The sequence below is a fragment of the Cardiocondyla obscurior genome, unplaced genomic scaffold (genome assembly GCF_019399895.1).
Source record: "Cardiocondyla obscurior isolate alpha-2009 unplaced genomic scaffold, Cobs3.1 scaffold60_0_130978, whole genome shotgun sequence".
NCBI classification, from domain to species: domain Eukaryota; kingdom Metazoa; phylum Arthropoda; class Insecta; order Hymenoptera; family Formicidae; genus Cardiocondyla; species Cardiocondyla obscurior.
In genome coordinates, this window is record NW_027228806.1 from 52,271 (window position 1) to 124,359 (window position 72,089).

At 40.8% G+C, this 72,089-nt stretch overlaps 4 protein-coding genes and 1 pseudogene across 4 annotated transcripts; 2 read left to right on the forward strand and 3 right to left on the reverse strand.

The window, feature by feature from the left end:
• Positions 1-1,337: 1,337 nt before the first annotated feature.
• LOC139112883 (uncharacterized) lies at positions 1,338-2,663 on the reverse strand. Its single transcript, XM_070673866.1, has one exon. It carries the CDS (start codon positions 2,661-2,663, stop codon positions 1,338-1,340), a length of 1,326 nt encoding a protein of 441 aa, XP_070529967.1.
• Positions 2,664-11,678: 9,015 nt separating this feature from the next.
• LOC139112888 (uncharacterized) lies at positions 11,679-13,634 on the reverse strand (annotated as a pseudogene).
• A 20,771-nt stretch (positions 13,635-34,405) lies between these two features.
• LOC139112884 (uncharacterized) lies at positions 34,406-36,882 on the forward strand. The gene is made up of 4 exons (XM_070673868.1): positions 34,406-34,786; positions 34,911-35,021; positions 35,103-35,644; positions 35,700-36,882. The coding sequence occupies exons 1-4, from the start codon at positions 34,406-34,408 to the stop codon at positions 36,379-36,381; spliced, it is 1,716 nt and encodes a 571-aa protein (XP_070529969.1). The 3' UTR covers positions 36,382-36,882.
• LOC139112887 (uncharacterized) lies at positions 36,875-39,679 on the reverse strand. The gene has a single exon (XM_070673871.1). It carries the CDS (start codon positions 39,417-39,419, stop codon positions 38,028-38,030), a length of 1,392 nt encoding a protein of 463 aa, XP_070529972.1. The 5' UTR covers positions 39,420-39,679; the 3' UTR covers positions 36,875-38,027.
• Positions 39,680-47,581: 7,902 nt separating this feature from the next.
• LOC139112885 (zinc finger CCCH domain-containing protein 10-like) lies at positions 47,582-48,179 on the forward strand. The gene is made up of 2 exons (XM_070673869.1): positions 47,582-47,603; positions 47,695-48,179. The coding sequence occupies exons 1-2, from the start codon at positions 47,582-47,584 to the stop codon at positions 48,177-48,179; spliced, it is 507 nt and encodes a 168-aa protein (XP_070529970.1).
• Positions 48,180-72,089: the final 23,910 nt, after the last annotated feature.

Here is a 72,089-nt window from a genome sequence, read left to right on the forward strand (position 1 = left end):
ATCTTCTCATCCACTTCCCTCCTCCCCTTCCTTCCTTTGTTTACTATTTTCCACACTTCTCTTTCTGTCTTTGCCTGCTCCACCTTCTTTTCCCATTTCCTTTTCTCCTCCACTTTCTTTCTATCACATAGCTTCTTATACTCCCTTTTACTTTTCTTATATTCATTCCCACTCCCCCCACCCTCTCTCCATTCTTCCAGTTCCTCTTTAACCTTTGTTTTACTCCTTCTGCATTCTTCGTCCCACCAATCCTTTACCGCTTTTTCCTTCCTTTCCCCATCATTATTATTCACTTCTCTTCTTACTTCGTTTTTTACTTCTCTTACCCATTCACTCAGGTCTTTCCAATTTCCCTCTTTTTTCTTCTTTCTTTCTTTCTTTCTTCTAAACCCTTCCTCAAACAGCTTCTTTTCTTTTTCATTCCATTTTAACCTTCCCCTTCTTTCTTCATTCTTATTCCATTTCCTTTTCTGCCCCCCTCTCTCCACCATTACTATTATCGGGTGGTGGTCCGAATCTACTTCTCCTCCTACTTTCATCTCCTTAATTCTTCTTTTTGTCTCTCCATTACAAATCACGTAATCAATCACTGTTTCCCCTCTACCTCCTGTATACGTCCACTCTCCTTCCTCATCCCCCTGTTGCACCGGGGCCGGTGCACGGGGTCCGTCCTTCGGGATCCGTGAGGGAGGGCGAAATGATTTGTTTTAAATAAAAAAGATTAGAGTTTTATTCAATTCCACTGTTGTACTTGTCTATCTCCCTATGGTTCCCTCTCGTTGGTTCGGCGCACGTACTCGCGTTGTCACGCGTCCTCGGCTCCGCGAGGTCTCCTCTTACTTGGCACGCGACCGAACTTTCGTTATCACCGCTCTCAGTTTACGGTACGGACTATAATGCGACTGCCCGTCCGTGACGGGCCGCGGTTATTTAATAGTGACGCAGGGCCTTGGCCTCCTCGGGTTGCAATGCCGAACTTCGGTAGTTCGGCGAATGCAACCTCAGCGATTTCGGCAATAAGTTCTCGCACGTGCTTCTTTTATTATTTAATTTCTTAAGGAGGTTGCTGATCTTGCATCCTCCGAGGTTATTTAATTACGAGAGACTTATTCCGAAATGCCCTGCGTCATGTATCGTGTTGTAACGGGGTTTGGGTTACAACATCCCTCCCCTAGGGGAAGAAAGGTTGAGTGTGTTTATACACCTCAATCTTTTCTTCCTTACAATATGTTTTCTTATTCTACTTACAATTGTATCACCGTCGGTCGTGGTGTTTTTACACTCGGCGTTTCTTTCTTTTTCTTCTTTTATTTCGTTGGGTAGGATTATTTGTTCGGTTACTTTATTCTTTTTCTTTTGTACAATTTTACTATTACTATTGCTAGTACTATGGTCGCTATTATAGCTATTATTGTGGCGCTTGTGCCCGTTGTATACATGATTATTCTATTTGTTAATATTACATTTCCGTCTAGTTGTTTGTCCATTTTACTTAATTCTATTCCTAATTTATTTAATTCGTTCGGGTTTTTTATTACCTTGTCGCGGCTTATTTCTTCTATTTTCTGTATTATTGGGTCGGTTTTTTCGCCCTGTTCTGTTTCTATGTTTGTTAAATTATACGTCGGTACGTGTCGTTCTATTTTACTTTCTCCTATCGTGTTTTTTGTTTTTATTGTCATTTCTGTTGTTGTGAGTTTACAGGCTGTTCTTAATTTAACTATTCCTGTTCTATTTATTTCTAATTTTTTACTCGGTCTATGTCTACATTGAATTTCTATGGTTTGCTCCTTTGTCGTGGAGTATATCCACTCTTGTGGTTCGCTTACTGCTATCCATACTGTTGCTCTTGACGCAACTTCTCGCGTTACGCACGTGTCCGGCTTTTTTGCTGGCTCGGTAATCGCTCTTACCTCGCACGGTGCGCTTGCCCTGGTATGGTATACCGGGATGCTTTGTTCGCATATATATGTATTATCGTTGTTTACACATTGCCTGATATCTTCTCTTTTTAATGTTAGGTAATTATTATTTTCTCTATCTACTGCTATGTATTCATTTTCTATTTCTATTATTTTAAATATGTTTTCGTTCGATTTGTCCAATACAGGAAACGGTGTTACTCTTTTTAATTCGTATCTTGCGTCGTCTACTATCGGGAATCTTATTATCGTGACTATCATCTGCTCGTCACTATATGCGCTTATTTCCGCATATTGTTCTATCGCGTTCCAATTTTTTGTATTTATTCTGAAGGGGAAATACGTCCCTTCTTCGAGGTGCGCGGTTGCTTCTTTCAATTCTTCTATTATTTTATTAACCGGTAACATTCGCGTGTTTTTTATCCCCAATTTCGTTTGTGCTATGAATTCCATCGTTTCTTGCACGTTTGTTAGTAAATCTGTTATTAGCATTCTTAGTATGTAGAAATGTTCCGTCATTTCTACTTGTCCCGTTACCCCGTCTACTTTTTTGCTTAATAGCTTCGTCGCGTTTGTTATAACTTTTTCATGGTATTTTATTGTTTCCTCTAATTCCTGTATGTGACCAATCGAACTGTTTATTACTTTTAATTGATTCTTTGCTACATGTTGTAATGTTTGTTGTCTTCTCGTTAGTATTTCTAGCTGTTCGCTTATTACTTTTTCGTCGTCCGCGTCCATTGTTCCGAATAGTTTTTTACTTATTGTACCTATTACGTCTACTAATCCTCGCTTTGTTTTTTGTGCTTCGTATGTCGTTAATAATTCTATCGCTGTTATTAATTTTTCGTTTTGGGATCGTACCGTTTCTGCTAAGTATTTACATTTATCCTTAAGTAATTCTCCGCTATATGTTTCGCACGCTTTTTCTCCGTCTTTTACCCGTTCTTGTAGTTTTTCGTATTGCGCTTTTAATTCCTGCGTTTTTGTTATTATTACTAATTTCCACGACGCGTCTGATAGCTGCAATTGTCCCACGTTCTCATAGTATAGTCCGGGTTCATGTATGAACTGCGTTACCGTGTACGGTGAGCTTATCTCCGGCGGTTTGTCGCTTGCGCCCAGCGTCACGGTGATTATTGTTCTGAAAGATGATTTTCTTTCAGATTGGCTTTTTCCGCGGTTTTAATTTTTTATTTCTTTTCGTGTGTGTTATCTGTTATGTGTGTGTGTGTTCTTCGTGGGAGCGACAGTGTATTATGATACGAGGTAAGTCTTTATAATTTTTCTCTGCTGTGTTCGCGCGGTTTCGCGTTGCACTTCTCGAAATTTTTATATGCATTTTTATATCGCGTCGGATTTGTCTCTTAGCCTCGTTGTCCGTTCCGTCAGTCCGTCAGTTGCCTTCTCGCCGTTTTCTTGCCCTAAGTTTCTTTCTCGTAGAATTTTTATAATGTCGTACGTTTTTGATTTTTCTTTATTTCTTCGGGAACTATTGTGTTTTTACTTATTCTTGTGTTATTTTCTATAGTTCGTCTGTTGATATTCTTTTCGACGCTGCGGAATCTTCTCGCCGGTGGGTGGCTTGTACCACTTGCCGGCGAGAATTTATGGCACTGCGTTGCCATGATTGTCTGGTGCGGGATGTGTCTCCTGTGCGGCCGCGGGTCTACCGTCCCACCCCTCTGCCGAACTTGTTGATTGTAGTGGAGGAACGTCCCGACGGCGAGACTCGTGCTGTTTATCCGATGCACTCTGGTAAGTAAAATTTTTTTTTTTTTTTTTTTTTTTTGTTAGTGCTCTACAAAAGCCTTTAGCCTGTTTGCATGCACTCTTATGCTTCTTCTGCCTCCTTTTATTTTGTAATTTACTTCTCCGCATTTTTCTATGACCGTGTACGGCCCTATCCATTGTGCTTCTAATTTCTTTGATCTTCCTCTTCTCACTGTTTCATCGTGCAATAGGACTTGATCTCCTATTTTGAATTTTCTTTCCCTTGTTTTCTTATCGAAGTTTGTTTTCGATTTTTCTTTCTCTCCTTTTAAATGTTCCTTCGCTATTGTATTTGATGCGCGTAATCGTTCCCTTAGTTCCTGCGCGTAGTCGTCGTATGTGTACGTTTTCCTTGGTGCCGTTGCCAGTGCCGTCGGCAGTGTGGCTTGGTGCCCGTACACTAATTCAAACGGTGTGTACCCTGTTGCTGTGTGCGGTGTTGTATTATATGCAAACATCGCATACGGTACCCACTCGTCCCAATCAGTTTGGTCCCCGTTTATATAATGTCTTAGGTATTCCGCTAGAGTTCGATGTGATCTCTCTAGTGCCCCATTGCTTTCCGGATGATACGCCGTTGTCTGTATTTTTTCGATTTTCAATAGTTTACATATGTTTTTGAACATTTCGCTTACAAAGTTTGTTCCTTGATCTGTTAGTATTTTTTCTGGGATTCCATTTTCAAAAATTATTTTTGTTGCGAATGCTTTCGCCACGGTTGCTGCTTCTTGATTTGGTACTGGTATTGCCTTGCTAAATTTCGTTAAGGCATCTTGAAATGTTAGGATGTATTTATTTCCTGCGTTTGTTACTGTTAATGGTCCTACGATGTCGAGTGCGCATTTTTCGAATGGCTTTTCCGGCGTGTCGGTTATTACCATCGGCATTTTCGTTTTTCTGCTTAGTTTGTTCTTTTGGCATTTTTCGCATTTGCTGATGTATTCTTCCACTTCTTTGTTCATGCCTGGCCAATTATGGTTGAGTTTTATTCTATTTATTGTGCGTTTCACCCCCTGGTGTCCTCCCAATGGACAGTCATGATATTCTTTTAATATTTCTATTTTTTCTTCTTCAGAATATTTTTTGTTTCGTTTTCTATTTTATTTATTTCGGTTTCTTCGATCGGGTTTCTACTTAGTGCATCCGCGTTTGTATTTTTCTTTCCGTCTTTGTGCACTATCTGATATGTGTATTCTTCTAATTTTAATCTCCAGCGTATCAGTCTTGAGCCTGGATCATTTACGTTGAATAACCATGTTAATGGTTTGTGATCCGTTATTATCATGAATTTTGTTCCGTATACGTATGGTCGGAAATGTTTTACCGCCCATACTATTGCTAGCAGTTCTTTTTCCGTTGTGCTATAATTTCGTTCCGCTTTATTTAGAATTCTGCTGGCATAAGCGATCGGCTTGTCTTCTCCGACCGTTCCCTGTGATAGTATTGCTCCGATTGCATAATCTGAGGCATCCGTTGTTACCAGGAACTGTCTCGTGAAGTCCGGGTAACTTAACACTGGAGCTGTCGTTAGCTTGTCTTTTAATATTTCGAATGCGTTCTGCTGTTCTATTCCCCATTCGAATTTTTCTCCCTTTTTTGTCAGTTTTGTTAGTGGTTTCGCGATTTTCGAAAAATTTTCTATGAATTTCCGGTAATATCCTGCCAGACCTATAAACGCTTGTATGTCTTTCACTTTTTTCGGCGTCGGGTAGTTTTTTACTGCGTTTATTTTTGCTGGATCTGGTTGTATTCCGTTTTCTGTAATTATGTGTCCTAGGAATAATACTTCCTTCCGTAGGAATTCGCACTTGTCTGGTTGGAGTTTCAGATTATTTTCTCTTAGTCTGCTAAATACGCTCGTCAGCCTTTTGTTATGTTCTTCAAGTGTCGGTCCGTATATCACTACGTCGTCCAGATAAACTAGACACTTGATACCTTGTAATCCTGCTAGTACTGAGTTCATTAGTCTTTGGAACGTTGCGGGGCGTTTTTTAGCCCGAAGGGCATTCTATTAAATTCGTAATGCCCATGTGGTGTTGAGAATGCTGTTTTGCATTTATGTTCTTCTTTCATTTGTATTTGGTGATACCCAGATGCAAGGTCTAATGTGGTAAAATATTTCGCGTTTCCTAGCTGATCTAGTATTTCGGTGATATTTGGTATTGGAAATGAATCACCTATTGTAATTTCGTTGATTTTTCGGAAATCTACCACTATTCTCAATTTTGCTTTTCCTGACGCGTCTACTTTCTTTGGTACTACCAGTATAGGCGCGTTCCATTGGCTGCTACTCTGGCGAATTATGTCTTCTTTCAACATTTTGTCTATTTGTCTATTTACTTCTTCTTTGTGTTTTTCTGGTAGTCTATACGGGCGACTATTTATTGGCGGATTTTCGTTTGGTGTATTTACCTCGTGTTTGACAGCTGCTGTGTATGTTAGTGCGTCCCCTTCTAAATAAAATATGTCACAGTAATGTAGGCATATTTTTTCGAGTTCCCTCTTTTCTTCTTTGTTTAGATGATTCGTTCTTAGCTGCTTCATTAGTTTTTCGCTGCGCTCCTGTATCGTTTCGTTGTCGGTTCTTTTATTCAGCGTCAGCACTTTTGCGGAGTTGATGGTTCTCAGTTCTTCTATCTCCACTTGCGGTGTATGTATTTCCATCGGTTCCTCTGTCATGTTGAGCACACTTACTGGGCACTCGTTATCTTTTGGTGCTACCAGGCAGTTTCCTATGAATACTCCTGGTTTTGTTTCTTCCGCATTAATTACTCCTACTTGATTCTGACTTGTAATTGCTCGGAGTATTGTTTCGCTGCGTGGGGGTAGTATATATTTTTCGTACGGATGTAATTTAAATTTTACTCCGTCTATTACTATCTGCTCTTTTCCGTGCAGGCAAGATGCTCGTTGTTTTGTCAGGAAATCTATCCCTAGTATTCCTTCGTACTCGATCGGGAAATCGTCTCTTACTACGTACATTTTCTGTTTTACATTTTTCCTGCCTATTTTAATTGTTGCTCTTATTTTTCCTATCGTATTGATTTTATGTCCTGTGACACCCGTTAATGCCATTTTTTCTTCTATTATCGGTGTGTCTTCCTTTAAATTTCCTACTTTTATTAGTGTGATTGTTGCTCCTGAATCCACCAATAAATTTAATCTTCCCTTTTTTGCTTGTTCGACGTCTAGCGTGATGAGTTTTAATCCGTTGCTCACTTCTTTCGTCGCTATATTCGCAACTTGATACTCTCTTGCCGCTCTTATCACTCTTGGTCTCTGTCTTTCTTCTTCGCTCTCGCTTCCGCTTTCTTTGCTTCGGCTGGTTTCTTTTCTATTCCTACTTGTGCGAGCTATGTTTATCGCGGGTGATTGTCTTGTGCGTATTGTTTGTCTGTTGTCTTTTCTTTGCCATCGCGTGTCTGGTCTTCCGTTCATTGACCAGCATTCGTCTCGAGTGTGTCCTGGCTTTCTGCAGTGTGTGCAGAATTTTTCTGTGTTATTGATCCTCGCACGTGTTTCTGCTCGCGGCAAGTTAAATCCGTTTATGTGTTTGCTGCTTCGGCATTCGCGTGCTATATGCCCTGCTTTCCCGCATTTGTTGCATGTAATGCTTGATGATCGCGGTTTTTCGTGCGTTTCGTTTGTTCGCGCTTTCTCATATGTGCCCTTGTATTTCGTTATCCTTATTTTTTCTTCTTCCACTGCGCCTTCTATCGCGTCTTTTAACGTCTCGAAATGTTGCGAGCGGACCATTGTTTTAATGTCGTCTGTTAATCCCATGTGGAAATAATGTAACGCTTGTCGCTGTATTAATTTTAAAACCGTCCGTTTCTGTTCGCTGGTCATTTCTTCTTCATCCGTCATCGCTTCGTATAATTCCATCGCGGTTTTTTGTACGCGTAGTCCGTAGGTAGTTGCACTTTCTCCGTATTTTTGTTTCAACGAGCTCATTTCTGTCTGTAAACGCGAAGTCCCCTTTTTTCTCAAATATGTTTTTTCGAATTCTTTTAGGAATTGGTCAAACGTCGTGATGTCTCTTGCGTCGAAATCTAGTAGCGCGGCGCCTTTCAATTTCGTGCAGAGTACTGCTTCTAACAGCGTTTCGGTATCTTCGCGTGCGACATGTCTCGCGGCGTACGCGCATGCCTTTAAAAATTCTTTCGTTTGAGCATGATTTGTTCCGTCTACCGTCGGAATCATTGCTCGTGCGTCCTTAAGTTTAAATGTAGATATCGGATCTGTCGGTCTATTTTGTACTTCTCCGTGCGGGCGTTCGTTTCCTTCGATGAGTTCTTGATTTCCCCGCGTCTCTCGGTTTTCGTTTGGTCGACGTTCGAGGCGAACAATTCGGGAATTCATTTCCCGCAAGTTTTCGAGTACTTGTTCTAATAATCGCTCTTGTCGTTGTGTCGGGTGTGGCGTCGCGGTATGTAACTCTCGCAACGCGTTTACCTCTCTGTCGATGAGTATCTCCGGTACTCCCCAACCGCTCCGTCCAGCAATGAGTAATTATGTGTCATTTTTCGCGGGTAGTGTTTAAATTGTTTGCGAAAATTTCCGCGGGATCAAACACGCTACTATCGTATGACGTTAACGAGAATTCTCCCCTGTCCGAAATACCGCTAATGTCGCTCGGGGTGTCTGCGAGTATTTGATTATGTGTACGGCGCGCAATATTTCCGTCTCCGCGGTTTAATAACGCGTCGTCTATTTCGCCAAAATCAAATTCGCGCGGCGTGATAACATTCACTGATTCCTCGCTTTCTGTCGCGGGATCGTCTTCGTATTCTAACACGCGGCGTACCCTGTTCCTAATGTCGTTTAATGCGTTTATGGCGACTCGTAATGGTCGCACAGGTGTCGGCTGTAACGCTCGTCTAGCCGCTTGGCTGTGTAGCCACGAATTGTTTGCAACGCGGCGTTGTAATTCTAATTCGCTATCCGACATGGGTCGGTCGGTTACAAAATTTTTCGGACTTACATTAACGCTGTGATTCGCATGCTTGATCTGCTTTGCTGCTGGCTGCTATACTGCTCTCCTTGTCGTACTGCTTGGCTGCGATGTTGCTTTCCTCGTTGTACTGCTTGGCCGTTATGTTGCTTCCTCGTCGCACTGCTTGGCTGCTATGTAGTTTTCCTCGTCGCACTGCTTGGCCGCTATGCTGCTTTCCTCGTCGCACTGCCTGGCCGCTATGCTGCTTTCCTCGTCGCACTGTCTGGCCGCTTCTTCCTTCCTTTCTTTTATCACGGTTTCAGGTACTGAGTCTACTGCTGACTCAATACTTTTTCACTGTTGTGTCCGTCTCGTCTCGTTAATAATTTTTGTACTAATCTTTGATTTTATCTTTGTTCCAGAAATCGTCCTCGCCGTCGCAGAGTAGGCGACTGCGCCTCCCGGAGGGCGGATCCCACCGTTGCCACCACTTTTGTTGCACCGGGGCCGGTGCACGGGGTCCGTCCTTCGGGATCCGTGAGGGAGGGCGAAATGATTTGTTTTAAATAAAAAGATTAGAGTTTTATTCAATTACACTGTTGTACTTGTCTATCTCCCTATGGTTCCCTCGTTGGTTCGGCGCACGTACTCGCGTTGTCACGCGTCCTCGGCTCCGCGAGGTCTCCTCTTACTTGGCACGCGACCGAACTTTCGTTATCACCGCTCTCAGTTTACGGTACGGACTATAATGCGACTGCCCGTCCGTGACGGGCCGCGGTTATTTAATAGTGACGCAGGGCCTTGGCCTCCTCGGGTTGCAATGCCGAACTTCGGTAGTTCGGCGAATGCAACCTCAGCGATTTCGGCAATAAGTTCTCGCACGTGCTTCTTTTATTATTTAATTTCTTAAGGAGGTTGCTGATCTTGCATCCTCCGAGGTTATTTAATTACGAGAGACTTATTCCGAAATGCCCTGCGTCATGTATCGTGTTGTAACGGGGTTTGGGTTACAACACCCCTTTACACATCCGTTTAAAATTCCCCACCCCTCCTCTTCCAGCATTTTACATAATTTCCTACCCTCCCCTGTTATCTTTTTATCCTTTGATCTTCTTTTCTTCTCCTCTCCCTCTTCCTCCACAAATTCATCCCAGATTCCTCCCTCCTCTCCCGTCCTCACATTAAAATCTCCTCCTATTAAATAATTACATCCTTCCTCCTTTTCCTCCATCCATCCTTTCATCATTTCCGCCACCTCCTCCATATTATCACTAATATAAACTCCTATTATTTTCCATTTCACCCTTCCCCAGCATATCTTTAAACCCAATACCCCTTCTTCTCCTCCATTTCTCTTTCTCTTTCCCTTTCAAACTCCTTCCTCCATCCCATTACCATGCCCCCCATTGCTCTTCCCTTCCTATTCCTTTTCTTTGCTTCTTCCCTTATCCATTTGTATCCTTTCAGTAACTTCCCCTTGATCCTTCCCCATCCTTTTTCCTGCAACCATGTCTCACACATAAAAATCACATCCCACTGTTCTAATTTTTTCCAAAAATTTTTATCCTTATTTTCCATCCCCGCCACGTTCCAAAAACCTATCCTCATTATACTTTCTTTTTTTCTTTTCTTTATTTTTACTTCTTTTTTCTTCCCTTCTTCTTCCTCCTTCTCTCGTTCCATACTTCTTCCATTACCCGTTCCACTTTCTTCACCTTCTCTTTTTCCGCCTTTCTCTAAAAACTCATATTACTTTTATCTACCATTATCTTTTTTTTGTTCTTTTCCTCCTCTTTTTCCCTTATCTTTAATTCCGACCACTTTCTCAGGTCATCTTTCATTTTGTCCCATACCCAAAATTCCTTGTCAACCCACATTTTTTTATACCCCATTTTCACCTGGCTACCTTCTCTCTGTCTTTTCTCTGCCTCTCTTTTTATTATCCATTTCTATTCCTTTATTTGAACGAAATAATTTTACATATAAAATGCCTGATTTACTACGACCTAATAAAAGTCAGTTAACAACAGAAGAAGATAATCAATCCCGTTTAATCACTAAGATGAACTGGATTGTAGAGGCTAGAAATGGACACGTTAAGTCTATTTTTAAATTCTTGCGTGACGTTATTCTAATCATTCATGCTACGAACATCGGCGATTATTATCGCATTGCTGAAGTTATCATAAATAAATATGGTCCTTTAATAAAAAAGCAAACCGCCACTGGAGAAACAGCGCAAGGTATGCTAGCAAAGGCACGGACAAAAAATGACCTTCAAGCACGCGTTGAAGTTGAAGGTTTAAAAAGGAGAAATAGTCGATGAGCTTTAATTGATGATAATGACATACCTGATTTTCCACGACTAACATTAGATTATCTGAATAATTTGATTGTAGGCACGTATCAAATAGAGTTGGCACCGTATTAAATTCAAGATAAGTTGCAAAGACATGACATTGAAGAACTCCACTTACATGAAAGGTTAGGCAACTCGAAAATTCAAAAAAATATGAAACTTTGTGTGCATGTAGAGTAGTTCATCCTTAACACAAAACTATATTTTGTTTGTGCTAAATTTCACTTTAAAGGGGTGAAACCACCACTTACAAATAGAAGGGTTATTTGCTTTTTTCGATATAACTCGAAAACTACTCAAGATAGTAAAAAAAATTTTATACAAAAGTTTTATAGTAAAAATAACTATATTTTACTTCAGTAACAGAATTAAATAAAAAAAATTTTTTAACAAAATTGTTTATAAAATTACAAATAAATATTTTTTTTCTAATTCTATTATTGCAGTTAAACGGAGGTGTTTCTACCATAAAACTTTTGTATAAAACGTTTTTTGATATCTTTAATAGTTTTCGAGTTGTATGGAGGAAAGTGAAAAACCTCTACATATGAAAATACTTTATTTCCGTAAGAATTATTTTTAAGCTGCAGCTAAAATTTTTTAATTTATTTGTTACTTTATATGTGTAAAGCTTCTCATTATAAAAACAAAAATATAATCAGGATAATAAGCTTAATAATAATAATAAGATTTCCATCAAAAAAAGTTAGAGAATCTTTAAATATTCAACATTGTGAAACTTTGTGTGCAATAATTCATCTTTAATATAAAACTTTTTTGTTCGTGCTTCAATTCGAGTGACTGATTATAAAATTGAAAGTAAATGTGAACTTTGCGCGATCTGTCGAATGACGAGAAATAACAACAAAAATGAAACAGAGTCAGGTTGTGTCGATAACCTTCTCAAATTTTCCGATTAATTTAATGCGGATGTTTCTGATTCTTGACTCTTAAAATATTAATGAGGAAATTTGTATAAAAGTGTAACAATGTTTAAATTATAATTTCTATAAATTTGCATTGTTTTTCATATATTTAAACAGATTATTTGTACGTACTTGAAACGTTTACATTCACTGATTGTACATACGATTCATAATTATACATTGTAAGAAATGTTCAAGTGTAAAACGGTAAATATGCTAAAAATTACGGATTATAATTAGTACAATAATGGTATTTTTCATAAAAATGTTTAAAACAGAAATATTCACTACACCATGCACAGCGTATAAAAGCATCCATTCCACAAATTTTACATTTAGGTATTTGTTTTTTATTTTTAAAGTAACAGAAATCCACAGGATTTTAAATTCTTCAGGATGCGTTTCTACATATCCGCTTTTAAACCAAGCATATTTGAAAAGATTTTTTAACCTAGGTGAAGAAAGCTGATTGTGCGTTAGTGATTGCAACTTTATTATTTTATTACGGGAATACAAATTGACATCTCTCTCTTGGAAAATTACATTATCTGAAAATGTGCGTACAAAATTTTTACAAATCCGGAATCCAAACACATCTAAATGTTGAATTATACCCGTCGTCTTTTTTGGGATGGTTGCAAATTGTACTTCTTTTTCTTTTCAAATCAATTGCTGTAACTGGCTTGGGCAGTGTCCCGTCCACGAGTCAAGTAGTAGCATGCTTTTACGACCAGTATTCGGTAGGTACACTTCGCTAAACCAAGTTTTAAAATGTTCAGATGTAAGTTTCCCTGATTTCGATGCTTGAATATAGATGTTAACTAGACGAAGAAAAATTCTTCCACTCTTGGACCAAATGTTCCAGTAGATTCCTTTAAAGCCAAGTATAATGATGAAAAAAGACTTCCACTTGCTGAAATAATCGGCATTGTAGTGTAACTATGTGTCGTAGCAGATACTGATTGAACCGTTGCTTCAACTGTTTTCATTCCTATTTTCGCCAATGTTCGCCCAGAATGTATTTCAAGGTTGAAGCCACTCTCATCTGCATTATAAATTTCTTCAACTCCAGTAACTGGAATGCTAGATTTTACGTTTGAAACAAACGATTCTGCGGTATCTCGTAGATTTTCTATACTTTCAAGCGTAACTTGCGTCCTGAATGTTGTTATCTTACGGGAAACAATTTTATGTACATTTTTAAATTTTTTAATCCACCATTTACTTGTCTTAAATTCAGGTAAATCCACTTGATCCTTTGCTTCCAAGGCCCATAATCTTAAATTCATATCATGTATAATAGTTTTTCTATCACAAGCTTTTTCAAACTGTTGCAGTACATATTACGTTGTGTATAAAAAATGAGTTCTAAATGTATAAAAATGAGTATTACAAAATGAGATTTTACATTTAACGCCGCGGGGATGTTACGCGGTCGTGGCCGGTTTATTTAACGCGAAAAAGCGGGTGTTAGTCCTTCGAATATATGAGTTACGCGAAGACTCGCGTTGAGCACGTGGCCGGTAGATGAGATCCGCACACAATTTAACAAGGAGTCACAATTATATTAATCGTGAGTTCACACGCTGCGAGATGTGATGAGCTACTGAGCACGAGGTTCAACACGCCTCGTGCTGCAGGGTGATGTCTTCCAGAAGATTCTTGGCGTGTTGCACAGGGCGAAAATGATCTGGATGAGTTGTACTGGAGACAAGGCGATAAGTTGAACGATGAGTTGAACGATGAGTAGCACGATGAGTAGCACGATGAGTAAGAATTCTGAGAGAAACACACTGCACGTTGTTGCACACGAGGTGATGCTTGGCACGACTGAGTGAACACTGATAAGCCTCGAACCGGCAACGCCTTCGAGAATCGGAGGCAATTATCGAACGACGGATCGATATCGATCCGTCGCCGGCGATCGGCCACGAGGTGCTGCCCCCGTGGCGGTGACATGATTAATTACTAAATTGAAATCTTTTAAAAGAGAAGCTTTACGCATATAGAGTAACAAATAAATTAAAAAATTTGAGCTGCAGCTTAAAAATATTTCTTACGGAAATAAAGTATTTTCATATGTAGAGGTTTTTCACTTTCCTCCATACAACTCGGAAACTATTGAAGATATCAAAAAAAGTTTTATACAAAAGTTTTATGGTAGAAACACGTTCATTTAACTGCAATAATAGAATTAGAAAAAAAATTTTTTTTTTGTAATTTTATAAACAATTTTGTTAAAAAATTTTTTTTATTTAATTCTGTTACTGCAGTAAAATGTAGTTGTTTTTGCTATATATCTTTTGTATAAAACTTTTTTTGATATCTTAAATGGTTTTTGAGTTATATCAAAAAATTCAAATAACCCTTCTATTTGTAAGGGGTGGTTTCACCTCTTTAAAGTGAAATTTAGCACAAACAAAACACAGTTTTGTGTTACGGATGATCTAATCTACATGCATACAGTTTCATATTTTTTTGAATTTTTGGATTACCTAACCTTCCTTGTTAGATCAACTCATAATAAAACTCGGTTTTCTAAGATGTAGAATTTATTCTAGATTTAGAAATGCCACTAAACATCAGCTGTGGATTAAATATTAATTGGTTCAAAATTGAATACTCAATGATTCGATACGAGATTATTGTTGTATATGTGCAAAGTTGGTGTTCGAACACTCGGGGTTTGTGCTCATGTTACCAGCATTTTGTGCTATTTAGGTTACGCACAACATGAAAATGTTAAATATTTATGGATTATCTTATTGCAAGCAATGCGTAATGCCGGTGACCGACCGGTATTTTTTGAGTTAGTTGATAAAAATCAATAATATTATGGATATTATTTTTCTAATTTAATTGGATTTTTTATTTTTATATTTAAATTATTTCAAAAAGCTAACTTACTATAATAAATAACAGTAACATTATAAAATTTATTTTTTTAATTAAATTTTTTTTTTTTTTTTTATATTTAAATCAATTTAAAGAGCTTTTCCGTGATAGCGAGTGACCGGTGCAGACGACAAGCAAATCCGTCTAGTAAACAAGCCTATCGGGACGATTAAAAGACGTAAGGAGCGAGTGAGAGCCAGAAAAAAAAGAAAAAGAGAGAAAGAGAGAGAGAGAGAGAGAAAGAGGGAGAGAGGAAGGGAGAGAGAGAGAGAGAGAGAGAGAAGGAGAGGGAGAGAGGGAGAGGGGGAGGGAGAGGAGAGGAGAGGAGAGAGGGAGAGGGAGAGGGAGAGGGAGAGGGAGAGGGAGAGGGAGAGGGAGAGGGAGAGGGAGAGGGAGAGGGAGAGGAGAGGGAGAGGGAGAGGAGGGAGAGGAGAGAGGGAGAGGGAGAGGAGAGAGGGAGAGGGAGAGGAGAGGGAGAGGGAGAGGGGAGAGGGAGAGGGAGAGGAGAGGGAGAGGGAGAGGGAGAGGGAGAGGGAGAGGGAGAGGAGAGGGAGAGGGAGAGAGAGGAGAGGAGAGGGAGAGGGAGAGGGAGAGGGAGAGGGAGAGGAGAGAGAGGGAGAGGGAGAGGGAGAGGGAGAGGGAGAGGGAGAGGAGAGGGAGAGGGAGAGGGAGAGGGAGAGGGAGAGGGAGAGGGAGAGGGAGAGGGAGGGAGAGAGGGAGAGAGAGAGAGAGAGAGAGAGAGAGAGAGAGAGAGAGAGAGAGAGAGAGAGAGAGAGAGAGAGAGAGAGAGAGAGAGAGAGAGAGAGAGAGAGAGAGAGAGAGAGAGAGAGAGAGAGAGAGAGAGAGAGAGAGAGAGAGAGAGAGAGAGAGAGAGAGAGAGAGAGAGAGAGAGAGAGAGAGAGAGAGAGAGAGAGAGAGAGAGAGAGAGAGAGAGAGAGAGAGAGAGAGAGAGAGAGAGAGAGAGAGAGAGAGAGAGAGAGAGAGAGAGAGAGAGAGAGAGAGGACCGGAAGTAGAAAGTTTCTGTGAGGTCTTCCACCCGTTTTAAAGCGTTTTTTATTTTGAGCAGCTATTCACTTCTCGGGGAGGCGGTCACGTGTTTAGACGATACCAGGCCACATACCGGGCTACTCGGGCCCGATACTTTTTGGTGTGGCTCGTCTCATGTTGAGCAAGTAGAATTAACGAGTGACTTTCGACGGGCGTCCGATTTCAGTTGGCCGAGCCTCACGGGGAGCCGGCATAAATTAACACTTGCGTTGTTCGTCGCGCTCGTACATTTTATAGAAAATTTGTCGTTTACACTTTCACGAAGAGCCCTCGGCAGCGGCCAAGGTCGGGATTTAGGGCTCGTGATATTTGTAACGACAGGTAACATTCCGCGGATAATTTCTGTTGTTATTTTGTTGCCTGCAGGCGCGTGGCCGGCACCAAAACATCCAAGGACGGCTCGCGGATTGATACGATTTTTAATCATAAAAACGTGAATGTTATTTAAAATACGGTCGAGCAATCGCATAACTTGTTCAATCTTTTTTTTCTGTTAATTTCTGGTTAGTAATAAATCGTCTTGTTATAAATGTTATTCGATTCTCACGTGAAGTTACTTTGTGCCGTTTGTAACGGGATGCCCGCGTGCATCTCATTCTGGTGTCCACCGACCGGCTGCCGCGACCGATCATCCGCCGGGCAGAACAAAGGGCGCGATGCGCCCACCTTTTTTTAAGATATTATAAACGCGGACTTAGCGGAATTCCGCCGAAAGAACGTCTCGCCGGCTAAATCCGCATTCGGGCAAACAATGGAGATCCGTTAGCGTACGCGAAGCCGCGGATCAGTTTCCGGCCCGAACCACGCCAGACTGTGGCGTTTGGGAAGGCCCCCACTCGGAGTAGGTGTTCCTCAGGAGGTGCCGGAAAAAGAAGATAAAACGGGGCCATTCTCAGATCTAGAGTTCAGTTCCGATCCGATCCAGCGCGACAGCACGACAAGTTTCCGATCCGCTGCCGCGCCTTCCGATCCTAACACAAGCCGCAATCGAGCACGGGGTCAACGATAGTTCGTCTCCGCTGAGCGTTCTCAGCCGCCGCTTCCTTTCCGATACCGATTACCGGACGACCGAACCGTCCACGAGGTGAAGTGTGCTTCGCCTCGGCCGAGAGTTCTCGGCGGCCGGCCACCACGTGCAGATCCTGTCTCACGCGACGCACGAATTCATGGGCCGATCACATCTCGCGACGCGTGAAAACCCGCGGTAATAATAGCAAGATTTTGCGCGGATAATCGATACCGAAAAAAAAACCGACGTTGCGCGACCGCGACGATAAACATTGCGTGCCGCCGGAGTCCCGGCGCGTTGCTGCGAAAACCCGCGTATATTCGGCGAAACTAGCGACCGCGTCGACATTGTAAATAGCATTTCTTTTGTACATACGTTTGTAAGCCAGAATAGAAATAAAGTTAAGATATATTGAACAGTGCGTATCTGTTCTCGCCCCGGCCGGATCCCGCACACGCGTCGATCCGCCGCTGTCCGGCGGATCGCCAGGCCGACGTCCGGCTCGCTCGAGTAAATCAGGGGGCGGTTTCACCTTTGTTTGTCTGTGTGTTTGTGAATTCTGCCCTCCTAACTCCGCCTTTCTCTATTCGGATAAGTTGGCTCTCGGAGCGTGAGGTCTTTTAGATTTTTCAGTAGATTGTAAAACTTTGTCGTATTTTGCGTAAAAAATCGGCACGGCGGAGCCCGTGCCTGACGCCCAACTAGATATTCAAGTGTATAAGCCGTTTCGCGTCGGGACACGCCGGTGGATCTTTGACTCTTTTTCCTTTCTACCTTTCGTGACACGGTAGACCGCGGATCTTGGTTCCGCGCCTGGTCCTTTTGATTGCAATTTTCCTCCTCAAGGAGGAAAAACTCGTGTAGGTGCATATTAATATAATAATATTTTATTCTTCAACCTTTTTGCCAAGAAGGGGACTCGGTTTACATTAAAAATAATCCCTATTCCTTTCATTCTTATCCACAATTATTTATCCATTTTCTCTCTTCTTTTTTTTTACTATAAATCAAATAAATAATTTTCTTATCTATCTACTTTTCTATAATTATATATTCTAAATATCTTAAAATCACAATTGCATTATTACAGAATATTTTCCATAATACAAATACAACTAAATAATCCTTATATTCCCGCTTACAATTATTTCTATTATCACAGAAATTTCTAATTTTTTTCTTTTATAGTCTTTAAACTTCTTTTCTTTCTTTTTCTTTTCTATTCTCTCCTTTCTTTTTAGCTTTTCTTTTTTCTTCTAAAACCTTATTAACACCTTTTTCTTTTTATCATCCATTTTCTTCCTTTATATTCCCTCTATTTTCTTTTTTCTATTGTTTCTTAAATCCTTAAATCATAAACTTGTAATTTCACATTCATTTAAAAAATGTTCTCACGGATCCTTTCCTTTCTTACAAAATATACAAATATACTTTCTTACAAAATAATCTCCTTTTTGTCTATCCAATATTTATTATTTTCCTCTATATTACCACATCTAATCTTTAACGCCTTTATTCTCATTGTTTGCGATAAGATGAAGGTTCGAACAACAAAGAAAAACTTGTATTGCAGGTTGCACTATTTTTTCCACTTTTATTTTGTGAGTATCAACACTTGGCCTCTGCTGGACACAAACAATAGACAGAATAGCAAAGTCTTTTAATTTAACAATCAATGGCACTGCTGGCCGCGATAGTAGTAGCGAGAGATGCGTTCTTAATGCGTATAAGAAAGCGACTGACTTGAGAGGCATTATTTCAAATGAAGCAGAGTAGTTTTCTATTGTAACAAAGAACATCTTAGATTTCGTTCGGGACTGGCCCGTCTTAAGCGTGATAAGGCACGAAAAATTTAGTATGAGTTATATGATGAAAGAAAATTAATATTATTGAAACAAAGCCTCTCATATAACCGAACTGGCGTCGTCCGGGCGGCAATTGATAGTCTAGCGTTTAGAATATTAAAATAGTTTATTCTAATGATTTTAAACACTCATACTATTGTCCATCTTTTTTACACTTTCCTTCTTTAAATATTCGGGTATCACTTCCTTACTTAAAAACTTTTTATATCTCTTATTATACCTTGCTTTTTCTATTTTATCTCCTTCAATTTGTCTTTGGATATCTTGTTCTCTCTTTATTACTTCTTCTATTTCTTCACCTTCTTCTATCCATTTATCAATCATTTCTTTACCCCAACCATTTCTATTAAAAGATCTTTCTTTATTCCTTCAATATAAATTCTTCCAACCTTCCTTTTTCTTTTCCAACCATATCTTAGTCCATCTGTTGTCCTCTGAATTTCTTATCTGTTCTTCATATCTTCACGCTCTCAGTCCTTATCCAACTCTTAATTTTGCTAATCTTAATTCTCTGCTTATAATATACCTTGGCGTACAAAAATCCAATCCAAAAACCCATCTTATATAATTTAATATAATCTTTTCTAATTCTTTTTTTTCTTTTCAACCCCAGATTTCAACCTCGTACTCCATCACACTTTTTACTAAATAATTAAATAATACCCATCTTTTTTCAAAATCCTCTCTACAAATTCTTTCTCTTTAGCCGCCTTCCTTTTATTTTTAGTTCTTTTATATGATCTCTATGATCCCTTTTTCTATTAAAAAACATATCCCAAGTATTTAAAAGTCTTTACTTCCTCTAAATCTTCCTCATTCTACTTCTATTTTTTTTTCTTCTCTTTTTCATTCTTAAAAAACACTACTACTTTTGACTTTATCGCATTTAATTCAATTTTCCTGTCCTTTAAAAATGTCTTCAACGTATTCATCATATCTATTAGCGCCTCTTTATTTTTAGCAACTAATACAATATCATCTACATACGCAATTGACCATACTCTTTCCTTTTATAACTTAATAACTCCTATTCCCCTTTCATTTATCTATTCATCTAAATCCGCAATATATTAACTAAACAGAAGTGGACTAGGAACACTGTGCAGTAAATCACAAATTAACAAAACCAAAATTTTAACTTTATACGAAAAAATAAAAAAATTATATTTCTCATCAATAATCTAAAGGAACAAAATAATTCTCAGGGATGAAACCCACGATACCGCGTTATCTGCTCAGAGGCTACAAAATAATATTTATTTGTGCACGGAGGCTATCAAAATAAAAATTCAAAGAATGCGCAAAAAAAAGACCGTTAGCCTCGACTCAACTGAAAAGTAAACTCGCGATATATACAACGAAGAGAGAAACCAAAAAGCTATTTACATTGTACGGAAAATTCCGCTCTCTAAGTTTGCCCGCAGTAACGCGAACAGCGCAAGCCGACACTAAGTACGATCCCGCGTGATACACACTCACACTCCTAAATAATAGTAACAGGCTAGCGCTAGATACATTTGCTTGATATACACGCAAATACTTTAACATTCCCGGCAACGGCCGGCGCTTCTTACATACACGTGATTCGCACGTTCCTTCTCCTTGGGTCTCAAAACGACACGGCATACATATTTTATACGACACAAGCGAAACGACATAACGAAACTACTCCAAGTATTAACGGTAATACAACGGCACATGCTAATCATACCATAAAAGCTCGCACTGTTTTTCACAACGCCAATACTCTAATATATACGGCAACGGGCCGACGCACAGTGGGGACAAATCGATATTTTTCGTTCAAAAATCGCTACAAACCGTAATTTTTAACCAATCGCGATGTTTTTTTTTTTAATTAATCGTTGAACTATCGCTCACAAAACTGTCGTTTTCGATTTAAAAAAAACCCCAAAAATTCACAAAAAAAAAATAATAGTATTAATAGTAATGTGGAAATAATAAAAATTGAATTAAAAGTATTATTTTTAAAGTTTCTTTCGCAATAAGTTATATGAATAAAACTTTTTAGTATCGGCCGAATCGGCCAAACTGGGCTACTAATTCCGAGCGCTGGTGTAAAGGAAACCATGCTCAAATTACGCGCGTAACAATAGATCGGCAGTTCGTGGTGAGTTGCGCTGTAAGTGTAAGGGCGCAACCAATCACAACGACGAAAGTTTAGTTTTAGAATAGACGTACGACCAAGTAGTATCGCATGTGATAGCGAAACAGAACACAAGTTATTTATTAAAAGACTAATTAAGTTATATCTGAGAGTGATTAGTACAAGAAGCAAACTACACATGCAAACGACTAACACATTGTAAAAGTATAAACGGTGGCGATCTTGTAAGTAAGTTCGAAACAGAAATAAAGTAAATGACACGCGCCAGTCACGTAAAACCAAGGACAAAATATTAATTAATTTGTCATATTCTTCAACAAGAAGGAATTTGGCGGCTCTACCAAGATCTTATAATACATAGAAAGCTCGAGGATCGTAAGAATTTCGAGTGCATCAAAAAAAGTAAAATCTTTTGATCTATAACGTTGGCAGGCAGCCACGTGTCAGAGGAAAATTTTGAACGTGTGACATCACGAGCACGTGCACAGCAGTAGGACGAACGAGTGAAAACACGAATATACAAGGAAACTAACGCAAAGGTTGTGCGGGCAGGTGGAAGGATGATCGACAAGGGTGAGTCTCTCACGCTGGAGGATTTATTGTCTAAGCAGAGTCAAGATTTCGAGAGTTTGAAAAAGTATGCTGTCAGTTTGAGAACATTGCAACTGCAGAAGCGGAAGAAAACTGTTTTGAATCCTTGGGTTAAGAACATTCGGCATATTTGGATGCAATGTCAGGAGCGAAATGCGCAGATATACAGGGCGGTTACCGTAGACGACAAGGTCGACCTGCCCTACTTCAATACCATGGAGTTCGGCACTATGAAAACCGTTGTGTTCGAGACACTGTATGACATTGCCGAGCATGTGTCTGCGCAGGAGCAGCCCCCTGGCGTAGAGCAGCTACTGAGGGGAGTAAAGAGACCACCAAACACAGATGTAACTGTGGCAAACTTTGAATTTGCTTGGGATCTGGTGCTCAACTAGTATGATAATAAAATAGCATTAGTTAACGCGTATTTAAATGCTTTGTTTGCGGTCGAACCTATAAAAAGAGAGTCGTCACAAAGTTTGAGTACACTGCGACATACAATTAAACGGCATTTAGGATCGCTTAAATGTTTAGGACGACAAATAGACAGTTACGACGACATTTTAATAAATCGCATGGTGGTTTCTTTGGATCCACGCACTAAGCGGGATTAAGAGTTAATGTTAGCGACAAAAGTAAATTATCTGACTTATAGCGAGCTTGATAGTTTTCTGGTTGAGCGCATTAGAGTATTGGAATCTCTAGGCGGGACGGCGGAACCGGCAACATCCGTGACACAGGCAATGTCAAAGGCGAAAATAAAGACAAGCGCGAGTGCGGTCCGATTACACCACATTTCAATGACAGAACAGGCATGTCTGATGAGTAATAAAAAACATGCCTTATTAAAATGAATTGAAACGACCTGACTACTTCGCGCAACCAAATGTCGGTCTAGCGAGCGAATGCCTGGGGCGCTCGTCGGGATGCAGGATTCGATTTGAATAGGTCCGAAGAATGCGCCGAGACAAGAATTATTAAACAAAATAAGATAATTTATTAATAAGGTAACACAGACGTGCGCTTAGCGAAACGCCGTCAATATAATTAATTAATACACAATTAATTAGATGCGTGCGATATAACAGAGTTCGCGGATGGACGCGTTGAGCTCGTAAAATTACCGTACATGAATAAGACGCGTGCGCGATAACAGAATTCGCGGATGGTCGCGAATACCCCACAATCAAAAAGCTTAATTCTGAATCGCGGCTTACTACGTGTACAGTGACCGGCAATAATGGCCTGTCGCACTGCGGCGACGGCGGCTCCCGCGCGTGAGGTGGGGTAGTGTGCGTGAGGCTTCACCGCGGATCGCGTACGTGAGGCAGGGAACGCCGAAAGGAGCGAGAGGACGGGGGAAAATTTGGTGGGGGGCGTTCTCATGCTCTCTCTCGCTCGCGACCCGTGCGTGTGAGAGAGAAAGCATGAGTGAACGCTAAGGAATTATTATAGGCGCACCTTCGCTCTCTCGCTTGCACGCGTTCGTGTTTATACGGGTAGACAAGGATAGAAGTATATCGCAAGAGTACGCTATTAATTCTAGCGTATACTTTAAGACATTTCGCGACTTTTAACAATCGAAATTAAATACTCATGTTACTTATATTTTAAATATATATTTTTACATTACGTATAATTTAATTTTGGGATAATTTTCGTTTTTTGTCTTGAGAAAGACAATTTTAAATGCCGTACGCGATCCGCGGTGAAGCCTCACGCACACTACCCCACCTCACGCGCGGGAGCCGCCGTCGCCGCAGTGCGACAGGCCATTATTGCCGGTCACTGTACATATGCAGAGGCTCGTTCGTGTGAAGCCAGCGCTTCGGTTGCCGTCGGATAGAGGAAAAGGCCAGAGCTATACACTACTGTCCTACTCTTTCGCAGCGTCGTCGGTAACTCGATAGTCTCGGTATCGCGCAAGTATGGTGGTAACCGCTCGAATGCAAACGGCTACTCTTATTTACCATGTACTATAAAACTTACCATGTTACCATCATTACCATGTAAAATAAAAATTGAAAATAAATAAATTATTATTCATAAAGAATCCTTCGTTTTTCAAACTAAATCACTTTTATCTCATAAGTTAGCAGTATGAAATGAGCAAAGTTAATTTTTATAAATTCGTAGCTAATGTTACGTCTGGAGCCGTTTCTTGCACAGTCGTCTCCTCAGTAAGCACTATTTTAATAACTGACCAAAAAACTAAGGTCCACGAGCACGGAAACGATATACTATAGTAAGCGGAGGCGTCACCAATCAAAAAATTTGGGGGGAAGAAATCTATTTCCATACCCCATGAGATAACCCGTACAGTAGCCGGAAGTGGACAGCTCATTTTGGCTAATAATACGGTCGTAAAACCTAAATTGGTCTTAGCATGTTATCGCCTTGAGCAGCATGGTTTTGACTAATCAACGAAAAGTCGTAAAACGAGACAAAAGCTCCCGCAGCCATTGACACTTAGAAAAGCCCCCCTGCATAGTAAGGATACGAACACTGTGATCTCCTTTTTCAGTTTTATTACCCTAGATAAAATAGAGACGTCGGCTCTACAATAGAAATATTAAGATGTACGATGGATCTGTCTAATTTAACATGTACATATGTGCCGAAACAAACAAGCATTTCGCAATGATCATCAAAGGAAATAATATGTATAATCGCGCCTGGCAACAGCTAAGGAGCTTCAAGGCGACCGGTGTCATAAAAATTTCGAAGAATGATTCAGAATTGGAACATAGTCCGGAAATTGGGGGATGAGACAATACTCCCTCCCTTTGACTTTTTCAGCTATATAAGGCTCGCAAATTTAGAGCGAAGACACTACCGAAATTAGATTCAAAGTATTCATATCGTCACTCTGCCCGATTTCCTCGCGAACGAACAAGTGGAAGGAAGAAATCCATGCAACATCTATGGATCAGAGACTGGACGCCTTCACTGACCTATTTAAATAGAAGATACGAATCCGAAAACTACCAATATCCCTCCAATCGAAAACCTGCCGGATTTTACAATTGCGAATCTCAATTACCACGCTGTGGCTTTCATATGTGTGGTTATCAAAGAGGAAGGAATTCCGAATTCCGTACATCACTTCCTTGCTCGTCATGCTCATTTCCAATCAAACAGCCTGAAAGAAATTGTTTTTGGACAGGCTCTCATCATATTCATTATAACAGAGCAGAGATAAGCAATTGTCCCTTCGAATCAACTCATCCTCCGACCTTTTTCCCTAGAACCTCTCATTATTCCCATTTTTCTCCGCCCTGTCGACACTCTCACGCATACTGCCATTCGCACATTCATCAAGAAAACCACATGTAAGGTTACACATACTAAAAAATTGTACACCCGTGAACATTCACAAACACTTACAATATTTTTATTTAAAGCAAAAGACGAATTTAATTGTAACATACTTTCTATTATCTAAGCAATAGTTTACCGTAAAATTGTAAAACCGTTTCAATAAAACCAATTACCATTACCACTCAATTAAACTCTGGTTTTTATTCGCTCAAAACTTGCGCGGCCCTATCCCTATAAATAAGATTCAATTCTTTTATTAAAAAAGGGCCATAGGTTGCACGCGTTTCGAAAAGGGTGTCAAAGCGCCTATTAAGGCGTTGATTCGGGACTCGAAACCTTAGCTCGTGCGCCTCTGCCGCAGCGATACAGTCCCTTCTTTTGTATTAGCGGCAATAAAAAGTTTTTGCCCTGTTGCATCCTTAACCTTCCGATTTCAGCCTTTGGACGTAACACTAATTTGTTGTTAAAAAGTAATTGGCAAAAAAAAAGTTTGTTACTGTCTGCTTTTATTATTATAAATTTTTTAATAATGTTCAAGTAAAAGAAGATGAAGTTCGTCGCAAAAGAATTTAATTGAGATAACGCTTTGTTGCTTATTTATCGCTAAATATTTACCAATGGAAAATATTAAAATGCTATTTTCTTTTTTTAGTTAACAAATTGATATCTTCTACGTAAACGCTCGTTATTAGATAACGGTTGTTGCTATCGATTCGGGGTTTTAGATATTTTGTTTGAAAACTGAAAAGAAGTCATTTCAATTATTTAAACAATTTTTTTTACAAAAAAAGTCACTTATCGAATTCGGTCGCCGGACGATGTTGCGAGTGACATAGTATAGTCTTTTTTTCAATATTAACATTTTTGCTAGTAACAAATGGATATTTCCGAAATCGAGTGTCCGATTTTTAAGATTTTATTTTAACAACGTTACAGCATCGTTCGACAACCGAATCCGATGAGTGACCTTTTTGCAAAAAATTATTTAAACAGTTTAAACTTTTTTGCGATGTAAAATTGCAATACTCAAATTCGGCGATGCATTATATGAAACGGAGAATAAAAATAATTTGTTGATTCGCAAAGCTTGCTATAATTTCCCCGTTATTAGTCAAAATCATAGACCTAGTATGCGTGTAAAATGCCGCAAAAACGAGGATTATCAATCCGCGGCGTGCGGCGTTGTCTGTTCAACAAACTCGCTGCTGTCCGCCGTTGCCGTTTCGCTTAGCCAAGTAATGCTCCATTGCCTGGCCGATACCTTGCTTTATCGATCTGTTCGCCGCTCGCCGCCCGCCACCCGCCGCCCTCCGCCCGCCGTTGACCACTTGTTGCCTATGTTGATCAATTTACCACTGACTGTGCCTTTTTTTATTAAATAATACTTGCGTTTGCTTGTCGCAAATGTGCTACAACTTTCTACTTTTTAACTGTTATACATTTTTCAAAATGTTGCATAACATTTCTTGTCGATTTAATGTAATCCAACTCCAGATTTCGACGTAAAAACTGCAGTACTTTCGTCAAATATAAATAAGTGGAAATTTTATAAAGGTTGAGCGAGAGATGTTTAATAAATTAAATCGATTACGGCGCTATGCAGATTTTAATTTTTTATGTGCACCTCATCATCAATTTTCTGTTCGGCAGTTACAATTCTGAAAGTTTATTCAACCGATTAGATTTACTCGTGCGTTGGTGAAACCGGGCCTTATTAATAAAAAAAACTTTCTAATTTGTATTATCTGTCGACATATTTTTAATTTACAGAATTGTTAGAACGGGTAGAACATGAAAGTATATTGCATTAATTTTTTGCGCGCCTTTTAAAACTATATTTCGTATGTGCTTACAATTTTTATGGGTTAGCTGATGGACGTAATAATACGGTCCTTTGACACGTGGTAATAAAGTCTTTTAATACAGTGAAAACTTGAAAAGTCGCTGCGTTTTGTAAAGTGCTTATTCACTTACTCGTTTATTCTCTCTCACTCTTTTTTATTGCGCTGTGCGGCGGCCGTCGTCGAGTCGGTCAACGACGTCGCAACCGCGGTCATCTAGTGACGTCAATCGACTTTAACGACGTGAACGCCAATAGCAGAGAAGTCAACATACGTACAACTGACCATTGGTTCATTTTGGTCTTAATTTTTTTAAACTATCCAATGGCTATTCGTTATATGTTCTGAAACTATGCGATAGCCAGCCCACTTCGCGAATTTCGCGATTTTGCTTGGAATTTTGGAAACTAAGAACTAAAATGGGTTCTTCGGTCAGTCGTGCACCGTCGAAAACACGAATAAGTACTGTGTTGATATCATATAGTATCTTATTTATTGCCGTAATTTAGAATCTAGATGTTTAGTCAAGATTTTTCGGGCGCGTGTTTTTTGCAAATGTGAGTGTACGATTAGTAGATAGTAGATTTACAAGTGTTTTGTGGGGTGTACAGCGAATTAAGAACACAGTTGTAATTAATATACCTCGCTGCGCCTATAATTGGCGCGAGGCACTACCGTGCCTCTTGATAACGCTGCTGTCTTAGTATAAAGGGAGGAACCGCTATCTCTTCTAGGACGTCACTGGAAGCTCTCTGGTTTGATCTCGCGTTAGTGCCGGGACTATCCCAGTGCCCGCACACTAAACCGACGACCCAGCTTTGGCAGGGGTAGACTGATGCAGTGGGCTGATAGTGGGTCTTTGCGTTAGTGGTTGGGACATGATGCAATTATATAGCCTCTCACGTTCAAGTCATAGCTCTGCCTCCTCGTGGCACTCCCAGCAACGCTTTTGCGGCAAAACGGGCTATGGCAAACTTTCTTCCCTATCCAATATCCCATCCCAGTGTTGCTTGGTTGGCGCGGATTGTGTGCGGAGTGCTTGCTTGCGGGGTCTCTGCGTGCTTTCTGTGCTTTCTGGGCTGCACTTTTTTTTTACCTTCCCCTTCTATCCACCTTCTTTTGGGCGGCCCATAGTAGGGAATAAACACGGGTTCTAATCTATGAGGCAATGAGCGGGGCGCGGGAACGGGTGAGGAATCTACGACGAGAGGAGCGTAGGGAGGGGGAATTTCAATAACGTAGAGACGAGGGATTGTGAATATGAGTAATTCACCCTTCTCCATTTTTTTCTCTCTTATGTCACCACGCCAATGAGTTCCCTCTCCATACAGTTCCTTCACCGTAGATCCTTCCCCCATCCTCACGCCTCGCTCATTGCCCCGCAAGAATTAGAACTCACATGTCAGCAAAAATTTCTCATACCAACCACCTTTATGCATCGTATGCATCAACCATTTTTACGCATTATATACATATACCAACCATTGCTCGCTGGTGTGCAAAATATAATTTTTATTGATGGTATCGATACCATCGTCACTAATTTATAATGCAAGGAGCGTGAGAGAGGGAATTTTTTTCCAAGGTAATGATGAAAAAAAAAAAAATAAAAAATTATTTAATAAATTTTTTTAATATAGAAAAATCATGCATACATAACTTAAAATAAAAAGAACATACATTATTGAAAATAAAAAAACATACATTGAAAATAAAAAATACATAATACAGTTTTTATAATATACACCCCGTCATCCTCTTCAAGTATATCCGCAATTTCAGCGGCTGCTGTGACAATTAAAGTATCTAAGTCACTTTCCGGTTGCTACACGTATGCAGCCCAGCCATCGTGCGGGGATAACAAATACAACTGCGCTCTAAAAAGAAAAAAAATGATATTATTATTATAAAAATTTTTTGATACATAAATATTAAAAATATAAAAGTATATACTTCAATCCCATGCTGTGGAATTCTAACACACATCTGGTAGGACATATTCATCTCACACGCTGGAAAAAAATAATAATAAATGATTGTATAAATATTTACAATTCTTATAAAAAAATGTATTTACCAATTAATTCGGTCGCTTTCTTTTAACGGATGGCAGGTCGTCATCAATAAATGCAAAACGTCTCGTGTGACCGCACAGATGTAGACGTTTGTCGACGATGTAGGCCCCGTCGTCACCAACTCTCGGGGTCCTATCAATCACCACTTTGTCTATTTTTTTTCGCACGTGATCATGCAGATGGTCACCCCGGTAAACGTTTAAGAATGCAATATTGTTTTTTTTTATGCACGTTGCACCAAAAACCACCCATATTAAATGCGTTTTTCACGCCTATTTCACGATTAAAGATGACTGATAACCGAATTGCACTTATCCATCGCGCAACTCGTTTTATTCACAACTGACAGCTATGAACTCGTCGCATAATCACGATGCATAAAAATGCTTATGTGAAAACGAATGCATTACTTGCGAACATGACTAAATCAACAAAACATGTGTAGAAATGTATATCAAGCATTTTATGAAAGTTATACATATCTTTTTTTTTGTCATGAGATACTTTATTATAAAATTAAAGATGCAAACTTGTAATATGGTCATCTCGTCATATGTTTTTTAAACATATATCATGTAACCATATAAAATTTTAAAAAGATGCAAAATTTTTTGCAATATAATCACCAGTTACGCGTTGAAATGTATACATATCACGAAAGTTGGAGATATTAATAACAAGATTATTGCATCATTTATAAAAGAACTCAAGTGTATGGCTAACACGTGCCAAAAACGCAAATTATACAAAAATCACCAGCTACGAGTTTAAATGTATATCACAAGGTTAGAGATATCATTAACAAAATTGTCTTATAAAAGAATACAAGTGTTTGGTTGACACATGTTAAAGAACGCAAATTATGCAAAAGATGTGAGTATAAAAGCAGCGAGGCTGTAAAGATACATAATATATAAAATTGTGGAACGTTCGTGCCAACATGTCAAGACAAAATTTATACGAGGATCGTGTTGAAAATTATATTAGCGTGACATACTCAGTTATTGGGGTAAGTGCAATTATAAAAAATATATTAAAGTAAACTAATTTTAATGGAAAATGTGGAAATTAAAAAAATGTTATTTTTTTTACAGCGCATATTTGTTGATGGTGAGCCCACATATGAGGTGGAAATTAAAAACATGTTGAGGTTGCAGATACCTCACACACAGCCTGTATGTTAATAATATAAAAAAAATAATTTTTATTGAATAAAAAATAAAAAATATAACACATTATTTTTTCAGAGTTTGATAGACCCTGAAGAAATAAAAATCAAAGGGTTTATAAACATTGAAGAGCGACTGACAATACGGCGAGAGCGCCAAAAAGATCAGGCGTATAATAAATATATGTAAATGAGCCCACCCAACGATAACAACGACTTCGGGCTGAGGGAACTATTTGGCCTGGAGTACGACGCAGCATTTGCGCCCGAAAGCTGGGATTAAATTATTAAGAAAAAAAATATATTTATACATTTTTATATAATTATATACATATATTTTTATAATTACATATATATTTTTATATTATAAAGCATGTTTTAATAAAGATTATAGTTTTTTTTTTTATTTAAAAAATCTTAATAATAATTTTTTTTTGATGCAACATCCACCAATTATATATTTTTAAAACATTTTGTAACGCGCAATGTTTATCATGATTGTTACATCGCATAGTGTTAATAGAGTCTAAAACATTTAAAGACTGTACATTTTCATAATCGGCGTCTAAGGTTTCAATGATGTGGTCTTCTCTAACATCATCGTTGAGCATATCAGCCAACCAAGCACGTTTCTCATATCCTTTGACATATATAAGACGTGACACTTCGTCACCGTTAGCACCTGCTACAGCCGTTGTAATTAAATGTTTTGCCATGTTGTATGGCACGGTTCCATCTTTCCAAGGCAGCGCATGGTGATATTTTATTAGCCAAAAAATGCATGATTTTTCAGATCGTGTTAAAAATTTCCATGGCATGGGACTCTTAAAAATGTAATAAGTCAGAACGACACCTTTTCTTAGCACACCAACTTCTTTTACGACAAATTGTTGTCCAATATTAAAACCTTGAAGATCGACAAACGTTGGTGTAATCATGATGAACGTGTGTCCGAAACAATAATGATTCGTGTCAATAAAAATTGTTTCTCTATATATGATAGAAACTGTTGACACAACAATTTTATAAAACCTTGCGCACAACGTTAGATAATGGGCTGTATTCAACTATACGATCATGTAAAATGAGACAATATGCGGTTGTATTTGCAGGAACATTTTCTTTACAATCAAATTCTAATCGCACGTCCACAGTGGCGCTTTTGATTGATTCGTTCTGTCGAGAGCAATCGATAACAACAAATGGCCCATATGATAGAAATGTCGCTACATTACAAAAAGCTTTATAAGAACTGTTGCCATAATAAGCTTTACGAAAACGTATATACATATCATAAAGAATTGCATATTTGTTTTTATCGAAATCTAAGTTCAGATCATCATATGGATAATATTCAGAGTTGAGATAAGGTTTCACATTCATTAATTTACAATCATCAAAAACGTTTGATTTTTTAGACATAACGTTTTTGCGACCGGTTTGCAGAGCAAAGATAACATATCGAGGCTTTTCAAGCTGCGTTGCAGTTTTGACGGCCCAAGAATGTTTTGTCGTACTCTGCAAAAGAGGATATTCATACAAATTCCATGAGCGAAAAGTCATGCTTAAATATCGCCCGCTATCCAAAGTTCGCAGCATGGTTAATTTATTAACCTCATTTAACATAACATGAGGCATTCGCCATTGAACTTTATACAATTTAATTTCAGGTTCTAATTCCGAATGTCCAATAATGGAATTATTATCATTGCGAGCGCGTATTAGAATTAATTCATGGCGAGCGTTGACAACCACGCGTTTGTAATCTTCGCAGAAACCTAACAATATACTTAATGGTACGCAAAAATTAAAGAATCCTTCTGGCATAGTCGATGTTTCAACCCATCCTGCATTTTGCAGCATCGCAGCATTATCAGACGATAGTGATATATAATTTTTGAGAGTGGTAGTTATTCCAACGTTTCTGCTGCGATCAATTTCCACACCATTGAGTTCATAACGGATTTCATCGAACATAAACGCTACGCAATTAATTCCGAGCGCAGCTGCCAACTTATCATCAGGGTTTTTTTTTTCGTCAGTTTTCCATCAATATAAAGAAAGCTGTCACATGGCAATGTATACAAATCCTGTTGTTGTATTGGTATCCGTATTTCATCACTATGTCCAAACGTTGTGTTAGCATATGGGTTGTATGTATGAGTTTCAATTTTGACAATACTATTATCAAAGATCGGTTTATCATGAATAATCAATATATCAGCCATTTTTAGATGTTACACACAATGAAACCCAGTGATTTTAAAAATTCTACGTTTGATGTAGTAAGTTTTTTCTTCAATAATTGAACTTCTTTGGTGGAAGCTGTGTATTAAGTTTGTTTCACGTTCGACGTTTTATTCAAAACGAGCATCTCACACTAAAGTCGTCTCCGCACATGCAGTCTCACGGTAATTTCTTTGCCGCGAAAATCAAGCAATCGTCCGTTTTGATCTACAATGCGAATCGTCAAATCAGTAACGTTTCGTACGACGACTGGAAGGTAAATAATCTGTGTTGGAGTTTCAGATATTTTATATCCAGGTGGAACCTTAGGTGAAAATTCATGTATTGTATGTACACGTTTTCCATTATTGTATGCACCCCCCGTTACACTGCATTCAATGCAAATAACATTTACATTGATAATTTGTATCGATGCGTCCGATTCATGCCAACGTAACGGTTCGAGTATGCGATCTGATAAAAATCCTAACAACGATCCAATGTTGCATGGTTTGGTGAAATTTATTTGATAAATACACTTAATCTCGCTTTTCATCGTATTGTTATTAGCTCTAATCGTTAAAGGATAATCATTTTCACCATTACCATATGAAATCATGTTCTTTGTAACATCATTGATATGAAGCTCGTCGAGCGCACGTTTTAGATATTCGGCAATATCGCACAGTTCATACGAGCCGTCGGGAATGGTGATACTTTCTCCATCATCATCATCATCATCATCATCAGCATTATCGAAATAGAATGTATTATTTGATGAGTTAACATTAGGGATTGTAAAATACGTTTCAAAATCAGCCAGCCCGAGTTCATATTCTCCATCGCTTAAATCTATAGCAGGAAAGTTGCTCACCGCGAGAATACTACTTTTGTCTGATAACGTGAGCGTCAGCGACATGTTTGATACTGAGTTTACAGTGCATAATGTTTGTTCTTAAATTGTGCATCAATCGTCTGTAGAAACTGTAGACACAATTGCCCACAGTTGTTTTGATTATATCGTTGATATGGTAAGCGATTATATTCAATTTGTGTTGCGTCATTCCTCAGATATCGAGCAAGTTCTTGTGGCGGTCGAAGATTACCAAAACTATCAAAATACATAGCGCGATTTCCTTTTTTCGCATATGCCACCCAGTGGGTACCTAATCCTTCAACTTTATCTAAATTCACAATACCGCTCTCGTTTTGATATATTCCCTCAATCGGTAAAGTGTCACGCATAAAAACGCCTCTAAAATATGGAATGCGCATGTGTTTCGCTAATTGTCGCAACTGTATATCGGTAGTAGCGCTTTTGGGAAGTTTTAACATCTCATCAGCGTTTTTTTTTCCATTCTTATTTCCATTATTTTTTCGAACTCCGCCACCACGTTTGTATGGAGCGAGATAAACACCGCGACCTTCCATGGCGTAATTATGACGTTTCATTTCTTCAAGTTGGCGTTGTGAGGCTTTTTTATCATTTACAGCTATTGCGATTCCTGCGGCTCCACCGGCGAGCGCACCGATAGCACCCAGTAAGGGCAGAAGCGGTATAACGCTACTACGTTTCGCTATCAAAAGTGTTCGTTTCTTCACTGTTTTCTTTACCGTTTTCTTCAGCGTATTCTTTCTCGCTACACATAAGCCCATACCAAGTTTCGTTTTTGTTTTTATAGCTGCCCATACGGTCGTGGCTGCGGCCTTTTCACCAAAACTTGAATCTTCTGCGTTTATACGTTGCAGCGCTTTATTGGCAAGAATATTGTCAGCCACGTGGCGCTCTGCGAGATTGTTGCTACGTAAGTAGGCTATATCGTGATCGCGACAAGCCGCATCCAACGGATTAATTCCACGATCTCCTCTGGCAAATCGCTCGTTTAATCGAGTTCCAGGACCACAAAACTGGTACCCGGGTATGTGCAATTCAAACGGAAGTGTGTTAGTCGCTCTGTTTAACAACTCTCGCCCAATTTTCTTTGACATTCGACACAGTTTTTTATTAATGGCGCAGGACCGTCAACATGCGTTTCATAACTCAATAAATTATAATGTTTTAAACATCGTCGGTATTGCTGAACATCTAAATCAGCTTTTAAGTGTTCAGGAAGCTTATTCCACAAATATTCAATATGTTGTGAAAATCGTTGCAATAAGAATATTTTCGGAATATGTTGTAGTTGTACAACGGTTAAATTGCAAATATTACAATCGTCCGACAGCAGCAAAAACATATTGTGAATACTGAGCGTTTAATTTTTGTGCACACAACTATAAATATATCAGCATGGATAATATTGATTTCATTTAGAAGGTAGAATGCGGTTCATACAGCAAGCGCCACCAATCAAAGTGGTGAATTTCGATGACAAGTTATTATCTGAGTGTGTGTTACGTAGACATGGAAATATGTTACCGAGTTCTATTCGCGCTATCATTTGTGGTCCATCAAATTGCGGCAAAACTAATGTATTAATAAGTCTGTTGGAAAGTCCACATGGTGTACAATTTGAAAACGTTTATGTATACTCGAAATCGTTGCAACAACCAAAATATCAGTATTTGAAAAAGATATTGGCACCAATAGAAGAAAATAATTATTTCACATTTTCAAATAATATTGATGTTGTTCCACCGAGCAAAGCTCTTCCGAATTCTATATTTATTTTTGATGACATAGCATGTGATAAGCAGGACGTGGTAAGAGAATACTTTGCAATGGGGCGACACGCGAACGTTGACAGTTTTTATCTTTATCAAACGTATGAAAATACCAAAGCATCTTATACGTGACAATACGAATTTATTAATTCTATTTAAACAGGATGGTACAAATATGAAACATATATATAATGATCATGTTAACACTGATATGTCATTCGAAGATTTTGGTAAATTGTGTCGAATATGTTGGCAGCAAAAGTATGGATTTGTGGTAATTGATAAGGACAGCGCTATTTCAAACGGTCGCTATAGAAAGAGATTTAACGACTTTGTGACATCCTAATATAATCAGTCGTTGTCGATACACCGATTGATAACTGTCAAGCTCGATATGAATAACAGCAGTGAACTTAAAAATCGGGAGATAATTGTGAAGAAAATTGCTCAAACGAGCGATTCAATTCGCAAAAAGTATCATGCTATAAAGACGGGAAAAATGGAAGAAGATATTGCGCTGGAGCGACATTTTAAACCCATCATTGAGCCTCTTAAACAGATTGTAGAAAACACCGTTGGACATAGCGAAGTTGAATCAACCACATCAAAGAACGAATCATATTTTCCAGGAAAAAAAGATGTGTTAACACCAAAACAAAAACGATTAATTACCGTGTCTCCAATATCATTACCTGAAGAAAAAGAAGAAAGTAGATCAACACCAAAACAGAATCGATTAATAAATACATCGTTGATATCTTTATTGGGGGAAGAAAAAGATGAAAGTAGATTTACACCAAAACGGAAACGATTAAGTACAACGTCATCAATAACAGCATCGACTCCAATTAAATCGATTCCGATTAAATCGGCGCTAAAACGATCGCACACCATACCGTCTACATTAAACGTGACGCCTAAGTTCACGCAACAGCAAAGTTTTTTTATCAAGGGAACGTTCACACTCTCATTCCATTGAAGACGTTTTCGATACCGCGGACGAACCGCTGGTAACATCTATTCGACAAAAGTTGCAAACATCAGAAAGTTTGAAGACTCTTCAAACTCATTATGGACCGTTGGGGCAAAAGTATCTAGGCGCTGTTTTGAGCGGAAAAAAATCCATTAACATCGATAGCGTTTACGGAGTTTATTTCAACGACAATGGAACAATGATTTGCAACAAGCGTGTTGATTTAGATAAAAACGATAATATATTGATAGATGGTAAAAAGTATCCGGGAACAGTGGGACTTTATGAATTGATTTTTATGAGATTTCCCGATGAGAGCAGTTATACTGAAACCGATAAAGAAAATTATAAAAGTATACTCATGGCAACGAATGCACATAAACGTGACTACAATTCTCAAAATCAAGTAAAGAGTAACAAGGGTCATAAATATATGAATATAATCGCTCTTGTACTGAGTAAAAAAATTGGACAAGGTATACCATACGCTGTAACATTAAACAATAATAAAATCGATTATGTTCATTGGGATGATCCAAACGAGCTCGTAGATCGTCTTCGATTGCTCGAAGCCTCACGTTACGCGGGTCATAACGCTCATGACAATGAGATTTTTTCAATCATTGAGGAACTTTGCGAAGTGTGGCTTATTATAAATTGAAGTATGCATACACAATTTAATCATTTGATATCGAAATGCCGATTAATAAGTTTGGAACATTGCTTAAAGATGGTGGAGGAAGTAATACCAATCAACATTATCGATATAATGCGTTAGTTAGAAATTACGTGCGCGATAACGCTCTTTGTGTAACATCCACCGATTATGACGCGCGATCACGCAAAATTAAGCATGTAGCTGAACCTTTGGATGATGATGATGCTGTCAACAAACAATATGTTCAACAAAATTTACAGATTTTATAGAATGGAATTGTGAAACTTAATAATAATGTTCAGCAGAATGTGCAGAATTTAAAAGATCATCTAAATGAACTGAATAAAAAAATAGAAATACTACAGAGTAGTCTACAGATTGTGGTAAACACGCTTCGCAATAAATTTATTCGCGGTGAACAGATTTAAACAGCTGCCGTTGCCGTTTGCTGTTCCCGTTGCCGTTGCCGTTTGCCGTTTGCCGTTTGCTGTTCCCGTTGCCGTTGCCGTTGCCGTTTCTATTGTTAATACCGTTTTTGTTATCGTTTTCGGTGTTGCTATTGTTCATATTTATGAAAAAATTTTTTTAATAGTGCAGTAAATCTCATAGCTTTAAATGTCAAAAAAAAATAAGCTCAGAAAAACTACAATTGGTAAACGAATTGCATACACCGGCGAGAAGAAATTTTTCTCGAAGGCGTGTCATAGTGCGCGGGTATGATGACCTGGTGGCAAGATGATGTAGTCGAGATGCGCCCATACACACGTGTCAACCAAGGTTACCACTACATACTCACCGTTATCGATGTGCTGAGCAAGCATGCATGGGCTGTACCGTTAAAGACGAAAAGCGGTATCGAAGTTGCAACAGCGATTGCAAAGATCTTTCGCAATAATAAAAGATGTCCGAATAATCTTCAAACTGATAAAGGAAAAAAATTTTACAACGCAAACGTACAAAAACTCTTGAAAAAACATAATATTAACCATTATTCTACATACACTGTAATGAAAGCGTCAGTTATCGAACGGTTTAATCGAACGCTTAAAAACGCTATGTGGAAAATGTTTACACTCAATGGAAATTATAAATGGCTTGATTCACTGCAGCAGCTCGTTTTGGATTATAATATGCGAAAACATCGAACTATTGGTATGCGATCTGTCGATGTTACCCCTGCAAACGCAGGCAAACTCTTGGCAACGGCCTATAGCCGCCTAAAGATTGCTGCTCCAGCACGGTTTAAAACTGGTGATTCAGTACGTGTTAGCAAATTCAAAACAATATTTGAAAAAGGCTATACACCAAATTGGACTACGGAAGTATTTACAATCGTCAAAGTGCAAAAAATTAATCCTGTGACATACTTGTTGGAGGATTCTTGTGGAAAACCTATCGCTGGAGGATTCTATGAACAGGAATTGCTTCACGTAAATAATCCTGATGTATATTTTGTTGAAAAAGTGTTACGAAAACGAGGAAATAATGTTTATGTAAAGTGGCTGGGATTTAATAATTCACATAACTCATGGATATGCAAAAATAACGTTTTATAAGAATTTTATATAATTAAAAAAATTTTTTTATTTACAATGTATAATATATAATGTATAATGTATAATGTGTAATGTATAATATATAACAATTTTTTACAACGGTATTTTATAATGCCCCCATGGTAATGTTTCAATAGAATCCTGTATAATATATCGTTTATCATTATATGGACTTAAAGCAGTTTTTTCCTCACGTATAGTATACACTTCGTGCAGCTTAGATCTTATACATGTTTGCTGACGCGTCATTTCTATTTCCTCCTTCAAGCATCGTGTGTAATCATCAAACGTTATCTTCTTGGCGACAACATTACTCTTAACACCTTTAATCTTTTTTGTATCTTTTTTACCATCTACTCGTAATGCATACATTTTTGCTCGAAGTCCAATAAATTCAGTCATGATCGCTCCATTGTTTTCATCTTTCATCAAACCTGGTACTTTTTTATTGACTTGTGGAATACCATACACATTGTCACAAGCGTAATCACTTGTATCAAATCTATTAATATCACGTTTCATAATCTCATAAACATCTTCACACTCTATATGATATATAAGACTGTCTGTGTCAGTATACATAATTTTACATTTATTTTGATAAAGAGGTTGCATGTACTCATGATGAAATTCATATAAACATGTTTTAGATATGTCCAGAATGCACATTCCAACATAGATCGGTTTATTAAATTTCACTTCAAGTTTGCGCATTTCAATCGCTACCAGATTTTCGGCGAAAATGCTACGACTATGAAAATTCGGTTTCGAGATCAATGCCTCAGCACCAAATCTGCCCTCCCAATGTGTTACGAGCCTTACATCAACATGATTACGCACGTTCTCCATAGTTTTTCCAAATACTGCATTATTCATTAATTTATACAAGTTTTTTTCAAAATCATTTTTTGCAAGCGTTCTAAATTTGGTATTAAGTTCTATATAAACACGTAGCCATGGGGATTGTTTAAATTGTAATATGCGATGTATTTTTGTAAGATGCAGTCCATGATTAATACATTGCTGTAAATTGCGATAATGAATGATGTAACGCTTCTTATCATATAAGGTTGCGAGAAGCTTGTCCTGCCGCTTACCGGGTGGCTTATCGCGCGTTGGACAGAATGGTAGGTCGGCATGCGCATCGTGTAAACGTTGTGAATACTCTAAATCAACCTCGAAAATATAACCATTGGGTGAGTCTAGTGGCACACTCATCACATCGAAATTAGAAACATTGTCAACCCATTGAAAATCGGCATATGGTAGCAATTGACACATCGCCCATCCATACAAATTATTAACATCAAAATACATTAAATATGTTGATGATTTTGATGAATCGTATGACTGCATATACTTATTATTGGTACATGCATATCTGCTTGAGCGTTGACTTAAACCGCCGCGTATACCACGTTCAATAAACATAACCATATCAATGTCAGTAAGAAGTTCAAATTTTACACCCGTGTGTTTTAACATCGCGTCCCACGTAACACCTGGTAAAGTGTAATAATACGCGGGATCAAGTTTGTAACTCGCTATACAGTTGTCTCTAAAGTTTTCAAATATGTCAGCTAATAACAAGACATCAGTTTTTAAATACAGATCACTGTATTCTCCGAGCGTTTGAATTGAGAATCGTTGCCAGATATCTATAGCGTGTGCATAATCATTTTCGGATACTTTATCATCAGTCAATGAGCTGTAAAATGATTCACGTGGAAGCAAACATACATCTTCCAATTTTTTAATACTGTCAACATATTCATATGGAAAGACTCCTTTACGTGTTAATAAATCAAAATTTTCATTAGTTAGATTAGAAAATTTGTTACGTCAGGAAGGTTAGTTTTGTTTAGTTAATTAATTGGAAGGAATCCTCTGGAATGGACTTGGACGGTAAGGTAGGAAAGTGACGTACCACTGAATTTACGTGAGATTCGAGATTTGAATCTTCACAACTTTACGCGCAGATTATTTATTTTAATATCTCGGATTTCAATTGAGCGCGTAAGTGGTTCTTTTTAGAGAAAGGAAATGAATCCTTATTCTCTGGGATAGAACCAGGCGTGATAGTTCGCTTAAACAGGATAATTCAGGGTAATAATAAAATAATTAAGTCATGATTTAAGTAACGCAAAATTAACAATTTAATTCTAAATATAATGACTCTAATTACAAATAAAAAAATTAATCCAAAAAATGACAGTAAAACAATTTAGAAAATTTTAGTCAGCTCGTTTTAGATATAAAAACAATGTCAAAGTTCTTACAGTAAAAATTAAGTAGTATGAAAAAGGTTGAAGGCGGATGAACAAATATAAATTTAACATAACGGAGGTCGAGTGAGTATTTACAATATTTACATGAGTGTAAAGGTGTGCGTGTGGATGTGTGTAATTATTAATCTATAGTGACCTCTTCGATTTCCACCACCCTCGCCGTGGATCTCGGGAAAACAAGGTCAATTAATCGCATCGGAGCCAGGAAAGGAAATTCCACCCCGGGATAATAAATGAAAAAGTGAGAATCAGGAGCAGACCGAGCTGCCTGACTCCTGATCTCTTCCGGCTCAAAGTGGTCAGGGCCGATGGAGAAGGCCCTTTCCGGGACAGGATCTGTCCACGGAGTACAGACCCTGCGGAGGAGCTCCAGGAGAGGATCTATAACCTCTCTCGGTTCCGGATGCTCTTCGAGGATCTCAATACTCGGGACGGGAGATGGAGGTTGATCGGGGAAGTCTACTCCTGGGAGAGAGATAGATTCATCTTCGCCCAGAGAGTCGGCTTCCTCTGGTTCGAATGGAAAAGGAGGTGGTGAGAGAGGAGAGGAGCAGGCTCTTGGCTCACCTCCGGGAAACCGTGGTTCGGAGATGAGGGAAGAATTCGGGGTATACGAAGGAGTCGTGAGGCGGAATTGTTCTGATCCCGGCTCCGTGGACTGATTTGAAAAATTGATCTCGCAGGTTGAATTTTCGGTCGGGTCGTTTAAGATCTCTTCTTCTTCCGGGACATATCTGTGTAACGGTTCCGGATCGCCGTGGATAGGTGACGGTGGCGGAGGGCCCGGACGAGGAGACCAAGGTCTCTCTTCGTGGCGCGCGGGAGAGACGAACACCTCTTCGCTTGGCGCCGCCGCGAGCAAGTATTGAATGAAGAAGAGGCGGACCAGCTCCCTCAGATTTTTAATCTGCTTATTCCGTCGCGCCCGGCTTTTCTTTAGAGTTTTTTTATTTAGAGATTCCACTAAAATTATTAATTTATTTTAATTTGATTGAACAGAATTTTGGAATGTTTAAGAAAGAATGGAGTGAAGGAGACTCGTCACCGACGATTTCCGAAGGCCTCGACCCGTCCATGAGTGAATTCACGTAATCTATCTTTAGCAAGAATCGCTTGCCGATTCTTTAGCCGTGGACAGTCGCCAAACTTCCAGCAGTATTTCGCGGCGTTGACCACAGAAAATTGCTAGTTATTCGACAGCGTGTCCCGGCCGATGTTCGGAAGCAGACATTCTCATACATTTAACAGATTACAGGAACAATCCGAACAGAATCAAAACCGCGGAATCTCGACTCGGACATTTCTTTCTCTCTTTGATAACACTTAGAAAACAATTAGTTTGGAAAAATACATTTAGTGGAACCGTATTTCGCGGAGATACATACTGAAACGTTGAAACTTACTTTGTAGGAGATCTTCTAACGGCTTCTTCGATACCTGGTGGTTCGTCTTGCACACTCTAACACTCACGTTAATTTCAAGTAAACTGAGTCGGTTGTAGCTGAGATGCAAGAGAGCGTGCTCAGCCAAAGCACAAGATTTTATAAGCTCGGAAAAGGGGAGGACTCTTCCTGAATTTTCACTTTTCCGAAATTCTAATCTCTCATTTGCAGAGCTTATTCCTCCACTTTTCCTATCTCAAAATTATTGGGCATTCGCACCTCATCCCTTCTCTATTTCTTAAACTTCTAAGTTTTTGCCCTTAGTTTCTAAATTTTGGTGAGGAGTTCCCGAAATCCATTGGTTTTAAGAAAATAATATGCCTACGAAGCACCCCCGCTTCAACGAGTTATCCCTTCCGAGCCTTCCAGAATTTTACTATCATTTCCATCGAGGGATGGTGGGGAAACTTTTACCTTCTATATGACATATGGTTACCTGGCTTTATTGCCTTTGTCTGCGCCACATACTCCGGTAATTACGGGCCTCTCGCGCCCTTGGTTTTTCTAAAGCTCAGGATCTGTACGCAATTACAATTTTAAGAAAAATTTATTTTTTTCTTTTCCTGTGACAGACAGGTTATCAAAGTTGAAATATTTATTAGCCCCTAAGGTTTTGATTTTTTTGTATTATGTCTAGACAAATTCTTTGTCTGACTTTCGTTGGCGCCCGTTTACAATTTGTTGCATGTTTTTTATGCTTTCACGCAACAAATTGTCTCGGAATATGTTGACGTCTGATGAATTATCTTCTGAAAAGTTTTGAAGTTCCTTTTTTTATGTTACAATGGACTACGGTCTACCTTCCTCTTAACTAAAATTTTAATATACGTCGAAAAAAAGAGACGCGGAGTCGGAGACTTAACAAATTCATATCGCGACACTCGCAATTTATCTTTACTTAGAAATGATGCTAACTTTTTAAGACTTGTATTTAGAAATTTAAATAAATCATTAAACCTTAATTTTATACAATTATTTCTATTATCGGTGGTGCTTTTAACATTTTTTGTAAATGATATATATTTCTCTTTTGTTATGGGAAGCAGTTCTATAGTTCCTTCATAGGCAGTTGCAATTTCTTTGATAATAAAATGTGCATCGTAACCCGATAAATTATGAAAAACTATGGGAATACAATTCGAATCCATATAATTTATATTACAATTTGAATGTGCTGGTCCTCTATATCGACCGGTTAAGTGACAGTGATCGCGGACTCGTATGTCATCTGATACAAATGGTTTTTCACATATGTGACAATGTGTAGCTTTGTTAAAATTTTCCAACTCGTCTCGTGTAAAATCAGCCATGGGTACATTAGCTGATAAAATTGTTTTTACATTATGTGCTAAATTTTTAAGTTCCTCGGCGAACCATGCGACACAGTTATTACCGCGATGAAACCGGTACATTGATAGCGACTTGTTAAATGAACAGCATACATAATACCCTATGGTAAAAACCTTATGATGTTGGCGTGTGCATGTAGATGTGGTAGAGTCAGCATTCGTTTTTTCTAGGGTACATTCCAAATCGGCATATACCACAAATGGAACTCGTTCCTTTCTAGTATAGTTGTCAAAACTTAACCATTTGTTTTCATCACATGGTAATATAATTGCGCACTCATTAATTTTTTCACAATCTACGCTGTGTACCATTAATCTTTCACTTGAACTAAAGTAATGTAAGCATCTGGAATAAAAAATATAAATGCATTAAAATTTTTTATTGTATAAAAGAAAAAAACATTTTTACTTACATTTTATACTTACCGATCACAAAATTAAGATTTTCAAATTTTTTAACATGTTTCATAGTTATTGGACACTCAATATCTTCAAGATTTAACACTGTTGCATAATGTGGATATGATATTATTCGATCCACATGTTTCTCGGCTGGGTATAGAGCGGCTACCACTGACCATGCGAAACATGCATTATCAGCAGATTGTATATTTATCACAGCTCTTTTCATTTTAATTTCCTGTGATAATATCACATGGCACCCAGCATGTAATGGATTGTGTTTATTTACATTTATCATCAAATTATGTATACGCGACAGTGCCCACCCGCTGTCACGTTCTTGAAATTCGTCCAAGGATGTGAGAATAGGCTCGATAATGCGTGACTCGTACCACTCTTGTAGATCACTTGAACGAAAGAGTTCACAGTTTTTTGTGCACACACTTTTATTTGCAGTTTTATTGTTAGCTACAAATTCACCATTAAATACAACATTAATTTTTATATTGTTATGTTTATGCATAACATTTTGCACATGTTTTAATACAATGTCTCGCGCATCTTCCAGAAATTTGTGAGGCTCGATATAGTTTGAATTAATTACCACACCAGTTAATATGCGGCTTTCAAAAGCTGTGTCAATTTCACGCCATCGAAGTCCTTTATTTTTTGTATTATGTCCAGCACCCACATGAATGAAACGTTGTTTTGTTAAATCTCTTAAACTTTCGATACGTGCAATACATGCAACTAGTGATTGCTTCGCACCGATTGATAATCTTGCACGTTTATTTCGCCCCTGGTCCTCCAATAATTCGATATATTCTTCACATTGCTGATTCCATGCATTAAATTCTTCTAAAGTTAATCGATCTGCTTGCGCTGTCAACTGTTGCTCTCGTCGATTCATTTTGTTCTCGAGATTTCAATACGTTAAATGATAAAATGTGATGTATGCTCCACAGTTTTATATGTGGTATATGACAAACTGCTACGATTACATTTTTCAGTAAGTTCAATGAATTCATAGCGATTATGTCAGCATTTTAAGTAAGCACCTTCATAACGATGGAGAACAGATGAAACACTGGAAGCCGCCTGGTAATATTATATTTTTTTTTAATGTTAGCAGTTTTGCACGTGCATATTGTGATAAGTGACATACATGTGACGTCTACAAATTTTTGCTTAGTATATTTTTTTTCAGCACATGTGTATAGCGGCGCCTACAAATTTGCGCTTCTGATGCAATCTTCATAACATTATTACCTATATAAAATCACTGTTTCTTTCATTTAAGACTAAACGCTTGTAATCCACACCATTGCCTGAGATAACTGGCACGTGTGGCGTCTGCAAATCTTGCATTTCCAATGCAATGCAGTAGCACGTTGGTGCCCGCAAATCTTGCATTTCTGATGCAATCTTTATATGATATCATTTTTTATTTTAAAACTAATGCTTGTGATCCCTACTATTACCTACAATGTGATCCATATAAATACCATCGGGCGACAGTTCACTAAATTTTATATATATTTTTGTGTTAAGAGAATATGGCTGATTTAAATGCTGTAAATGACAATGAAGAATTAATGGATTTATCTGATGAGGATGATATTGGATTGCCCAACGATAGTGATTATGTGAGTGATCAAAGTGAAGATCTCGGAGATTGTATTTCTCGAAAAATAGATTTACCACAACTTGTTGCGCTTAATGGACATACTAAACATTGTATGTTGTCTTTTTATTATTGCACACCTAGTGAAACTATTGCAGCATGTGCACCATGTATGATTAATTTAGCTGATGTGGGTGGGCCAATGATTGCCATTCGCAAACATGAAATTGATACTCAAAACGCATTATGCGGTAGATCATGTGGTAATTGCGGACTTTCAATGTATATGATAATTCCATGCAACATGTGATCTGTGTGTTGCCTAGAAACAAAACTTACACAATTTGAAGATTTAATCCCCCCACTTAATTGATGCATTTCTTATTAGTGGTGGGGATATATATATATATAAAATCTCGGAACAATTATATCACATTAAATGTAACACGCGCATCAAACTGATCTGTTATTATCGTTCTTAATGTGATGGATTTTTATGTGCCAACTAATACAGCAACTACATCATATACAAATCTGGAATTTAATGTGCCGGCTAATACTACATCATATGCGTGTAATATGAATTACACGCCAGCTAATGCATCTAGCACATCATGTGTAAATAATGAGTGAGTATTAATTTTTCTAACTAAAAAAATTTTTTTTTAATAAAAACTTTATATGGTCATTTTTTTGTTTTTACACTAGCTCATCTAAAGATCGTGCAATCCGTATTCTATGTAAGCGGTATGCATTGACTACTTAATGATGATGGAATCGACATTTCTTAAAATGATTGATCTTGATGAGTGTATTACATTGGCATTTAAAAAGTTAACATCTTTTCTTAAAATAATTGATTCAAAATTTGTACGATTTGCTAGCATCGCTTCCACTGCTAAAACTCGTGACGAGGTTGTAAGCGCGATACATGCTAGCGATTGCTATGATGGGAATCAAATTGTTGATTGTGAGCTGCTAGCTCTAGTATTCGAAGCGCGAAAAGTAGATGTATATAGGCCGGTTCTGGACCAATTCGTATTAGTGTGTCCGTGTGACCTAGGGCGAGGGGTAATGACGTCACGCGGGGAGGGGTGTTTTTCCAGGAATCGCTCCTTTGTCTGCGATTCTCGGAATCGATTGTTTATAAATATAACAATAACATAAAAGTTATGAAATTTGATATTTTAATTACGTAATTTGATATTTTTTAAAATAGATAAGTGCGTTATCTCGCCGCGGTATTTTCCTGCGGCATCGCGAATTTCAAAGGGTTGGAATTTTTTCAAAAGGGGAAAGGGGGGTGTCTTATTTTTTACAGGGGTAAAGGGGGGGGGGGTGTTGGGGGTGATCACGCGAGTCTTAGTCATGGCGTCAGCGGCGGCGAGCGGCGGGGCGGCGGCGGATCGCAAAGGATCGCGCGCCCATCGTTGCCTTTCGCTCGCACTTGTTCGCGCCGCCTATCGTTCCCTCTCGTTCTCGTTCACGCGTTTGTCACCATCGACTACGACTCGTAGTTTTCATGCGTAGTATGCCGCTTTGAAATATAATATTAAACAAAAGTTGACACTATGAGGATGCACAACTGTCGGCTCGAGTGTATTTTCCTCTTCTTATTATTCTTACGATAAGAAAAAATTTTAATAGGTTCGCTAATGTCGTGTTTATCAATCGCTCATGTCGTGTTTATCAATCGCTCATGTGGTATTGATTCCTTGCCCAAGACAATTATCGAAGAGCTGTGCCATTCATGTAATCCGTAAATGGTAAGTATAAAGATAAATAAAATAAAAATATTTTTATTCGTACGAATAGTAGCCGTAAAATTTTAATATTACAGAAGGACAATTTTGCGTAAAGCCAACGTCACCGGCGTCTTCATTGCAATCATCATCGTCGTCATCGTCATCGTTGCTCGCATTATATCGATTGTATAAGATAATATCGTTAAAATATATAATTAGTAAAAAATCCGCATTACTTAAATTTTCTTTTGAACACCATGTATCGTTTGCATTATATCTCTCTCACTCCTATTTTGTATTTTCTCGTTCGGTATCGCGTTCAAGTGTCATTCGCGCTCTCGCTCACACCCTTTCACGCTCTCACTCGCATTCTTTAGTTATCGTCTGCAGATGCGTAACATGCTATCGCTAGATTCTTTTCTATATACCCGTGTGGTCAAAAAAATCTTTTGCGTTTGTATGGGCTTCAAACGTTGTAAAAAATCTTTTGCGTTTTCTCTTGGTCAAGTGTCGTTCATGCTTTTCTAGTAATCGTTTCAAGATGCCTTCGTTAGATATGGACGATTCTTTCTACACGCCTATGCGACAAAAATCTTTGGCGTCTGGAATCTTTTGTATCACGTTTCGTTTTCGTTGGCCCGGCATCTATTTTCTTTGTTTATTGATGAGAACGACGACGACGACGACGACGACGACGACGACGATGTGACCATGCCTCATTCTCAGTCTCGTATCTGTACGTGCAGGAGCTCTTTTTCAAAGACAGTCGAGAGCAGTGAAGAAAACTTTTATTAAAAATGGCATATTTTGGGGAACCAGGTATGTATTATAATAGAATTTATAATACAATTTAGAAAAATAATTTAATCTGTTATAAAATGATATATAATATGTATTTTTATGTTTTTAGCTCAAAAACAACAGCTCTGCCGCGACTTCCAGCGAGGAGCCTGCTCTAACAGTTATTGCGCGTTTGTGCACCCTTACAGGTATTGTTTCAATTACCAAAACAAGAAGTGCACAAACGCGCAATGCAGATTCTTGCATGTAACGAGCGTGGAGCAGGCTCGTTACGAGGCCACCGGATTATCGTCAGCAAAATTACGCTACGAAGTTGGACGCACCCTGCAGAATTCCATCATCTGCGGGGACTATAAGGCCGGCAGGTGCAACAGGACGGACTGCCAACGTCGGCATATCGGGCACGACGAAAAATTAGAATGCATAGTGTGCTGCGGCGAAATTGTGTTAGACACGTTCGGGGCGTCCAGTTGCGGGCACGTGTATTGCTACACGTGTGCCCTAAAGTGTCAAGGCCCCCCGCGTCCGTACACTATGCTTACGGTTGTGTGCCCGGTATGCCGATCCGTCCCCAGCTATGAGCAGTTGCATTAGCTTATGTTGTTTTTTTTTTGCGTATATTGTATTTTTGCTTATGTTGTTTTACTTATGTTGTTTTGCTTATGTCGTTTTGCGTTTATTGTAGTTGCTTCTATCGTTTTTGCGTTGATTGTATTTAATGTAATTTTAAAAGGTATTTTTAATGTCATTTTTTAAATGTAATTTTTAATGTAATTTTATGTATTTTTATGATTATGTATTTTTTTTTATACTTGTATTATTTTTAATTTAATTTTTAATTTATTTGAATTTTTATGTTTGTATGATAATTTTTTTTGGTATTAAATAAGATTGAAAATATTATATTAAAAACATATTTTATTTCTTATGTATAAAATATATTTTAATGATTAAAAAACTTACAACTAATAAACTTGTGTACAATTACTTTAAAATATAATTAAAAAAAAAAAAAAAAAAAAATGAATACATAAAAGTGACTATATAATATAAAATAAATATATAAAAAAAATAAAAATTGGTATATGGTATTAAATAAGATTGAAAATATTATATTAAAAAACATATTTTATTTTTTATGTATAAAATATATTAATAATAAAAAATGAAAATATAATACAAAAAATGAAAATATAATACAAAAATGAATATATAATATAAAATATAAAAATGAATATATAAAAAAAGAAAAGAATACAAAGAATACAAAAAATAATAAAAATAAAATATTAAATAAAACTTAACCTAAACTTATAAACTAAAAGTGTATTAAGAAAAAATAAAAAAATGAAAAATGAAAAAATAAAAATAATAAAAATGAAACTTAACTTAACTTAAACTTAACCTAAACTTATAAACTAAAAAATTTTTTTTGGCGTCCTCTCTCCGTCTCTTTTTTAGTTTTGGTCTTTTCCGGAGTCTTTAGTCAGTGTCTGAAACGAAAAAAGAAATTATTAACAGGGTATAAAATAAAATGTATTAAAAATAATAAATGAAATTTATTTAAAATATACTTACATAGATTGATCTGCACCTTCCATTGCTTGCACACCGTGCAGAGATATTTAGGCACTTGGCCTTGCATGGAAAATGGTATAATTTTTTTGCACGGTGTGCAATAAGAGTGGCCACAAATTAATGCCTGGACCCCCTTAAAATGTTGCACCCGACAGAAGTTGCATCTCGGCGTGTTATCCTCTGTAAATTTTAAAAAATATAAATTAAAAAGTTAAAAAAGCAAAAAAAAAAAAAAAAAAAAAACTTACTGGGAAATGTCCCATTCTCGCAAGAGAGGCACTCCCACATGCACTCTCCAAGTAAATTCTTTGTGCATGAATGAGGCCTCTGATCCGGCGGGTACGTCTCGCGAAGTAGATATGCCAGGCGTTTTATTTCGCAAAACGCCGTTTCCGTCATCGGCCGCACGTGGTTATTAATTTCGTCCACCTCATCCTGGGTCAGGTGGACGAATTTGCACGTGGTTCCTGATAAACATACGGACTTTGTACACCGCCGGACCTCGTGGAACATCTTGCAATCTGTCCTGGCACATACTTTAATCAGGTAGTCTCGGCAACTCATTTTTTGTTTTAATTTAAAAACAGATCTTGTCAAAAAAAACAACAAAAGCTAAAAACAATATAAGCAAAAGAACGACAACAGCAATAGAAAAAAAACAACACAAGCAATAAAAACAACAGAAGCAATAAAAACAACAGAAGCAATAAAAAACAATATAAGCAATTTCGACATGTGCACTCCTCGACTGGCGAGCAACTGACTGACGAGTGACCGACTGAAAATCACGTGCTGCGTTTCTATCCGCTTCCATATGTGTGTTCGTAAATGCACAATGAATGATGCTTAAAGAAGCGGATATACGAACGGACTTAAGGCCCTTTCGGTGTAATTCATTAAGCCGGTGTATCGATCCACATGATGAAACTTTTTGCAATACCGAGGTGTATAAATAAGGTTGACATATCTACCGGGTGCACATTTTCTGTTTGCCCGACTCTGATTAACGAAACAAGAGCCGCATCGCCAGAGAGAATATCATTTATGGTAATCCACCCCCGCGCTTTTTCCATGATAATTCTAGCAAGCGTTATGTCTTGCTCCGTCCACATCTGGCCTCGCCGAGGCAAGATTCCGTCTAGAACACACGGTATCGCTTGCCACTTTAACTCACAGAATCGTTCGTCCAGTCGGAAACACTCATAAGGTAGTCTACAGGTTTTGCGAGCCCAGTCGCGAAGATGTACCGTAATCGATGTAGCACTAACATCATCGACGATTCCTCTTTGCCACTTTAAACCTTCTCGGATAGCAACAAGGGTTCCCACTGTAACTTCATGTGGTAACAGCATGAGGTTGGCTGCTGCAATCCTCATAAATGCAGTCAATTGTTCAAGCATCTCCAAATAAGCCTTCTCTCCATTTATTAACTTTACCCAAAATAGCGTGGGTGATTGTACGCGTATCACGCGTACTTCGTACGGCCAGCGGGTAAGTTGTCTTATATTGATGTCGGAAATCATCTGAAAAAAATATTTTATATTAAGCGGAAATTTTTAAAAAAGATATTAAAAATAATATTAGAAAAGATACTTACATTTTTTGTTACTTGTTAATTGGCGACGATCAGTTACCGATGCCTGGTTGCAAGGAACTGATCGCTCGACGGTTGAAGAACTCATCTCGATCCAAATTGTTTTATACTGATAAAAAAAATTATCGTTCTCACTCGCGTTGTCACTCACGTTGCCACTTATGTTGCCACTCACGTTGCCACTCACGTTACCCCGCATCAATTAAAAATAGACTGCTAAGAGAACAAAAGACTATGCGGATAAATTCAAAGACTGCAAACGGAGGTAGTTGCTATTTAGCAGGTATGCATTTCTTTTCTCGGAAAGAGATAAGGTAAAGATTTTAATTCCCCCACATCATTGAAAAATAGACTGCTAAGAGAACAAAAGACTATGCGGCTAAATTCAAAGGCTGCAAACGGAGGTAGTTGTTATTTAGCAGGTGTGCATTTCTTTTCTCGGAAAGAGATAAGGTAACGATTTTAATTCCCCCACATCTTTGAAAAATAGACTGCTCAGAAAACAAAAACTATGCGGCTAAACTCAAAGACTCTGCAAACGGAGTAGTTGCTATTTAGCGGGTGTACATTTCTTTTATCGGGCAGAGATAAGATAGCAATTTTTAAATACTGCAAAGTGAAACTTATGAAATGACTCATTATAATTTGAGAGAGGGTAAAAAATGTGTCACATGATTAATCAGGAGTAGGGGTAGAATATAAAGCATTCCTTAGGCTTTTCTTGTAACCACGCGCGAATCTCATTAGTGGACGAGCGATCGACGATAATGAACGTTGACGTGAGAATAGAAATCGGTGAGGAAATGGAAGAGGTTCATCCCCTGTCGGAGGATAGTGCTTGCGAAACCGACGATGACAACGATGAAACGGTTGAAAGTACTACGCGCAAAACGATCAATTTACGGAATTTAAACGCGATTAATCTGCGTACGAAATTTTGTGCCATATATTTTTATTATTGTGACGGGCGAGGATACAACGTGTGCGCTTCTTGTTTGGTATTGATGCGAAACGATTTCAACGATTCCGTCTTCAAGATTCGTAAACACGTCGTAGGATCGTACGATAGTCTGAGCGGTACGTGGTGTTTGAACTGTAGAGCCGCAACATTCGTTGTAATTTCGTGCGATATGTGCCCGGTATGCACGAATGCGTGAGCAATGTACTTCGATTTCCATACTCACGTTGCTAATGTCGTTTTTATCGCTAATGTTGTTGTTTTGTTGTATTTATCGCTAATGTTGTATTTATTGCCAATGTCGTTGTTTTGTTGTATTTATTGCTAATGTCGTTGTTTTGTTGTATTTATTGCCAATGTCGTTGTTTTGTTGTATTTATTGCCAATGTCGTTGTTTTGTTGTATTTATTGCCAATGTCGTTGTTTTGTTGTATTTATTGCTAATGTCGTTGTTTTGTTGTATTTATTGCTAATGTCGTTTTTTAAAAAACATTAACGTGCAAGCATCGGTGTGAGAATCATTAAAAAATGGATCAAAGTTTTCTCGAGGAAGAGCGTGAACTCCTGGTGCAGGCTGACGCCGTGACCACCTTGGGAGAATTTTTCGTGTGGCTTGAGAGATGTGACGACCTAGTGAATCGACTCGAGGAACGCAGTCGCGCCAAGCGAACGCGCGTATCCGTCGGATGCGCGCAATCCACGGTGGCGAGTATCGCGCGACTTTTGGGTGTCAGGAAACATTTGTACGGACGTTACGTGCACCAGGGTGGCGAGTATGCGAGCACCAGTGCTGCCGACGGTGATGGTGACAACGCAGCTGGTGAACTCGAGTGGCGCGAGATCGAGACCGCGTTCAAAAGTCGTATCGCAACGGGTGTGGTAATAAACACAAACTACATCGAGCCGCTGCGATTCCTGGAGGACGCCGGTAACGCGGTGTGCGAGCGCGTACAGAACATCGTGCGTAAAACTAATTGCGTGAAAGTGAACACCGCGTTCAACGGTGAATTCACGGCCGGGGACAAACGCGCCAACAAAAGTATAACCACGAAAAACTGTGAGATCTTTCAAGATACTGATGTACGCGAGTGGTACCGATTACATGTTATCGAACCCACGCTGGCTTCTCTCGAGGAGTTTCAGGAGCGCGACAGCGGATGGGCGTTGTCGCGAATTTTGAACTTGTTGATCAACGTAAACAAGTACAATCCGATGCGTGCGGGATGTCACGTTACATTGTCGCGGAAAATAGTCGCTAAAAAAGCAGTGATATGCGTAAAATCGATGGATGACAAGTGTCTCGCGTGGTCGGTGGTGGCAGCTCTGTATCCCGTAAAGCAGCACGTGGATCGGGAATCGTCGTACCCGCATTACGCAACGGTGCTGAACGTCGAGGGTGTGGAGTTTCCCGCGACTCTTAAAGACGTTGCGAAACTCGAACGATTGAATGATATCTCGATCAACGTGTACGTCACAAAGACACGTGGAAAAGAAATAAACGTTCTACCTATACGCCTCAGCAATGAGAAGAAAAAGAGACACGTAAATTTATTGTACGTGCAACGCGATAACAACGATGACAACGATAACCAGAAAGTGGGACACTTTGCGTGTATCAGTAATCTATCACGCCTCGTCAGTTCGCAACTAAGCGGACGCGAGCATCGGAAACACATTTGTGATCGGTACGTATGGTTTTAAATATATAATTGATTTTTAAAATATTATTTTAAAATTATTATTTTGTAAAAAATATTTTATTTTTAGGTGTCTTCATTACTTTAGTTCGAGCGAGAAGCTCGAGGCTCACGTCATGGATTGCGGAATATTAAACGACTGCGCTATACGACTACCCAGCGAGGACGACAAATGGCTCAGCTTTTCTAATCACGACAACAAGGAGCGCGTGCCGTTCATCGTTTACGCCGATCTGGAGTGCGTGCTGCGAAATATCGATCCACCATCATCGCCCGAACAAACGACGTTTAATTATCAACATCACGAAGTATTCAGCGTGGGATACTACGTCCGATGCTCGTACGACGAGTCGCTCTCGAGATACGAATATCGTCGCGAACCTGATTGCGTCCAGTGGTTCGTCGAGCGGCTAGTGAGATTAGCTCATCGCGTAAAAACCGTAATCTCAAACGTTGTCCCGATGAAGACGTTGTCGAATGCGCAGCTCGAGGTGCACGAGAACGCGAAGCTGTGCCACGTATGCGAAAATCCGTTTGCGGCGGACGAGAAGCGTGTGCGCGATCATTGTCATTTGACCGGTCGGTATAGAGGTCCCGCGCACTCAAAATGTAACCTGCAATACCGCGACACGCGTTACATCCCCGTCGTATTTCACAATCTGTCGGGTTACGATGCACACTTTGTTATAAAGGAGATCGCCACAGCGTACGAGGGTAAAATTAATCTATTACCGATAACGAAGGAGAAATATATCTCCTTTACGAAACACGTTGACGATACGGCTGAGGGACAGGACTCGCGAACTGCGATAAAGTTGCGCTTTATAGACTCGTACAAATTTTTGAACGCTAGCCTCGACAAATTATCGTCTCTACTCGCCAAAGACAAATTGCGAATCTTGCGCGCTGAATTTGCGACACTTTCAGAAGAAAATTTCAATCTTCTGACGCGAAAAGGTGTATTTCCGTACGAGTACGTCAACAGCGTCGAAAAATTGAATGAGTCAAGCTTACCGTCGCGCGACTCATTCTTCAGTTCGCTGACCGGTGACACGGTGACCGAGTCAGATTACGCGCACGCTGAGACCGTATGGCAGCGGTTCTCCGTTCGAACTCTGGGCGAGTACAGCGATCTGTACCTCAAGACCGATGTACTGTTATTGGCTGACGTATTTGAAAATTTTCGCGACAGATGCGTCGAGAGTTACGGACTCGATCCCGCGCATTACTACACCTTACCCGGTTTCACGTGGGATGCGATGCTCAAGCATACGCGCATAAATTTCGAATTGTTGACCGACATCGACATGGTGATGTTCGTCGAACGCGGTATACGCGGCGGTCTAAGTCAATGCTCCAACAGATACGCGCGAGCCAATAACAGATACATGCGGTCGGGTTACGACTCGTCGAAACCTTCGTCGTACATTGTGTATTACGATGTAAATAACTTGTACGGATGGGCCATGTGTCAGCCGTTACCGTACGCGGACTTCGAATGGGTCGACGACAACGACCTCGCGAACCTCGACGTAGACGCGATCGCCGCGGACTCGCCCACGGGTTATATTCTCGAGGTGGATCTCGAGTATCCCGCGAGCGTGCACGACGCGCACTCCGATCTGCCGTTCTGTCCCACGCGAGAGAAACCACCGGGGGCGAAACACGATGTAAAACTTTTGGCTACGCTGTGTGATAAGAAGCGATACGTCATCCACTATCGCAATCTGCAGCTGTGCACGCGTCACGGTCTTCGCGTCACCAAGGTTTACCGCGTGCTGCGATTCACTCAATCGGCATGGTTGCGCGATTACATCGAGCTCAACACGCGACATCGAACTCGCGCGACCAACGATTTTGAAAAAAATTTGTTTAAACTGATGAACAACGCGGTGTTCGGTAAAACGATGGAGAACGTACGAAATCGCGTCGACGTTCGCTTGCTCTCGCAGTGGGACGGACGGTGCGGTGTGGAGGCGATGATCGCCAAACCGAATTTTCACAGCAGAAGCGTATTTGCGGAAAATTTAGTAGCTGTGGAATTACGTAAACTCGAGGTGAAATTCGCCAAGCCGATATACGTCGGTATGTCTATACTCGACATATCTAAAGTATGCTTGTACGAGTTTCATCACGAGTATATGATACCGACTTTCGGAGACAAATGTAGCGTCATGTATACCGACACGGACAGTCTTGTGTACAGCGTCGAGTGCGACGACGTATACGAGATGATGAAACGCGATATCGCGAGGTTCGACACGAGCGACTATCCGCCCGATAACGCGTATGGTATACCTCTCGCGAACAAAAAAATACCCGGCTTAATGAAGGATGAGTGTAACGGTGCGATCGTCACAGAGTTCGTCGGACTCAGAGCTAAGATGTATGCGATCAGGGTAGACGGTAGAAAAGACACCAAAAAAGCAAAGGGTGTAAAGAGCGGAGTCGTGGCGCGAACTATAACGTTCGACGATTACGTGAGGTGTCTCGAGGACGAGATCGCTATGACTCGCGACCAATCGTGCATCAGGTCGAAATTGCATGAGGTGTACACCGTGTCCGAGACAAAGATCGCTTTGAGTCCGTACGACGACAAGCGATATCTCGTGCCGAACTCGACCGAGACCTTGCCGTGGGGTCATTATCGCATACCTCGATAAAAACGCAGTACACATGTACGCGGTATACATGTATGCAGTATGTATTATACTTCCGATTGACGCAACGTCTCTCGAGTGATTGTTAACATTCGCATATTTAGCATTTTGTGGAGAGTGATGTGATGATTGAGGCGTTCATGATTGCATTGTTTTATTTTGGATTGCACAAAATAATTTTTATTTTGCGGAGTATGAGATGTTCTTGGTTGCTTTGGTTTTTTATCAAATTTAGTCTGATTTTCACTTTGTAGTATTTGATGCGTTGATTGAGGCGTTCATGATTGCCTCTTTTTTCAATTTTATCTGGTTTTAAAAATATTTTATAAAAGTCTCGAGCTCGTTATATGAAGCATGCGTGGATTAACATACATTATATGTATTATTCCTAGCACTGTCATATTCTCCAACTATACTCGTATCTTTACCCCTTTACCCCTTTACCCCTTTACCCCTTTATTTTTACTGACGGTACAATAGTTGGTATTTCTTTTTTTTTTTCTTTTTTGGTATTTTTGCAGCTAGCAAATGGGCTGGATTGCACAAAATAATTATTATTTTGCGGTGTATGAGGTGTTATTGTTTGCTAATGTTTTTTTTTTTTCAAAATTTAATTTGATTTTCACTTTGTGCCGTTTGATGCGTTGATTGCATCTTTTTCAAAATTTATTCCTAGCGTTGTCATATTCTCCAACTATACTCGTATTTTTACCCCTTTATTTTATTACTGACGGTACAATAGTTGGTATTTCTTTTCTTTTTTCTTTTTTTTGTTGTTACTGGTTTTGTTGTTACTGGTTTTGTTGTTTACCCTTTACCCCTTTACCCCTTTACCCCTTTACCCTTTACCCTTTACCCCTTTACTCCTTTACCCCTTTATTTTTTACTGACGGTACAATAGTTGGTATTTCTTTTCTTTTTTCTTTTTTCTTTTTTTGGTTTTACCGGTTAATTGCGATATAATGTATGGGTTAACATTCGCATATTTTATTTTACGGTGTATGCGGTGTATGTGATGTTCTTGATTGCTTATGTCGTTTTAAACTTAGTTTGAATTTATTTTGTGGAGTGTTTGATGCGTTGATTGAGGCGTTCATGGTTTGCCTGTTTTTTCAAATTTAAGCAGTATTTTGCGGAAAACTCGAAACGACCGACGAAACGGTCATGTTTTATATTTTTATGCGATGATGTACAGGTTTAAGTTAGTAGTCGCTAGCATGCCCTTACGTAGTACACATGTACGCAGTACGCAGTATGCAGTACACATGTACGCAGTATACATGTACGCAGTATACATGTACGCAGTATGCAGTACACATGTACGCAGTAAAGCAGTAAGCAGTATGTAGTATGTATTATAGATGTAATTATACAAATGAAGTAAAACATTGTACAATGCGTACGTTATATATTTTTCTCATTTTTATACATTTTTGTATCGAATCACACATACACATGTGTGAAATAAAAAAATTTATTAAACGATGCTGTTTTTGTCGATCCACGAATTGTGCGATCCGTCGAATCCCAACCATTTTACGTAGACCTTGTCACCCTTTTTGCGCAGAACCTTCTCCACCAGATACACGTCCGGATGCGTCGCGCGGTGCAACTCGTACTCGTAGAACGCTCCGGATATCGCCTCACCGCGATAATCCTCCAGTAGATAGGTAGCTGGATTAGTTTGCTGCACCTTAACGATCGTGAAAACCTCGGTGGTCCAATTCGGAGTGTATCCCTTTTCAAAAATCATTTTAAACTTGCTCACGCGTACTTTATCACCGACCCTGAATTTGGCCGGAGCGGCTATCTTTATAGCGCTGTACACGGTGTCGAGGAGTTTTTTGGCGATATCAGGTGTCACGTCAACGGGCCGCATGCCGATCGTTCGATGCTTGCGCCTATTGTACTCGTCTACGAGACGCGGTAGCGCGTCGAACCACTCATAATTACCGTTGAGTGTAAACATCTTCCACATGGCGTTTTTGAGCGTGCGATTGAATCGTTCGACTATCGACGCCTTCATTACCGAGTATGTCGAGTAATGATTGACGCCGCGTTTCGCGAAAAGTCGTTGCACGTCGGCGTTGTAAAACTCCTTTCCCATGTCGGTTTGCAGATTTTTCGGGCATCGCCCGCTCTTTCGCATCAACTCCGCTAAAGCGTCAGCCGTCTCGCTGCCGCCTTTGTTCTTGAGCGGTATCGCCCACGCGTACTTGCCGAGTACGTCGATGACGGTAAGAATATAGCGGTAGCCTCGATTGAAACGCGCGTACGGTTGCATCTCGACGATATCAGCCTGCCACAGATCGTCATATCCCTTGACCACGACGCGTCTTCGCGGAAAGTTTCTTCTCGCCGGGGCGTGCAACTCGTCAACGAGTCGCCTCCTCTCGGGACCTGCGTCGCTCGACTTGCGCGATCTAGACATGATCGATTCTGTCGCTCGATTCCTCCCGGTCGATCAATTTATAATCAAACCCGCCTCGCGCAGTTCCTCGACGATCGACAGAATTTCGTTGTCGTGAGCGTTGTGACCGGCTCGACGCGAAGCATCCAGCAATCGAAGACGATCCACGAGCTCGTTAGGATCGTCCCAGTGCACGTAGTCGATCGTGTGATCGTTTAACGTCATGAGGCGAGGTAATCCTTTACCGGAGCTTTTTCTTCTCGATTTCCTGGCCGAATCGCCTGACAGCAGCGGTGCGATCACCTTCACGTACTTTGAGCCTCTGTTACCCATGACGCGACCGCTGTCGCTGAAATCTTTCTTATGCGCGTTCGTCGCTTCGAGTATGCTCTTGTAGTGACGTTTATCCGCCTCGGTGTAAGCGGTTTCATCGGGTACCTTCTTGAAAATCAACTCGTACAGACCTTCCGTACCGGGATATCTCTTACCAGCGACGATTATATCATCGTTTTTATGGTCGAATTCGACATGCTTGTTCCCGAGCATTACTTTGTTCGTGTCAAAGTATATACCGAAAACGTCATCGATATTTATTCTTCTGTCACCGCTCGCCGCTTCCAGATACATCGTTGCCATCGATACGCTGGGCCGCGGCGTCGATACGCCAGATCGCGGCGTCGATACGCCGAACCGCGGCGTCGATGTGCGGGGCCGTGGCGTCGACGGAAGTTCGACGTTTTCGGTCGTAACGTACGAATCGACGGTCGTATCACTCAATGACGGATTAGCTACGATCGTATCGCCTAACGTTGCCGACGACAACGAATCGTCAAACGTGACGTTTAAACGCCGTTCGGGTTTTGGTGTCGACCACAATCGTCGCTCCAGTTTCGGTGTCAATCGCTCCGATTTCGACTCCACCTTCGGTACCGCGATACCGGATTCCTCGACGGTCTCGACCATCCGCTTTAGAGGTTCGACGATGGGCTTGAGGCGCTTCTCCGACGCGATGTCGGCGTCGATCGTGTCGGTCTTTATAGCTCGATGCTTCCTGCGAATCGCCTCGCTCGTCTTCTCGATCTCCCGCGTAATCTTTTCATGCTCGCGCGCATCATGGTTGTCGTTTCTCCCCGTCATATCGATCGTATCGCGCGATCCGTTCTCGACGAAGCGTCTTCGACGACTGATTGTCACGCGATATCATCAATCTGTTAAAAAATCAACTCGACGGTACCGCAAACACGTCGAATCCTCGCCTGTATCGCCCGTTGTCGAGCGGACTGTCCTTGTCGATTACCGCGAAACCGTGATCATGTTGCCAGCATTCGCGACACAACGCACTGAACTCGTCGTACGACATGTCGGTGTTGACGTGATCGTTGTACACGTGTTTCAGATTGGTTCCGTCCTGTTTGAACAGGATCAGCAGATTCGCGTTGTCGCGTATCAGATGCTTCGGTATCCTCGCGTACGACTGACACAGATAGAAGCAGTCTACGTTCGAGTGACGACCCATCGCGAAGTATTCTCTCACGGCGTCTTGCTTGTCGCACGCGATATCGTCAAAGACGAAGATCGAATGCGGAAGCGCCTCGCTCGGCGGAACGACGTCGCTGTTGTTGGAGAACGTGAAATAGCCGATCTCTTCGATCGGCGTCAGCAGACTTTCCAAGTACTGATACTTGGGCTGCTGCAGCGACTTCGAGTACACGTACACGTTCTCGAAACGCAAACCGTGCGGACTCTCCAACAGACTGATCAGAACGTTCGTTTTGCCGCAGTTCGATGGGCCGCACACGATCGCGCGCACGGTGTTTGGCAGCATCTCACCATGTCTGCGTTTTTTCTCCCTCTCGAGACTGTCCATCAGTCGTAATCTGTCGTCGCAATTCGCGACGCGTATCGTCTGCGGTTGTCGCACGAACCGCATCTCGTACCCGCTGTACGGAGACGATCACTCGCGCGCCTATTTATAGTCGCGCGACCCCGCGAATAGCTCATTAATCGACATGTATCTCGCGCTGAAACATCCCTTTGACGTGTTGAATTTGACCGCGGAACAGTTGAGCATCGTACCAAAAGCCGTTTTGCTGCACGTCTGCGGCGATTACGTTCATCACGTGTGGGACAAACTTCCCGTGCACTTGACGGAAGATCCGGAGGTTCGAACCTACCGCAGGTGCCTCGAGCATTACAATCAACCCTGGCAAGAAACGCACATCGACGGACCTGCTCCGTTAATCCGAGAGTGCGGCGAGTGTCAACGTCGTCTACCGCTTCATCGGAAGTAAAGTGCTGCGGCAAAGGTTTGTTGAATCGCGCGATAAACGCCCTCCCCTTCGAACTGCACATCCCCGGTTATCAATTTTGCGGGCCGGGAACTCGACTGAAGGAACGCATAGCGAGAGGCGATCGAGGCGTTAATCCGTTGGACGAAGCGTGTCGCGAGCACGACTTGGCGTACGCGCGAAGCAACGATCTCACAGATAGACACGCAGCGGACAAAGAACTCGCCAAGAGAGCGGGAAAACGCGTTATAGCGAAAGATTCAGGCTTACGCGAGAGAGCCGCCGCAGCAGCCGTGTGGGCTGCGATGAAAGCTAAAACGAAAATTGGGATGGGTATGTCGACTAGAAAGAACAGGTTGAGGACTGTGAGAAACAGAACGATTACGAAGAGGAGAAGAAGAAGTACGATTCGCAAAAAACGCATGCTTCCAACAGCAAAGCGCGGTGGCATGCTGCCGATCATTCCGATTCTCGGCGCAGTCGGATCACTTGTCGGTGGAGCCGCGAGTATAGCGAGAGCCGTAAACGAGAGAAAAGCTGCTCGCGCGGCAGCCGGTGGATCCGGCGTACATCTGGCCCCGTACAACGGTGGACGGGGTCTCTCTCTCAAGCCGTACAGGTACGGCAGAGGTATGACTGTTGCGAAGAGAGGAAGAAAAAAAAACGTCGAGCAGACGTTAAAAATGCCTTTGGGTGCGACTACAAACGTGCAGTTGAATCATCTGGCCAGACGTATGCGCGTTCCTTATTTCAGAGGCGTCTTTATGCGCGACACCCTACCTATGAGTGGTGCGCGTACAAACGAGAGCGGTATCGTGAACCTGGACAACGTGACGGGTCCGGGGACTCACTGGGTAGCGTACGCCAAAAGAGGAAATCGCGTCGCGTACTTTGACGGCTTCGGTAATCTCCGACCGCCCATAGAATTGGTGAGATATCTCGGAGTCGACGTCTCGTCGATAGAATACAATCGACGATCCTATCAAACGTACGATCAGAGTATCTGTGGACAGCTGTGTCTGCGATTTTTAAGTACGATCGACGCGATTACGTTTAAAAACTGACGTCGCGACATACTTCGTCTCAGTATCGCTTCGAACATGTCGATCACGCTCACGTTAACCGGTAGGAGCAGCGTTCTCCATTCGAGCTACTCACCGGCGTTGGATTTCAGCGACGGTGATTACGAGCTCGGTCTCACGGACTTTGCGACTTACAACACCATACCGAACGTCGATTCTACAAACAATAAATTCTACTACGGCACGGACGGCAAGGAAATTACGATTCCCGAGGGATCGTATGAGATACAGGCAATAGACAAATTTTTGAAACATGCGATGCCGCGACAACGCGACACCGCCGATGGTAATCGTAATGAGAAGAGCGAGAAGAACGATGATTTCTCGATAACGATTCGCGCAAACTTCAACACTATGAGAAGCGAGATCAAATCAGCGTACACGGTAAACTTTTCGAAACCAAACTCGTTGGGACCGCTTCTCGGATTCTCGCCACACCGCGTACTGCAACCGCGAAAATGGCACGAGTCCGACTTACCGATCAATATAATCAACCTGAATATTATCCGCATCGAATGTAACGTAACCGCGGGAGCGTACTGCAACGGCGAACGCATGCACACGATTCACGAGTTTTCACCGAAAGTGCCACCAGGATATAAGATCACGGAAACGCCCACGCAAGTCATTTACCTGCCGATCATCGTGCGATACGTTACGGATCTCACGATACGCGTCACCAACCAGAACGGTCGACCGCTCGACTTTCGCGGAGAGGAGATCACCGTCAGATTGCACGTGCGACAACAACAACGACGACCACAACGATAACGTGGTATGTTAATACCGAACAAAACGAGTCGCGTTACAACGATCAGTTTCGGTGCTGGGACGATCCAACAGCCTGAACCGCAACAACAACATTTCGCTGTAAATAGCGTCGAAAGGATAGGAAGAAGAAAAAAAAGATTAACCGAAACAAACGTTGAATTTCTGAGATCGCTCGGATTCGCTGTGCGAAATAACTTTATCTGAACGATGTCCGACATTTTGAATATCCGAGACGAACCGGTCTTCGACGATCGAATCGTCAAGATCGAGACTCACGCTTACAATCCGTTCGCCAATACGACGTTCGAACACAGCGATGAGATAAGAATACCGATACAACAGCAAGATCTGTACACGCTACCGCACGATAGTTTTCTCTACGTCGAGGGAAAATTAACGAAGGGCAAGGTGGTTGCGGGAGCTGACGTGACTCTCGGAGACAACTGCATCGCCTTCATGTTCGACGAGATACGATACGAGCTCGACGGTGTGGAGATCGATCGTAACCGAAATGTCGGCATAACCAGCACGCTGAAAAATTACGCGACTGTTTCGTCCAACAGGAGCGTGATTCTGCGGAACGCGGGATGGCTCAGTCCCACGATCAATGCAAACGGTTACTTCAATTTCTGCGTACCGCTCAACATGCTGCTGGGATTTTGCGAGGACTATAGACGCGTCGTGATCAACGCTCGTCACGAATTGATTCTCATACGAGCGCGCAACGACAACAATTGCCTGGTGGGCAGTTCCGCGGTCGAGCCTAAGGTTGACTTGCTGAAAATACAATGGCGTATGCCTCACGTACTTTTAAACGAGGTAAAGAAATTGGCGATGTTGCGCACCTTGGAGAGCGGTCGATTCGTCAGTATGGGATTTCGCTCATGGGATCTGTATGAGTTTCCGCTACTGCAACTCACGACCAAGCACTCGTGGGCCATCAAGACCGCCACGCAACTCGAGAAACCTCGATACGTCATCTTCGCTCTGCAGACAGGTCGAAAAAACATCATGTCCGAGGACAACAGTCGTTTCGACGACTGCAAACTGACCAACGTGAAGCTCTATCTCAACTCCGAGTGCTACCCGTACGACGATATGAACCTCGACTTTAGCAAACGTAGATACGCGATTCTCTACGACGCGTACGCGCGTTTCTGCAAAGAATATTACGGCTACGAGTATCTCGAACCGAATCTCACCGTCACGTCGTTTCTGCTCAACGGTCCGTTCGTCATCATCGACTGCTCGCGTCAAAACGAGTCGGTTAAAACCGCTACCGTGGACGTGAGATTAGAGTTTGAATGCAAGGACAATGTAGCGCCAAATACCACGGCTTACTGTCTCATCATACACGATCGTTTGGTTCAATACAATCCGTTGACCAACGTTGTACGTAAGATCACGTAGAAATGATCTTCGACGTGTGTATGTAAAGCGGTGAATCGACGACCGTTGCGTATTCACTTCCATTCCGTCGTATGCGTAACGTCGATAGAGAGAGAGAGATTGTCATCGTCGTCATGAAACCATCAAAGTATCAACCGTCTTGTTGGTGCGATAACGCGAGTCGCATGAAGGAAGATAAAGGTACGCAAACGGATCCTAGATCGACGGATCACTTATTGAACAGAGGAATGACGTATCGAGTGACACCCTCGGGAAACACAGTGGTTGATGCATTCACGCAAACGGATAAAAAGTCGCGAACCGAACGACTTCAGGAACGCGTGACGGATTTTGTCTCGAAGCATTTAAAAAAGTAATGCGATTTGGAAAGGAGGGGGAAATTAACAAGACCAATGAATTTGCTCGCGCGTATTCAGTATTGTAACTTCCTTCGATTGAGTCGCATCGTCAAACGTCATCATCATGTCCACACCAACGTTCGTCGATCTGCAAGGTTATCCCATTGGACGACGTTTCGTCGTGAAGGAAGCAGCGGTGCTGCGAGGTGGTGCCGTTCTCGCGCATTACGTCTTTACGACTCCTATGTCGTGGGGCGCAGTATCGCGAGATGACAGACGTCTCGTTACCTGGCTGGTACGAAATCATCACGGTATAGCGTGGGAAGATGGGGACGTTCCATACAGTCGGGCTAAACGCCTGATCATCAGAGCCCTACAGAATGAGGAGGACTGCTACGATCACGCCATCGTATACGTTAAAGGACTAGAAAAACGCGATTGGCTGCAAGATATGCTTGAAGAGGATTACTACGGCGACGATTATGATGATATCAAATTCTACACAGACAATCTGATCGTCAGGAACATCGAAGAGGATTTTGAAAACATTGAATCGCTCAACGATTTGGACGATTCGAATACTTTCCGCTGTAGAAGACATTGCAAAAATTGCGCCGTACAAAATGTATTTAAATTGTACAATTGGTGGCGTAACCATCAAAATGATGACGTATAATTTTGAATAAAACTTTTTTTGTATCACATACCTATACATGTACGTCTTTCGATTATTTTACCCTCTCCCCAATCACCCCTTCTCTTAATTACCCTCTCCAAAAATTTTCTAACTGCGTTTTATATTTCCCCACTCTATGCAAATTTTAATTAATGAAAGAGGGGATTTTTCGCAACCGTCCTCGACTCGAGGTACCCTCAGATCGTGCGATCAGTACATTCTTCGCTTTGGCCGCAGCAACGACTTCTTCTACGACTACGACTACGACTGCGAATACGACGATGTATTACAACGAGAGAAACTGTTACGAAGTGCGTCGAAATGATTGCGGTGCTGAAGCCTCATCTAGCGAGAAAAATTTAACGAGTAAGTTTTTTCATTCTTATAAAATTAATTACTTCCAATTAATATATTTATATTCATAATTGCGTTTATTTAATTTCCAGCATCTCGCCAAAACGATACGTGACGCGCTTACTCTGCCGGCGATACCCACTGACTCAAACGGGATACAAATATCTTGAGATCGGCGTGAACGTTGGCACGCGTTGTTTTGCGGAAATCATCATAGGTGATAATCGAGGAGATGAATTAACCATGTCGCTCGACACCTGGAAAGAACTGTGCGAGCATCGATGGACAATTCTGAATATGCTTCACGATCGACCGAAGCAACCGTACGACGTTGCGAACATAGGTTCGCTCACAGTACGAATTTGCCGCATGAACGAAATGAAACTTGTAAGACTCGAATCGGTCGACACACGTATGGCCATGACCGAAGCTACGTTCACGCGAATGCTGGATTTCGATGATTGCGTCTCTTTGACGTTCAACGTACTTAACAAAGTCCTACCGAAGATCGACGACAAATACGAGCGATTTTGCAAAATCGCTTCCGCATCGAGGAATCGCACCGAGGCAGTGAGCGCTATACGCAGCAGCGATTCCTTCGACGAACAACAAATTGTAGATTGCGAACTACTTGCGCTTGTAATAAATGTATAAAACTGTGTAATATATTTTAACGCATATTCATAAAATAAATATATAATTTTGTAATCGGCACGTATCATTTTTAATCGCTTCTATTCCATCCTTCATTTTATTATAATTGTGAGTCCGCCCTCGTTCGTATGCAACATACGTATCTGAGTGAGAGAGAAACCAGATAATAAGGAGGAGCGATTAGCCGGGGGTGTACGTGCAGCGTCACCCGCATTCGAATAGTATGAGCGTGTACTAAATTGTTTATAAACAATAGGCGGCGCGAACGGGTGCGAGCGAGTCGTAGTCGATGGTGACGAACGCGTGAACGAGAGCGAGCGAGAGGGAACGATAGGCGGCGCGAACGGGTGCGAGCGAGACGGAACGATGGGCGCGCGATCCTTTGCGATCCGCCGCCGCCCCGCCGCTCGCCGCCGCCGACGCCATGACTAAGACTCGCGTGATCACCCCCAACACCCACCCCCACCCCTTTACCCCTGTAAAAATAAGACACCCCCTCCCTTTTGAAAAATGCCAACCCTTTGAAATTCGCGATGCCGCAGGAAAATACCGCGGCGCGATAACGCACTTATTTATTTTTAAAAAATATCAAATTACGTAATTAAAATATCAAATTACGTAATTAAAATATCAAATTTCATAACTTTTATGTTATTGTTATATTTATAAACAATCGATTCCGAGAATCGCAGACAAAGGAGCGATTCCTGGAAAAACACCCCTCCCCGCGTGACGTCATTACCCCTCGCCCTAGGTCACACAGACACACTAACACGAATTGGTCCAGAACCGGCCTATGTACATCTACTCGCGTCATGGGTAACAGAGGCTCAAAGTACGTGTGAGGTGATCGCACCGGGCCGAGGAAGAAAAGAAAAAGCTCCGGTAAAGGATTACCTCGCCTCATGACGTTAAACGATCACACGATCGACTACGTGCACTGAGACGATCCTAACGAGCTCGTGGATCGTCTTCGATTGCTGGATGCTTCGCGTCGAGCCGGTCACAACGCTCACGACAACGAAATTCTGTCGATCGTCGAGGAACTGCGCGAGGCGGGTTTGATTATAAATTGATCGACCGGGAGGAATCGAGCGACAGAATCAATCATGTCTAGATCGCGCAAGTCGAGCGACGCAGGTCCCGAGAGGAGGCGACTCGTTGACGAGTTGCACGCCCCGGCGAGAAGAAACTTTCCGCGAAGACGCGTCGTGGTCAAGGGATATGACGATCTGTGGCAGGCTGATATCGTCGAGATGCAACCGTACGCGCGTTTCAATCGAGGCTACCGCTATATTCTTACCGTCATCGACGTACTCGGCAAGTACGCGTGGGCGATATCGCTCAAGAACAAAGGCGGCAGCGAGACGGCTGACGCTTTAGCGGAGTTGATGCGAAAGAGCGGGCGATGCCCGAAAAATCTGCAAACCGACATGGGAAAGGAGTTTTGCAACGCCGACGTGCAACTACTTTTCGCGAAACGCGGCGTCAATCATTACTCGACATACTCGGTAATGAAGGCGTCGATAGTCGAACGATTCAATCGCACGCTCAAAAACGCCATGTGGAAGATGTTTACACTCAACGGTAATTATAAGTGGTTCGACGCGCTACCGCGTCTCGTAAACGAGTACAATAGGCGCAAGCATCGAACGATCGGCATGCGGCACGTTGACGTGACACCTGATATCGCCAAAAAACTCATCGACACCGTGTACAGCGCTATAAAGATAGCCGCTCCGGCCAAATTCAGGGTCGGTGATAAAGTACGCGTGAGCAAGTTTAAAATGATTTTTGAAAAGGGATACACTCCGAATTGGACCACCGAGGTTTTCACGATCGTTAAGGTGCAGCAAACTAATCCAGCTACCTATCTACTGGAGGATTATCGCGGTGAGGCGATATCCGGAGCGTTCTACCAGTACGAGTTGCACCGCGCGACGCATCCGGACGTGTATCTGGTGGAGAAGGTTCTGCGCAAAAAGGGTGACAAGGTCTACGTAAAATGGTTGGGATTCGACGGATCGCACAATTCGTGGATCGACAAAAACAGCATCGTTTAATAAATTTTTTTATTTCACACATGTGTATATGTGATTCGATACAAAAAATGTATAAAAATTAGAAAAATATATAACGTACGCATTGTACAATGTTTTACTTCATTTGTATAATTACATCTATAATACATACTACATACTGCTTACTGCTTTACTGTGTACATGTGTACTGCATACTGCGTACATGTATACTGCGTACATGTATACTGCGTACATGTATACTGCGTACATGTGTACTGCGTACATGTGTACTGCGTACATGTGTACTGCATACTGCGTACTGCGTACATGTGTACTGCGTACATGTGTACTACGTACATGTGTACTACGTACATGTGTACTACGTAAGGGCATGCTAGCGACTACTAACTCAAACCTGTACATCATCGCATAAAAATATAAAACATGACCGTTTCGTCGGTCGTTTCGAGTTTTCCGCAAAATACTGCTTAAATTTGAAAAAAACAGGCAACCATGAACGCCTCAATCAACGCATCAAACACCCCACAAAATAAATTTAAACTAAGTTTAAAACGACATAAGCAACCAAGAACATCACATACACCGCATACACCGCAAAATAAAATATGCGATTGTTAACCCATACATTATATCGCAATTAACCGGTAAAAACCAAAAAAAGAAAAGAAATACCAACTATTGTACCGTCAGTAAAAAAATAAAGGGGTAAAGGGGTAAAGGGGTAAAGGGTAAACAACAAAACCAGTAACAACAAAACCAGTAACAACAAAAAAAAAAAAAGAAAAAAATACCAACTATTGTACCGTCAGTAATAAAATAAAGGGGTAAAGATACGAGTATAGTTGGAGAATATGACAGCGCTAGGAATAAATTTTGAAAAAGATGCAATCAACGCATCAAACGGCACAAAGTGAAAATCAAATTAAATTTTGAAAAAAACATTAGCAAACAAGAACACCTCATACACCGCAAAATAAAAATTATTTTGTGCAATCCAGCCCATTTGCTAGCTGCAAAAATCTGACATTTGCAGAACTCTATTACAAGTAATACAATAAAATATGCGAATGTTAACCCATACATTATATCGCAATTAACCGGTAAAAACCAAAAAAAAGAAAAAAGAAAAGAAATACCAACTATTGTACCGTCAGTAAAAAATAAAGGGGTAAAGGGGTAAAGGGGTAAAGGAGTAAAGATATATAAACCGGTAAAAAGAAAAAAAGAAAAGAAAGAAATACCAACTATTGTACCGTCAATAATAAAATAAAGGGGTAAAGATACGAGTATAGTTGGAGAATATGACAGTGCTAGGAATAATACATATAATGTATGTTATTCCACGCATGCTTCATATAACGAGCTCGAGACTTTTATAAAATATTTTAAAACCAGATAAAATTGAAAAAGAGGCAATCATGAACGCCTCAATCAACGCATCAAATACTACAAAGTGAAAATCAGACTAAATTTGATAAAAAACCAAAGCAACCAAGAACATCTCATACTCCGCAAAATAAAAATTATTTTGTGCAATCCAAAATAAAACAATGCAATCATGAACGCCTCAATCATCACATCACTCTCCACAGAATGCTAAATATGCGAATGTTAACAATCACTCGAGAGACCTTGCGTCAATCGGAAGTATAATACATACTGCATACATGTATACCGCGTACATGTGTACTGCGTTTTTATCGAAGTATGCGATAATGACCCCACGGCAAGGTCTCGGTCGAGTTCGGCACGAGATATCGCTTGTCGTCGTACGGACTCAAAGCGATCTTTGTCTCGGACACGGTGTACACCTCATGCAATTTCGACCTGATGCAAGATTGGTCGCGAGTCATAGCGATCTCGTCCTCGAGACACCTCACATAATCGTCGAACGTTATAGTTCGCGCCACGACTCCGCTCTTTACACCCTTTGCTTTTTTGGTGTCTTTTCTACCGTCTACCCTGATCGCATACATCTTAGCTCTGAGTCCGACGAACTCTGTGACGATCGCACCGTTACACTCATCCTTCATTAAGCCGGGTATTTTTTTGTTCGCGAGAGGTATACCATACGCGTTATCGGGCGGATAGTCGCTCGTGTCGAACCTCGCGATATCGCGTTTCATCATCTCGTATACGTCGTCGCACTCGACGCTGTACACAAGACTGTCCGTGTCGGTATACATGACGCTACATTTGTCTCCGAAAGTCGGTATCATATACTCGTGATGAAACTCGTACAAGCATACTTTAGATATGTCGAGTATAGACATACCGACGTATATCGGCTTGGCGAATTTCACCTCGAGTTTACGTAATTCCACAGCTACTAAATTTTCCGCAAATACGCTTCTGCTGTGAAAATTCGGTTTGGCGATCATCGCCTCCACACCGCACCGTCCGTCCCACTGCGAGAGCAAGCGAACGTCGACGCGATTTCGTACGTTCTCCATCGTTTTACCGAACACCGCGTTGTTCATCAGTTTAAACAAATTTTTCTCAAAATCGTTGGTCGCGCGAGTTCGATGTCGCGTGTTGAGCTCGATGTAATCGCGCAACCATGCCGATTGAGTGAATCGCAGCACGCGGTAAACCTTGGTGACGCGAAGACCGTGACGCGTGCACAGCTGCAGATTGCGATAGTGGATGACGTATCGCTTCTTATCACACAGCGTAGCCAAAAGTTTTACATCGTGTTTCGCCCCGGTGGTTTCTCTCGCGTGGGACAGAACGGCAGATCGGAGTGCGCGTCGTGCACGCTCGCGGGATACTCGAGATCCACCTCGAGAATATAACCCGTGGGCGAGTCCGCGGCGATCGCGTCTACGTCGAGGTTCGCGAGGTCGTTGTCGTCGACCCATTCGAAGTCCGCGTACGGTAACGGCTGACACATGGCCCATCCGTACAAGTTATTTACATCGTAATACACAATGTACGACGAAGGTTTCGACGAGTCGTAACCCGACCGCATGTATCTGTTATTGGCTCGCGCGTATCTGTTGGAGCATTGACTTAGACCGCCGCGTATACCGCGTTCGACGAACATCACCATGTCGATGTCGGTCAACAATTCGAAATTTATGCGCGTATGCTTGAGCATCGCATCCCACGTGAAACCGGGTAAGGTGTAGTAATGCGCGGGATCGAGTCCGTAACTCTCGACGCATCTGTCGCGAAAATTTTCAAATACGTCAGCCAATAACAGTACATCGGTCTTGAGGTACAGATCGCTGTACTCGCCCAGAGTTCGAACGGAGAACCGCTGCCATACGGTCTCAGCGTGCGCGTAATCTGTCTCGGTCACCGTGTCACCGGTCAGCGAACTGAAGAATGAGTCGCGCGACGGTAAGCTTGACTCATTCAATTTTTCGACGCTGTTGACGTACTCGTACGGAAATACACCTTTTCGCGTCAGAAGATTGAAATTTTCTTCTGAAAGTGTCGCAAATTCAGCGCGCAAGATTCGCAATTTGTCTTTGGCGAGTAGAGACGATAATTTGTCGAGACTAGCGTTCAAAAATTTGTACGAGTCTATAAAGCGCAACTTTATCGCAGTTCGCAAGTCCTGTCCCTCAGCCGTATCGTTAACGTGTTTCGTAAAGGAGATATATTTCTCCTTCGTTATCGGTAATAGATTAATTTTACCCTCGTACGCTGTGGCGATCTCCTTTATAACAAAGTGTGCATCGTAACCCGACAGATTGTGAAATACGACGGGGATGTAACGCGTGTCGCGGCATTGCAGGTTACATTTTGAGTGCGCGGGACCTCTATACCGACCGGTCAAATGACAATGATCGCGCACACGCTTCTCGTCCGCCGCAAACGGATTTTCGCATACGTGGCACAGCTTCGCGTTCTCGTGCACCTCGAGCTGCGCATTCGACAACGTCTTCATCGGGACAACGTTTGAGATTACGGTTTTTACGCGATGAGCTAATCTCACTAGCCGCTCGACGAACCACTGGACGCAATCAGGTTCGCGACGATAT

What these genes read in the sequence shown, in the direction of transcription:
- LOC139112884 (XM_070673868.1), top strand. Translation starts at nt 34,406, where the DNA reads ATGCGGTTCATACAGCAAGCGCCACCAATCAAAGTGGTGAATTTCGAT. An exon ending in AGCAAAAGTATGGATTTGTG is followed by an intron (nt 35,022 to 35,102) that starts GTAATTGATAAG and finishes TAATATAATCAG; the next exon opens with TCGTTGTCGATACACCGATT. An exon ending in AAACGATCGCACACCATACC is followed by an intron (nt 35,645 to 35,699) that starts GTCTACATTAAA and finishes TTTTTTATCAAG; the next exon opens with GGAACGTTCACACTCTCATT.
- LOC139112883 (XM_070673866.1), bottom strand. Translation starts at nt 2,663, where the DNA reads ATGGACGCGGACGACGAAAAAGTAATAAGCGAACAGCTAGAAATACTA.
- LOC139112887 (XM_070673871.1), bottom strand. Translation starts at nt 39,419, where the DNA reads ATGTTAAAACACACGGGTGTAAAATTTGAACTTCTTACTGACATTGAT.
- LOC139112885 (XM_070673869.1), top strand. Translation starts at nt 47,582, where the DNA reads ATGGCATATTTTGGGGAACCAG. An exon ending in GGCATATTTTGGGGAACCAG is followed by an intron (nt 47,604 to 47,694) that starts GTATGTATTATA and finishes TTATGTTTTTAG; the next exon opens with CTCAAAAACAACAGCTCTGC.